Source organism: Cupressus sempervirens, chromosome 4 (assembly GCF_028749045.1).
Source record: "Cupressus sempervirens isolate cs-2001-9-10 chromosome 4, ASM2874904v1, whole genome shotgun sequence".
NCBI lineage: Eukaryota > Viridiplantae > Streptophyta > Pinopsida > Cupressales > Cupressaceae > Cupressus > Cupressus sempervirens.
The window spans coordinates 531,197,226-531,269,314 of NC_143121.1; positions in this window are offsets into that span (position 1 = coordinate 531,197,226).

Here is a 72,089-nt window from a genome sequence, read left to right on the forward strand (position 1 = left end):
TTTGATATTTCAATACGATACTCTTTAAATTATGTTCCAATTATAGGATGTTGATTATGAAAAAGGGTATCCCAATCTACTTTCTCATTTTGAAAATTTGGAGTGTGTGTTAGAAATATTAATCTTTCCTTGAATGTATTTAATATGGGATATTCCAAGGATCCCTACATGTAGTTTTTCCTCTTGTACACACGTGAAGAACATGTCATTTACTTTTCCTCTAGTCCACATGTGAGGACAACTCATTTTGTGATTCCTTTTATAAAGGAAATTAGTTTATCCTCCTTAAGTTAAGAGGATCTTGACACTTTGCACACACTTTTTATGAATGTGGCATTCATAGAAGTTGGAATTAAAAATGTGAGTCCTTTATAATCTCTATAAAAGAGATGCATCCTTCTCATTCTTCTTTACACATCATATTGATGTTATTGTAATGAGTTATTTTTGCTCCACCATTCTCTCTCTTTCTCTCATTTCTCTAGGCATTTGTCTTCATTCATAATATTCACAAGGGGTTTTCTTTGCTTTCCCCTTTCATAATATTTGTCTCCTTTGTTTATATACATTGGTGTATGTTCTTGGAAGTTATTTATTTCATGGTAACATTTCTTCTCACTTGTCTCACTTGGATTGATCTAAGTTTTCTTTGCTTTTATCCTCTTGTCAATTCATGAGTGTAACATATAAGAACCTCCCTTTCTTTCAAAGTCTCTTTCAGTTCAAAATTGTATGAGATTGTTCTTGCTCAGCTATAGAATTACTTTGTACCATTAAGGCTTAATTGAGCAAGGCCTTTTGACATGTAGTCCAAATATGCTACTAATCATAGGTATAACACCAATCATATTCTTGTACTAAATTATTTTTCACAATAACCTAGTCTCTAGAAGTACTAGGGACATTCAAATTATATAATTGGTTAGGTTTGTAATTATAATTCCTCCTTGGTTGGTCAAGCTACATTGGTGGCTCATTTGAAGCATATGGGGCTTGACAAGGCCAATAATTTTCTTGATTTTCCCTCTTTAGATTTGCTACTTCATTTCCTAAAGTTTGTAAAAAATTTAGCAACTATTCATTTTAATCCTTTATTTCTTTAAATTTTGTAGGTTTTGTTGAAAAGGGCATTATAGAAGCACTTTTCTTAACATGCACTAGTACATTATAAGTAGGAAATGTGGGGACAACAACAATGGTATCTAGGAGAAATTTTACCCACATAAATGAAGTTGTTATCAGCTCTAATTTCTATATCAAAGGCATTTCAAAGAGATTTTCCCCCCATGGACTTAATTTGAGCATAAATGTCACTATTTAATACCTTAAGATAATATAATAAGGCATAGTCATTTGACTGTCTTACCCTTTATGGGGCTTTGTGATAATTTTTCTAAAATCTATAGTTGAAATTTGATAGATGCCCATGAGGCACTCTTTTTATAGTTTTCAATTGTTCAATCTATGACATGTGATCCAAAATACCCTTGAATTATCTACATAACTTTTCTCCAAACTCATCCCAAGTTACAATAGAATTCATTAACAAACCTCTAAACCATGGTGTTTCCTTTCCTCTTAATAAACTAGTCGATAACCTCAAAGTATCATTTTTTTCTATGAAATGGTAAAGACCATGCAATGGAGCTACATCCTTGATTTGTTTGACCAAATTTATTTATTTTTCAGCTATAAAAATGAAAATCTCTTCAATATTATACAAGGAATATCATTATGTTGAGTCAAATTTAGTGGTTTGCCTTGATTAAAAGACAAATGATCAATTTCATAGTTGTTAATGTGTCATTGTATTAGCAACAACCAATACTAATTGATGAACTCTTGGTACAACTTGTGAAGTCATTATTTTATGATTAACTAAAACTAGCAAAACTTTATTAACTAAAGGAAATATAATGGGTATATTTGGCAATACAACTAAAATTGATGCTTCTAGTAATTATGTATTAGAGCTATAAAAAAGGGATAAGTGGTTAGAAAACTAATCCATGAGATCTTAAAGGGCTTCCAAAAATTGTATTATCAATTACTATTGTTCCTGAATGTATGGTTAATCTTGCAGGTCTTGCTCCCCTTCTTTGTGGTTTTAATTCTTGATGCTTTAATGACTCTCTAGTAGATCTAGTTTGAATTATTCTCATAGGCTAAAACTAAACAAATTAGAAGAGTCACCAAGTGCTTGAAAATTTTCCTCTTTGAAGGTTGTATATATGTTGTTAGCACCAAAATAGCTATAAAAGTGTATAGCTCAATTGGAATTAAGAAGTATTTTATATCCCATTAGGCATGCCAAAAACTCTTATCACTAGGGATTACACCCATGAGTTGAATGGGAATGCGGTAATCCTATGACACATAGAAATATCCTCTTCTTATGGGTGAATACTTGATGGTGACCATGTTAGAAATAAGGAATACTAAGATGAGGGGTGAATCAGTATTCTACAAACTTTAGCCCAAAACTAGATATTATTAATTGCCTTATAACTTGCATATGAAAGAAAACTAATTATACTAAATAGTAAACATAACCACATAATAAGAGAACTCATAACATCAAATTTTTTTAACCAGGGAAACTGTGGCCAAGGGAAAACCTTGGTGGGGATGGTACCCACAAAATGACTCACTAATCAAAAGTATATGGTTAAAGATATTGACCCTATTAGGAGTCTGTTACATGAATATAGTGTCTCAGTCCTTGTTAGAGGACTTAGGACTTGTTAGAAGCTTCAACCATGTTCGGAGTTATTATACACAAATACAAAATGTATGCAAGAAGAGCCCACTTCCCTAACATGCAGTATATAATGTAATTCCTTTGTACAAAAAGATAGATACACAAACCTCTTGCTTGTTTTTGATATATTCAATATTTGATATCTCTTTTGGTGCTCTTCACAAAACTTGCAATCCTCTAATCATACATCAGAATTACCATCACATTAATTTTGCATAGTCTCCCTTAGATGCACACTTAACTTTGCATTTACAAACTTTCTTTTATACCTTTGTAATTCTCAAAATACGGTCCAGTCGGCCTTCAAGCTTTCACACACTTGACAAAATATATTATTAATTATTTTCCTCTTAGGATTAACATCTAGGATGTCATCTCTAATTAGTCAAGTAATTATTTCATTAAAAAAAATTCCTTGACCTATAATTACTCATTTTCTATTATGTTATGTTCTTGTTTGAATAATGTCACAATTGGTAAAGTTGTTATATCTTCTTTTGTACTAATCATACTCACTCACATACTTGAACACATCATCCTAATATCTTGTTATGTTTTTACCTAACTGTGCACATGTCAATAATGCCTCTGTCAATTGTACATACCACAATTGTATCTTCTCTACCAGATAAACTAACTAATACTTTAAAAAATTCTAAGTATGAATGGCTTAACTTCATCTTTAAGGTTTTCCTTCTCCAAATTGAAGATATGTTACCGTAAATGACAACATTCAATATCTAACTTAGCCAAATTTCCAAAAAACCAATCTTTGGATGATGAGTTAGTTCTCCTTTGACTCACCTAAACTATAACTTGATTGAAAAAAAGAGAAAATGATAGATTGAAATGAAAATTAAGGTTAAAAGGTTATCACCAAATATTAAAATGATATGAAAATTATAACTTCATGGAATGATGAAAAAGACAAGAAATATTTTCAAAAATGATAACAAGCATGTACTTTTAAAATATTTCAATTAGGAGCCTTTCTAGTTCTAAAATTTTTAGAGGAAATATTAATAATTGTGATGAAAATCTCATAAAATAACAATACATCCAATGACTTGAACTATAACATGTGTTTCCTAATTCAAACATGCAAGAAATTGTTTGAAAAAAAAAAAATCATAATATTTCAATTTAAAACTCACAAGCATGCATAAACTCAAAAGAAATGGATAGGAAATCAAAAACCCTTATTCATCATGGAACCAACTCTGTAAAAATGAGCTCCAATACAATACTATCAAAATTGAAATGTACAAAGAGATTAAAAAAAGAATGAATTCCCCACAATGAGATGGAAATACATCATTAGACTCAAATAATTCTAAGGGTCAGATGAAATTGAAAATCCCTAAAAATCAAAGACTTAACTACAACAAACAAAATATCAACTATGCAAACAATGTCTTCAATCCATGTACAACTAAAAATCAACTTAAATCCTCCACAAACAACTTAAAATCATGCCCAAAATAAAGGGTTGAATTCCACCATAAGCCTAGGGGAAGGTCATGGAATTGGGAGTAACCTGCAATTTTCTAATCCAAACTAGCCCTCAAACTAATGTAAAATTTAAATTACCCAAAATAATGTCTATAACTCCTTGTAAGACCCTATTGGTGTAAATAAGTATTTACTATTTACACTTTACTTAAGTTTACTTAGGTTAATGCATTATTTAATTATTTTGTACTATTTTATTATTTATTTAGGTGAGACACTTAGGAGTTTGTGTACTCTCATAGAAGTGCATAACTCTAATTATGCACATGGTATCTACAACACTGGAGTTTGCATCATTCATTGAATTGTCATGTTGACAACATAGTTACTTGCACTCCTAATTTAGCACATGTTGTCTACACCACTAATTTGCATGCTACACCATTGTAGGCTTATCCTCACATCATCGCACTTAATTCTATGCTTAATGGAGGATAACCCATATCTAGTGGACATGTGCCTAGTTGTATGACTTATCATGTTGCTAACTTTTATGCATTCTAGAAGCTCTCCAAAGGCCTTTATATACAGGCACTCCTTGTATACTTGCATATGGAATATATGGCATATTGAATGAATATATCATCATTATGATCATACTCTCTCTATCGGTCTACTATTGTGTTTGTATTTGAGTTCTTAGTTCTTGGGTGAATTGTGGCCTAAGCCAAATTCTTACATGGTATCAGAGCTCGGGGAGATTTTCTATACATAGTCATTTAAGATCGTTCATTCTTCAGCACCTCGACTTGAATCTGAAGAATTCACAAAAATTAGAAGCATCTAGAGCCAGATCTAACCTCACCATTGCGTCCAAAATGTCAATTCAATGAAGATCAAATATAAATTTGCCTATGTTGGGCTGAAGTTGATCGTGAGGCAAAAAAAATTGCAAATCAAAACCCAGAGGCCCTGATTTGCAGTTCAGGTATGGTCATTTTGGGATCTATTTATTTATTTTTCTAGATCTTAATTAATTTTATTCTCTACAATTTTGGGTATTTTTCATATTTTATTTTTTGGGAAATTATTTTTCCTAGTCGGGCTATTTGTAGAGAAACTTTTTTGCAGAACCAACTCTACAATTTTGGAAAAATATTATTTATTTTTGCAGTGTATTTTTATTAGCGGGCATCTGCAATTATTTATTTTGTAGGCTTCATTATCAAATCCAAATTTCATCAAATCTACCGTGAACTATAAATTTAGGCATTCATTCTACACATCGGTGACCAAGCCCCAACTGACAGCCCTCTCTACAAAATTTGACGAGAGGCTTACAAGCTACCAACACCCCTTATCCTAGTAGCCCATTTTTATTTCAACACTGGGTGGTGTTTATTTTTAAACAACTTACAATGCTTTTATCCCATGCATGTGGGATCAAGCTTTGAAATAATTGATGCTGCAAAAATGCAAACTCTGATGTGACTGGAATAATTTGGCTCCCACATAGTGAACATTTGTCTTTCTAGCCCTCTCACTACACCTCTGCTCAGCAACATGCGGATGAGGAAACCTACGACACACGGCCCAATTAAATTTGTACATGCAAACTTTAGCCCATCATACCTACAATGACACGTGGTGATGTGAACCCTACCACATGGTGAAATTTTACCATAGTCCATGCCTACTGAGTCCACATCAGTGCCTCCATAGTCAGCAATGATGCAACATCAACGTGGCAGCACATGACAGACACCTAAAATGATCGTACTCCAATCAACAACACATGGCGCCAAGTCAGTTGTATACATAATTCTACCATGTCATTTTTTTCCATGCATATTCGTACAATCCATACAGTTTCATATGTTGAAGTCATCATCCATACGGTTGACATCATCAATGGGGTAGGAGGAGGCTAACATCATCCAATTCATGAGCTCAAAATTAATGATTGTCTGGTCATCATACTAGGCCAAATTTGAACTACTGTGATGGCCAAATGACTATCAAATTTAACCCCATCTTTCGCTGATGCAACCCCTCTCCAGATTGATTTTTCAATTCGACTTCGAGAGGCCATAACTCATAAATTTGTACTCCAAATTAGGTGCAATTTTTTTGAAATTGGGTATAATTTCCTAAAATTTTCAATGGTGTAGTTACTGTTTGGTTTTAGTGCATATATTTGTTAGAATTTGCATTTTTTTGGCAATTGTACCTGCATAATCTTGCATTTTACAAATTCAAACGCTCCGTACGAGCACATTTGGAGTCAAAAATAGGTTCTTTTTTTTTCAAAGTGCATTATTTTTTGTCTACTTTCTAGATCTATAGTTAGATTGTAGGGTTGTGTGGAAAAAAGTGTCACTTTCAGAAATAGGGCCTTTCTTTGCTTTGTATTGCCTCAGAATTATAGCACATTGTAAAGTTATAGATTTGTAATCTATTTAGAGGTTGTAACAAGAAAAATCAAAAGTCCATAAAGGCCAAAATTGGCAAGTGGCCATTTTAATTGCACTACTGATAAAGTGCCCAAAGCATCTATTTTGGGGGGGATCCTTGATTTAGTGAAAAGGCGGGGTGTTCTTGGTGTTGTGTTCTCTCTTTTGTGCACTTTTCTTTCATTTTCTGCATTATGGGAATTTTTAATTTTCTAAAATTAACTCCTCATAACTATGCTACATGGTCCATAAAAATGTGGTATCACTTAATGCATAATAGAGTTTCTCAATATGTAGATAGTACTCTTCCTAAACCAGTAGGTGATAAAGTTTCAGCAAGTGATATTTCAGCTTGGGTAGCAATGGATAGGAATGCCTTAGGTGATATATGTTTGGGGGTTGATGATAAGATCATGTATCAAATTAAGAAGTGTTCTACATCCAAGGAAGCTTGGGATACCCTCGAAAACCTCTATGGTAAAGTGTCTGAAGAGGATGTTTTCAAAATTGAAGATGAGCTTGTCTCCTTAGATCCTATGTCATTTAATTCCATACAAGATTTCATCATCAAGGTGAATGAACTAAGGACAAAGCTTGCTGATTTTGGGAGTTCTATCAAAGATAACAGACTGATATATCTCATACATACCAAGTTGTCATCGGAGTCTTCCACATTTGTATCTTCTTTTAACACCTCAAAGACTACCTTAAGGTCTACCTATCAGAAAGTCTCTTTTGATAAATATGTTGATCTGTTGGATTCAAAAGAAAAGAAATTGAATTCAATGAGAATTCTCAATTCACCTCAGTCTAAAGAATTGGTGGCCAACAATGAGGGTTCTCAACATTCAGCTGGATAGTCTTCAAATAAAGGAAAGGGTAAGAAGAAGTGGAAGAACAAATCAGAGGATGCAGAAAAGACAACACCACAATCCAATCAACAAGGCAAGTCCTTGAATTCCAACAAGAAGGGGGACAACAATAAGGAGACAAAAAAGTGCACTTATTGCAAGAAATTGGGTCATGAAGAACATGAGTGTTATCTTAAAAAGATTGATGAGTTAACCAACATCATGAAGAAACATAATATTCCATTTCCTAATGCTTATAAGGATAAAGGATCTTCTTCAAATTCAAAGAGCAAAGGGCAAGAACTCATGTTTAATTTAAAGTCTTCAAAGGAATGGATATTTGACTCAGGTACCTCATATCATATGGGTTCTTCAAAAGAGGATTCTACTTCAATTAAGCAATCAAAGGTACTACACATCTTCATGGGGAAAGATAGCATAATGGAAGTTGAAGGAAAAGGAAATGTGGAGATGGAAAATGGAGAGTTTCAATATGTTCTCTATGTTCCAAACCTAATTTCAAATCTCCTCTCAATCTACCAAATCACTCACCTTGGAGATGGACATAGAGTTGAGTTCCTTCCAAACTCAGTAAAAGTGCACAGTCTTAAAAATGACTCCTTGGTTGTAGTGGGGAAAGTAAATCATAACAAAAGGTTGTACTCTCTCTCTCATTTTGTGCCCAAGTTTCCTTCAAAGTCCTTATTATCACAATCCAATTCAAATATGCAATTATGGCATGACTGATATGGTCATCTTGACTTTTTCTACCTTTAGCAACTTTGCACAAATAGAATGGTCAAAGGTCTACCTCAAATCAACTTTTTCCATAGTGAATGTTCAATAGATTCAGTGGATATGCATCTAGAGGGGAAGTTACAAAGAGGGAGGTCTTCAAGAGCACCAAGTATTCTATACATGGTTCACATGGTATTAGTAGGACCTTTTGCAATCAACTAAGGTCCATACATACTTACCTTCATTGATGACTTTTCAAGATACACTTGGGTCTATTTTCTTCATAACAAGAATGAAGTGTTGGAAAAATTTCTAGACTTTAAGACTCATGTAGAATGGAAATCTAGAAAGGCCATCAAAGTACTCTAAATGGACAATGGAAGCATGTATGTGAACAGAAGACTTACAGACTTTTTTAGACTTGAGAGCATTGATCTTCAAAATCTACCAGCATTCAGTTTGCATAAGATAGATGTTGCAACATTGAGGATCTACACTCTCAAATCTATGGCCAGTTGCATGATACAAGCCAAGTCTCTAGATCCATCAGTAGAAGTTGAAGCAATCTCTAGTACCACTCACATTCTTAACAGGTCTCCCCATCCATCCTTAGATTGCAAGACTCCTTTAGAGGCATGGTGCAATAGAAAACATAGTGTGACACACTTTAGAGTCTTTGGATGTCCTATATGGGAAAACATATCTTCTAGGGGATGCAAGGTATAGTCACCTTGGCCTTGTACTTTCATTGGTTATTAAGATAGTGTGAAGGCATATAGACTATTGGATCTAGAGACACGTCAATTTTTTTGTGGAGAAGGATGTACACTTTGAGGAAAGATCACCTAGATTGTCCTCTAATCCTCTCCACACATCATATCATGTAGAAACTGATAGTGACACCAGCGATAGTGCTTCAAAAAAATTAGACACATGGAGTTCTATCAATAGTTGTAGTGAGAGGTCACTACATTAGTTCAATCCACATGCATACATAGCCACAGTGATAGGTCCAACACAGTAGGCTACATCCAGTCTTCTAGGTCTAGATTTAATCATAGATTTGGGGGATAGTATTGATGATCTGTCTCTTCTTCTTGATGCAAAAGTACCTTCTTTAGTTGTCATGAGGGTTCCATTTGAACCTCTTGTTCATTCTCTACGTGATCAATCCTCAAAGGTTGAAGTGATTGTGGATACTTATGATCAACAATTGTAGCAAGGTTCTTCATCAATTGCAAAGATAGATAGTTCTTTGAGATAGGTTCTTGAGCCAGTTGAGAAGGTTTCAGAGGCATCACTTATCCATGGGATTCTTTCCACACACATTGGAAGCATCTCATTTGTACCTTTGGTATTTTTTCTACCTAAGGGGAGGAACACCATTTTGCAGTCTTGGATCAGCTTCTTCATTGGAGCAGTCACTCGCAAGCATTCTTCTTTAGGGGGGAGCTTATCCTATCTCTTTTCCTCTTTTCATCATTCTCTTATGTATATAATGGATGTATGTCATAATGGGGGGGTCTTGATTACTCCATCCATCCATACATCATTTCATCTCTCTTTTTGGGGGAGCGTTTTTCCCATGTGGTTTTCCCTCTTTCTCTACTTTATGAGAGATTGCACTTCATTATGTACATGGGTACCTAACATGGCCTAGTAGTCGAGACCCATTATGCACATCATCCTAGATCTCATAAGCTTAAGGGAATTCCCCTAAGTTGCACTTAAGGAGGTGTGTGTGTGTGTGTGGGGGGGGGGCGTTTGAAGTAAATAAGTATTTACTATTTACACTTTACTTAAGTTTACTTAGGTTAATGCATTATTCAATTATTTATTTAGGTGATACACTTAGGAGTTTCTATACTCTCACAAAAGTGCAGAACTCTAATTATGCACATGGTTTCTACAATACTGGAGTTTGCATCATTCACTGAGTTGTCATGTTGACAACATAGTTATTCACACTCCTAATTTAGCACATGTTATCTACACCACTGATTTGTGTGCTACACCATTGTAAGCTTATCCTCACATCATCACACTTAATTTTGTGCTTAATGGAGGATAACCTATATCTGGGGACATGTGCCTGGTTGTATGACTTATCATGTTGCTAACTTCTATGCATTCTAGAAGCTCTCTAGAGGCCTTTATATAAAGGCACTCCTAGTGTACTTGCATATGGCATATATGGCATATTGAATGAATATATCATCATTCTAATCATACTCTCTCTATTGGTATACTGTTATGCTTGTGTTTGAGTTCTTAGTTCTTGGGTGAATTTTGGCCTAAGCCAAATTCTTACAAACCCAATAGAACTAAAACTGCCTCCAAGAATACAAAATAGAACTCATAGACTCACCAAAACTCTACATTTAATCTTTAACCATTTAAGTAATACTTATTAAAAATATCTCAATTATATTTAATATATAGAATATTAAATAAAAATAATTATTTAATATTTAAATGTATTAAATATAATTATGTTACAAGCAAGGGTTGTCATTGCACCAAAAGATTGACATGTCAATGCCAAATATAATCACTATACCTATAAAACATAATAAGAAATTAAGCCATGTCACAAATCCTTAAGGGGAATGTTGGCAATTAGTCCAACAAACCACCCCTCCACCACCCCCTCCCCCCCCGGCCCCATGGAATTACCTAAGAAGATTCAAACTTGTGACCAAGCTCTGATACCACTATTAAAAGCTGAGGTTGTTATTGCACTAAATTCAACATGTTGATGCTTGATACAACCACTACACTTATAGAAAACAATAGGTGATTAAGCCATATCATGAATCCTGGTGAGGAACATTGACAATTAGTCCCATAGGTTATGCTTATTTTAATTAACCCATCCTATATTTAGTAAATTATTAAATTTACTTCAATATAGAATATATCAAATAATATAATGTTAACCTTAATATTATATATGTTTAATTTGTAGTTTATATTTGATATAAGATAAGATTAAATCACTCATCAAATATAAATTATAAATAAAATATAAAATATACTTAAATTTAATAGTGTGATATTGTTAATAAAACCCACAAAAATATTAAAATGGCCACATAATTGGGCACCCAAAAGTTATATTTCATAACTTTTTTTGCATTCATTCTAATGACATAGGGTTTCATAACCCTAACCTCTTGCCTTTGCACCCATTCATCTTTCTGGAAACCCTAGCTCTACTATCAGAGATTATCATACCCATATGGGGTTTCAAAACTATACCAAGGGTCTCTAGGATTTAAAAGCTTCTAAGTGCTTGGTTCCATAGCATATTTCTAGAATACCCTTTGAATGTTTTTTGTAAGCATGACATTCAACCCTTAATGCATGATCTGTTAATCTTAGATTGGTTTTGACAACTGGGTGTCTATACACTTAAATCATTTACTTAGTTCATGCCTAATAAGTAACATATGTCAAGCACAACATATAAGTTAGCGCATGTTGAGTAAATAGTGAGTGTTGAGTCACGTGTATCTCGAGTCACTCAAGTGAGGAGTAGATAGTACGTGTTAAATGATTTAGGAGTCAAGCATATAGTTCATACCAAGTCATTTAGTTGCCAAGTGATAGCATTGAAGTCATAGTTAGTGTCGAGTACCAAGAACTTCAGATGCCGAGCAACACAATTTTGAAATAGTTGTTTGTATTGGCACAAACTACTATGTAAGCCATTTTTGAGCTAACTTAAGGATTTAATTATGATCTTTTGTTGATAATCACAAATCTTAAGTGGGAATCCCTATGTATTGCATGCACCCAATTAGGTAAAGGGAAGGTTTAAGTAGCAACATGGATGAATCACAAGTGTTGATTCATACCTAACCCTAAGTCACCTAGGTCTTCTTAAGGAGGAAAAACCCTAAACTTTTTATGAATGATCAAAGAGAGAGAAGGATAGTTTGCATGCACAAATAGGACATTCATGGTGACCAAGGTATTATGATTTGAATTGCATTGCTAAATCAATTAAAGGAGAATAGAGGAGGGAAATAGTGAACAACAGATAGACATCTGATCAAGAAGGATCAAGTACACAATAGTATAGAGGTGATTTGACATCAAGCAACAAAGTGCTAATCACATGATCATTTCTAAGACATTCTAATAGGTGAATCAATTAAATCTCTTAACACAGTAGTCCTAACAAGCTGCATTGAAATTCTCTAATAAGGTTCTTACTTAATTGTGAGTTGAAGTCCTTTAACCAGTCACACTTCTAACAGGGTGTTGAAATCCTTTAACAAGTAAGACCTAATAGTCTTTGTAAGTCTTTAACAAGATGGACTTGTCATAGGTTAGATCATGTTTCATGATCAAACATTGTAACCTTCATTTGATACACTTTATTACTGCAGTAGTGAAGATTTGTGGGTGTCATCCCCACCCCAGTTTTACCTTCTCATTAAAGGGTTTCTAGGTAATCATATCTTGTGTCATATATGTGTGAATGCTTACTTGTTTACATACTTTAGATGTATATGCTTTACATCTTATTTCAATTTACTTATTGAATTGTGAGATGGGTGTGTGGTGAATATTTTATGGGTAAAATTTTGAAGCACTGATTCAGCAACCCCCCCCAACCCCTCTTAGAGTTTACCTTTCCTATTGTAATTCCAACATGATCTTGGATCTTGCCTTTTTTTAGCATTTTATATTTCTATGGTACTTTAAAAACTAATTTAAAACTTATAATGATATTGAAGTTTTCTATGTGTTTTTCATATCAAGAGTTTCATATATAAATATTTGTAACTCTTCCATGATTTTCATGACCCAATTTGAAGGTTTTATTGTTTCTAATATTGGGTATCTTTTCTTTCAATCTAATGATGAGACCTCAGATTGCATACATATTGTTGCATATTTGGAGCTTCTACAGTGAGAATTTTCCTACCATTCTCTAAAAAATTTAACTATAAATGTTGATCTTATGACTATATCTTTTCTATCCACGAATTTTTCGTGAAAAAAAGAGGGTTTAATAATCTATGTCATTTTTATATGTTGGAGCATGGAATTTATTTACTATAGTCTATATTTATTGTCATATTTATATCCCTTTACATATTCTTGAACCCCATTCAATAAAGAAAACAAAATCTATGTAGGATGAAGCATCTTTATGAAAATGGGTACACAACTTTTCCTAGTTGGTTGTATAAGTTGACTGGTGAGTAAATTATTTCTTTGAGAAACAAAAAAAACCTATGGTTTTTTGTGTTTATATTTTATTTTTTACTATGTTACTCTCATGATATAGGGAAGATAAAAATGACAATATGTTGCACTCAAACTTCACCTTCACTACTATTCTATATATCTTTCATAGAGGCATCATCAATATGACTATTTAATTTACCACTCAATTTTTGGACCATTGGTGCTTATACCCAAACTTGTGCCACATGATCTTGATCCACCACTAATATCCAAAGATACAAAACCTTGGTGATCTTTAGTGTCATTTCCAAGTAGTATTCTAACTGAGATTCCCTTCATACTATAAAACATAGGGGAAATTATTGTTGGTCTCAGATTGGTTTTGACAATTGAGTGTCAACACACTTAACCAATTCTTAAGATGATGTCGAGTATAATACAAAAACTGAGCTATAGTGTGTGTTGAGCCAAAGAATTCAATAGCTGTCGAGTGAACTTCAGGTGCCAAGTGATCTTTAGGTGTTGAGTGAAGTTCAAGTGTCGAGTCACTATAGATGCTGAGCAGAGTATAGGTGTCGAGTGAAATAGAATTAATATAGGAGTCGAGTGAAATAGAATTTCTATATGTGTCAAGCATCAGTAACTAGTAAGAGCCAAGTAACATAGAATCAGAATATGAGCTTGTATCTTCACAAACTCAGATGTAAACCATTTTTGGAGCTAACTCAGGATGAATCTCCGAGGATCTTGAAGATAAGGGCGAATATTTTGCATTACCTATGTAATCAGGATGCAGCCAATAAGAAAAATAGAGAAGTCATGCAACCAATAGGAAAAGTGCAAGAATTGAGTGGGAAGTGAAGAGTAAATATTGATTGTAGATTAATACCCAACCCTAAGTCTTTGAAATCTTTAAAAGGAGAATAATACCCCATTGTATGTGTGCGTGTGAGAAGTGTATGGGTGAACTATAGCAAAGTTCAAAGGGGTGTTTAAAAGATTAGAAGGAAGAGTAGTATTGCAACATTCAGTTGATCAAGAATAGAGTATTAGAGTTTTGAAGAGTGACATATCAAATCAAGCAAGGATCAGAGCAGATAGATTTGAACAAGGATCTAGAATTAGCAATTGAAGATTGCAAGTCATCAGGTCAAGACACTCTACCATACTTTCTAACCATTGTATTGTAAGAATGGAAATCCTATGTTGATAGGTTGGCTTAGTAGCTATATTGGTTTAGTAGCCATATTGTAGATTCTTAACATGATTGTAAAACCTTTAATTGGGTAGCATTCCAAGTGAATGTTTGTAAATCCTTTAACCAGGTCACTTTTAATAGAGTGTAAACTCTTTAACAGGATAGGCCTTTCACAGGGCAGACCATTGGAAGTGGTCAAACTATGTAACCTTGAATAGTTACGTATTGTTGTAGTAATACTTTCAGGGTGTCATCCCCACCCCAGTTTTACCTTCTCATTTTTTAGGGTTTCTAGGTTACCAAATCTTGTGTTATGTGTTTCTCATGCATGTCTTTACTTTCATATTTATTAGATGGATTAGATGCATGTGATTTTTTCAATTAAAATGTTTTGAAAAGGTTAAAGTTAGTTACTTCTGATTCACCCCCCCCTCTTAGAAGTAAATCTTCCCACCTATAAATTCAATAGTTATTTCATTATTTTTACCACAAGAGTCAAGGTATTTACTACAAATTTGTAGGTCTTTTACTATAGTCTAAAAAATACTAAACTTTCATCAAATGGAGAATGAAGCAACCTACAAAAATTGGCACAAAGATCTCATCAACTATAGTATGTAAAATTAATTTCAAGATTTTGTAATATCAATTTATAATGATATTATCTATGTTTTTTAATGGCTTGAATAAGGTTTGAATTTTTAACTCCATGTTTGAATAGGATAATTGTAATTGTTTATAATTTGGTAATTCAGCTTACGAATCTAGGGTCATGATGGTCATGGACTCATAGATACGTTCAACTTTAGAATTTTACAAGTTACACTTTTACTTAAGTTCTAATAGTAATTTTGATGTTCAGTCTTGACATATTGAAAATTAACATGAAGTTGCTATTGCTCCCCCATTTCTATAGAAGATAATTAAGGATAATTTGCTAAGGGTTACAAAATTGAATTTGGGTATTGACTTTCGCAATAAGGAATCAAATAGAGACTAGAGTTCTCTACTTACTACTAGTAATGAACTAATTCATTGAATTTTATCATGTATAAATAAAATAATGATATTCTCTATAAATTCTATAACATGAATTATTATATTTTCAAAATAATAATAAAAATCTTCAGGAATTATACCATATCATATGAGATGAATAGTGAAATAAAAATATATTTTTTATTATAAAAGTTGAATGATTGATGACATTATCATTCATATTCATTATTTTTACATTAGAATATTTTATAAATTATACTGCATGATAGATGATGAGATAAAGAGTCTAAAGTCCAGATAGTAGACTATAGTAATAAGTTTAATAAACACCTAAGATTTGTTACTTCTATAATGGTTCAAGTTGTTACATCATATCATCACCAAGATCCTCCAATTCCTCACCATCAAGTTCATAGATTCCTTGTTTCTTCACTATGTTTTATTCACTTTGCATACCTCTACTTAATCGCATCTCAAGGTCAACGCTGCCAACACTTGATTATTGACATCATTGTTTATATCATTCGCACTTTGGTTTGGAATATTTCCGAACCCTCTTCTTTGAAATTTTTTCATTCACCCTCTATCATAAGGAAGATTATGGACATCATACCTAGATGTATAGATCCTCGAGCAATTTTCCAATTTCTTGTCTAGTTTTTCTCTTATCTTTGACATTAAGAACCTCAAAGCACTAAAATATATATCATCCTTTATTGACCTCAATATCATGGTTTGATATAAATTAGCAAGCTTGAAATATTCAGCTATTGGATCCATCAACATATTGCTCTAAGCCAAAGATTTCCATAAATTTGTTACTAATCCTTCTTCTTTGGGGCTCCACATAAGTTTATACTATACTTGAATTATCTTTTCAAAATGATGTAATTTCTCTCTCAAATGAAATTCATTTAAATTCTATTTATAGTTACTCCATTGAATTGTTTGGTTTTGCAATAATGATCTATCAAAGTTAGTAGCTTGGTTAATAAATCATTCAAATTTTTGAGAATCCAGTAATGAGAAAACACAATAGATATGGAATCAAGTAGTTTAACTAAATGGAATATTTCTCGAATTCACAAAGAAATATCATATAAAATTTCCTTCATAAAAGTAGTTACAATCTCAATAATCTTGGGAAATACTTCAAGTGTAACACTTGACAACCTCTTATTGGGGTTCTTTCCTAGTTCCTTGATAATAGTGCATTGGTATCACAATTTTGCATGCATTAGAATAAAACTCCCCATTTATAGTGATCTATAAAAATTTATCAGGATTTTCCAAATTTATGAGTCTCAACCAATTAGAAAATTTTACACTATCATATAATATTGCAAGAAATCAATACAAATTATCAAGAATCACACATGTCAATCTACATAGCGTAGCATATTTTCTAATATACATAACTTAATGTTGGGCCTTGTTTATTATATCCTTCATTCCTCCAAGATGGATAGAATACCTACTAAAGTTAAGAGTGTCCCTACATTACTTAACCTTCAAAGAATCTTAGAAAAATTTAGTATGCCTACTTTTTCATGACTTGATTTTATTAGACCAAGCAACGATGGATATTCTAAAAAACTCAATGCATTGATTCATCCAAAGAGATCCATTTGGTATCATTAACCATAAAAAGCTTCTTCCCATTGGTTAGTCCTTCAAAAAAGTGTTGAAATTCATTGAATCATTTTGAACTTTGACAAAAGTGTTGGTAGATATTTTTGATTAAAATTTCAATTTTTATAGGAAAGAATACTTTGTGCACAACATTTTTCCATTTTTGTGCAAAGGTTGTTCTTGTGGCCTTGCATAACTAAAGCTCCATCAACTCCAACACACACAAACTTTTTGGAAATCATCATGGCACCTATACCTATATATTCAATTAGAGAACTCTTTATTAATTCAAATAAATTTCCCACAATCATATTATCCTTTATATTAGCAATAATTAGTAGATGAGGTTGGTAGACAAAATTGTGTATAGTAAAAACATGCATGCATACCCAAGAAGTATTATCTATTGTTGTAGCTTATTTCTAAATACAATGCAATAAAGTTTGAGTCTTTAATTTTTTCCTTTACATTATTTTTTTCAACCTTAGCAAGACAACGTTCCCATTCCCATTTTCTATTTAATTATTAGTAACTATTAGGATAGTCATAAACTTTCAAAAAGTGTAATAAATCACTCATTAATGGGTAGTCTATCGTAGCATGCCCTTTTCTCAAAAGATAAAATAAGATACTTAAGAGTTTTCCCCATTTGTTCTACTTCATTTACTTTTCAAAGAAAAAGTTTCCTAAAATTCAAATAATTTTGTATTCCTAACATTTTGAGACTCCTCCTTTGTTATCCATCTTATCACCAATTATTCAATCCATCTATGATTTTTTTCGTAAACTTTACCCATATGCTTCTCAATGGTGTCAATTTTTAGTTGTAACCTCTTTTCCTTTTTATGTATCCTTGTGCATATCTTACATCTACATTCTACTGAAGGCTCACCTTATATTGGATTTCGTACAAGTTCAATGAATGGACACTTTGAGGCACATTCTATTTGAAAATCCCTTATTGACATATCTCACTTCCAATCTTTTATGTATTCTGATCATTTTTTGATTTGTATTTCCTTTATCCTTTAGTAGCCATGTACCATCATCATCTCTAGAATTCTCATGCAATTCAATTACATCATTTTGACTGTTGGCCTGGTTTTTCATATGTTAAAATTTTTGAAATATTTTAGTGAAAAATCCAATTTACCTTTAGAAATTAGAGTTATGCACTTTTCAATCATTGTTTGCCCTAGAAAAATCCCTAATTTTATGTCATTGCTCCAATATTTGTTTTTCCCTAAAAATCCCTAAGTTAGGTTTATGGTCTACATTTTAAAGAAATATGTGGGAAATTTCTTTAAAACCTATTAAAAACACTTTTTATATTTTCCTAGGTACCCTTTAAATTTTGTTGTGTTACTTTACCCTACCCTAAGTCTCAGTTCATAGTATAACCCAAGCTTTTATTTTAATTTTACATGGTTTATGTCTTACTTGAAAAAATAACCAAGCCACAATAGCCCTCAAGAGTATTTTTTTTGTCACTTTGAAAAGATGAGCATGTTTTAACTACAATGGCATAGAGACAAAGTGACATCTATCTGTGGGGCCCAATAATTGGAAAGGTTTTAGAATAGGATCATTGTCATAGATCAGATGATAGATCAATGAATGTCGTTATGTCGCTAACAAAAGTTTCTTATTCTTTATTCTTAGTGACATAGTGACATTACGATATGTGGAAGGTGGTGGGACCAACCCTTGTAGAAAGTTATCGCAAGTTTCAATCATGAATGGGTTTCTAGTTGTCAGAATTTCATTTTCCATGGAGATAAACCTTATGGAGAAAAGGTGTTTTGTCAAAACCGTCAAATCCTTTCAAGATCAATGAATGTCTCTTTGTCACTAGAGAAATTTTCTTAATAAATATTCATAGTGAGATAAAGAAAATACGACATGTGTCTAGTAGGCCCATCATAGTAATAATATGGTTGTTTTGTTTCTTCTTTTAGATTGAAGGTTAATCAACGGATGTCACTATGTCATTATCCAAAGTTGCAAGGTCTTTACTCATAGCAATAAAGTGACATTGTGACACATAGCATGGTGGCCCACTTTCAAAATAATTTTAAAGTATCATCCTTGATCATCAGATGCACGAAAGATCTATTATTATGTTGCAAATAGAAACTGCTTGACCTTTATCCATAGTGACATAACAATAGATCAACACATGTCCTGTGACATATATGAATAATATGAAAGTTTCCAATGAGGTGGAAAATGGGTATTATGTGTCAAGTTCCAATTGGGTTGACTACCAGGTCAAAAGGTTGAAGCTGAGTCAGATTGCATTTTATTCCCTGATCATTAGATTTTTATGAATTAGCTACCCATTTTCAATTCAAAAGGGAATGCCACTATGTTTCTTCTCTACACCCATTTATGGGAACTAAGATCTTCTCATGCGAACTGATACAAGGAATGTAATGAAGAAAATCGAGAATTTTATTCTACAAATAGATTTTCTAAACTCCTAGAGCTTGGTACCTATCAAAAAACCTATTATTTTGCCTTGTTGAGCCATGAATTTTTCTATATCAAAAATCCATTGTAGCATTTAGAGAAGAAGTGAAAAGGCCTAGTAAGTATCTTTCTTTGCATATAAATAAGAATTCTAGTATTTTCTCATTATCGTTCATTATGCCTCCAAAGAAGGTTTTTTCTATGAAAGTTGATTATGCTAGTAGAAATATTCACAATGATTTCTTAGAGCGATTAAATGAATCTACCAATGAGGCTACTTAAATAAAGAAGTTAGTCCATGTAAACCCTAGATTACAAGTTGCAAACGATTTATATGATGAAGTGAATTGGACTCAAGATGTAGTGACTATTGGAAATATATATGATAGGCTAAGTTATTGAGAGGGGAGGGGTGAACCAATAAGAAAACTTAATCTTTTATTACCAATTAATCCTTCATGTGTATTCTGATCTAATTACATGCATGAAAAATTGAAACCGTTAAACATTCATAACACTTAAATACACAATTAACTAGAATATCAGGAATATGATTTTGAATACTAAAGATCCCAACCCTAGGGAAAGTGCCAGATGGGAATACCCTCCGACTAATTGGTTTAAAATTAACTTTGATGGGGCCTCGAAAGTGAACTCGAGCATTACTGGTTGTGGAGTGATGATTAGAAATTCTAATGGGGACTTTTTTGGTGGTATGGCAATACCTTTGGGTCGTCAAACCAATCATGTTGCTGAAGCCTCTGCTGCACTTTATGGTCTTATTTATGCTAAAGATCTAAACTTGAAGAACATTTGGATTGAAGGTGATTCCCTCAATATTATAAACTGCTTAAAAAAAAAATATCCACCTTCATGGACCATTAGTAATATTATGTCTAAGGCTGGTTATATTATTAACTCCTTTCAAAATTGCATTATATCCCATAATTATAGGGAAGCTAATGGTTTAGTTGATTGGGCTTCGAATGTGGCATGTTGTAATGATCAAAAAATCATATGGAATTCATATGAAACTTTACCTGTTGATGGCCACAAGCATGTTAAGCAAGATAAATGGAAATTCCAACAAAAATCCTTTAATTATGATGTTGTCAGGGAATTATGATTTTAACTCCTTTGGAGTGAGGTGGGCAATTATTTTTAGAAATGTGGGAAAAATTCATAGTTTATGGGTTGCCTCTTTATACCCGAGCTCAGGTAGTGGTATTCGCAGAGTTTTTGGGGGCCTTTAGTGCATGCAAACCAGTGCTTTTGTTGCAGAGATCATGGGAGGTAAGAGGAAACGGGTCGAATTGCCTAGCTACATGGATTGAAAGAAGAAAACCGAAGTGTGGGATATCCTTAGGCATAAAAATTTTGCTGGTTACATGGAGAGACTCAAAGGTAACAACCCAGCTATTACACACCAGTTTGTGAAATCTTGGAAGGATGGTTTTGTTATGGTTGGGAACCAAAGGCTGGAGGCTACAAAAGAAATCATTGCGGAGGCTACAAGTTTGGAGTTGGATGGGATGAATTTCTATAGGGAAAGGAAGATCTTGGATAAGGTGATTGATGACTTTGCCAAGACTAAACAAGAAAGAAATCAACTAGTTAAAATAGGTACTTCTTATTTTAACCCAGCTTTTGTGTCTCGTCCGTGGCGGTTTGTGTTCTATGTTATTATGGAATATCTAACTTTGGATGGAAGATATACAAAACTTTATGGTTACCATTTTGTGTTTCAAATAATTTTTGTCATTATATTAGGGTAAATTTTCCTTCATACCTGTTGCAATCTCTCTCTAATTCTACCCTAGCTATTCAGTGTGACTCGACTGGTGAACATGTTTGTCATGAAGGATTAATGGTTTTGATTATGAATGTACTGAAATCTAAAAAAATCTCAAAACCTAGAAATTTTAAAGGGGAAGATCAAGATACTGAAGGAAGTATTCAGGAAAAGGGCTACGACTTTGAGACACAAGATGAGGCAGAAGGGGGTCTGGTTAGTCATAAAAGAGGTTCAGGTGGTAGCACTAAAAAGAAAAAATAGAGCATTGAGAAGGATGATTCTGATCGGCAGAGGGAAAGTGATTTTGTTGATGAAATTTCTAGAGAACATGCAAAAAATAGGGGATGTAGATAAGGAAAGGGCAAAGGTCATATTGATGAGAGGGCTTCTCCTTTGTCAGATGATGAGCCCCTTACTAAACATTTGGAAAGAAAAAGAAAGTCTTTCCGGCGACAAGAAAACAAAAATGTGAAAACAAGGATTGAGGCTTCCAACTTTACTGATGATGGTGAACAAGGGTCCAAATCTGACGGAGGTGATTGTGTTGGTGGTGGAATTGGGCCCTCTAAAGGTTTATTTGGTAACCTTGGTTCTATAAAGAAGGACATTGACATTCTTAAACATAAAATGGTGTTGTTGAACAAAGAAATGGAGCATCTTAGCAAGATGGCCAGAGGGGAAAGAACATTAGGTTAGCATATCGACAAGCTCTTGGAGGTCATAGGTAATGCGGAAGAAGTGAAAAATTGGATGCATAAGATCCCTATGTTGTAAGCCAAGCAGAAGGTGATGGACAAGGAAATTAGTAGTATCCAGGGGAAGGTGTCTAAATTTGAAACCAGGCTAGGTAACATGGATAAACAACTCAAACAATTGGGGGATAACATGACCAGCTAACTGAAAAAGAATGAGGTAGATAAAGGTCAGGTTTCTCCCCCGGGGGCAAACTCTCAAGGTCCTAGCAAGCGTACTCGGGCCAATTCAAAGAAGATGGAGGAAACCACTAAGAAGGACGAGGTGAATGCTATTGCTAAGACTATGCATTCTTTGGTGGACCAGGCTATGCATTTGATTAATACTCCTTAGCAGGTCAGTTGTTGTTCCTTTGCTGGTCTTTTGTTGTCTTTTCCAGCAATGTTGTCTCTGACCTCTTTTTGTTTTCTAAGGTATGTTTCATGTTGTTTGTTTGTTCTCTTTTCATGATACTTTCTTAATACTCTACTGATGTAAGGTTTCAGGTCCTTTAAAACCTATCTTTACTTAATCAAAAACTTAGATACACAATTTGGTGAACCAAAAACCTTCCAAATAGAAAGTAAAACTAGGGTAGAGATGATAACCACAATATTTGGTATTGCAGTATAAAGTTCACCTATTAAGGCTTGATTAGTTCTAATGATCTACCCTATTATGAGCAATAAGGACTGCTAGGTCCACCTTGCAAAAGGATTTATAAACATAAAATGAAGTATGCACTCAATAAAGAGATTTACAAAAGACTGTTAAGTCTACCTTGTGAAAATATTTAACTGATCCACCTGTTAGGATGAAATAGTAGCTAATCTCTGATCTACAACTTGGTTTGTTGAAGTGTAATGATCACCTTGTTGTGATAGATAAATCTTTGTTACTCCTTATACTATTGTATCCTTTTACTTCGCACTTCTTCTCTACATCTACTTGTTCTACCTTTTTTTCATACTACATTGGATGTGATACAATACATTACATTTATACCAATCCAATTTACAATCAAACAAAGTCAGATACAATACAAGTTTACACAAAGTTGGCCCAACTGTAGGAACTTAGGTTTTTAAGACTAGCTTAGTGAAGTTTTGATACTTGGCATCCACTATCACTGCTCAACATCATCATGCATTCAGTAGACGTAGAATCTCGGTCCATACTGATCACTTCCAAGTATTCTAACCTTGGTTTGCACTGGTGACTTGGTGAATACTATGAAACTCGACATATAAATTGAATTATTTGATTTGTACTACATAGTTGGGTCAATGCTATCACAATGAGCTCGATATAAACTGAATCGCTTGGTTAACATAGTGGCTCAATCAAAATTGGATTCACAATACTATAACTGCAAACTTTCTAAGCACTAAACAAATTAGTTTGCACTAAGGAACTTGGAAAACCTTCTGACTTGGCAAACCTTATGAAGCTTAGTTTGCACTGCTAATCACCAACTCGGTAGAAATTGCTCAGTGTAAACTGAAAATTGTTCCTTAAATTTGGTAGCAATTGTAGAACCCAATAGAGTTTGAAATGCTTAGTTATCTTTGTTAACTATATAATATTCTTGGTAGATACTAACTTCCTGAGTAAGTGTGTGTCACTAATAACAAACTTGACTATAATGTCAATAGTGACATCTAAAACTAGATTACAATTATTCAAAAAATGGTTCCCAGAGAGAAAGTTGTTTGCCCCCCATGGAAATATTTAGAATTTTGACCTAGGCAAATTGGTATTTCTTGGATTTTTTATGGATTCATACCTCCTCACTATTGTATCCTAAAATTATGATCCAATAGATAGGATGGTGAGAGGGATAAATGGAGAATGTTTGGTGAAGGTTTCTACTGAAGAAATCTGGGATGTTTTTGGGATGGATCTTGTTTCAAAATATCATGAGGTCATCAATTTTTAGGGTTTGGAAAAGAAATATCTATCTCAAAAATATCGGATCAAGCAAGGGGCATTAAGAGGAAATTTAGCCAAAATTGGAAATCTAACATTTGTCACATCCTCAATCAAGGAACCTTTTACGAAACAATTTTTCAATTTCAAAGCTATAGACCTAAGATTTTTACTGATGATGAGCAGGAGTTTATACCTATAGCATTCATTTACATGATGATACAAATTTCATCCTTTGGGGTTGATATTTTTTTTGACTTTGCTTCATTAATAGTTGAATAAATTCATATTGGTCTTATAGGGATTGCAAAAAGGAAAATTCATAAGACTTTTGGTTTTTACTCTTTGTTGATGCACATGTTTGTGTATAAAGGAGTTGCATATTTTGAGAAGGAAATGGTGTTAACAAGAGAGAATAATGGAGAGTCTCTACCAATACAATTATGGAGCATAGACATGACTTGGGATATAGAGAAGGCTAGTTTTGTAAGATTTCATAGGTACTTTGCATCTAGGTTCAGAAGCCTGTTATTGAAAGATAATCCTAGGATACCTAAAGCATTATTAGATTTCATTAGGCCTATAGATAATCCCAGCAATCTAAAGGTTTCCCATAATTGGGAAAATATTATACCATATCTAGTGTCAATAGTCTTTAGAGTGTATGGATTCCAAGGAACTTGACATGTGCTTCCCTACCAAGTACCTCTTAAGGTAGGGCTAGCTGAGATGTTATGGCAGATAGGTGGTTTGGAGGAGATAGAATTAACTCGTAGGTCAAGGGGCTTCATTTTTCCATTCCACACCATGGCTCATCAATTTATAATTACAAAGAGTGGCTAGTTATTCTTGTGCAAATTTTTAAACCCATACAAAATGGCAGTCTCCCATTCTAGATTTAATGATAGTGAGGGATTTTTTGAAATATTCAAATAGAGGGCCAAGGCTAGTGCTCGTAAGCATCAATTCTATTTCCCTAAGGATTTAATAAGGAATGAATTTTCCCTCCAAGAACAAGAAATCAAGAAATAAAAGTGGAGAGTCTATTCCAAGGTTTTGGAATTCAATATTTTTTTTTAGAAGGATTATAGTCCATTAAAAGATGCATGACATCATCAGAAAAAGTGAACAAATTAATGATGACCTTCTTAGAGATCATGGATGCAATGAATGAAACAAGGTTATTCTTATCAACATTTATCCTAATAAAGAAAGGGAGGTAATGAAGAGATAGTATTTTACTCTTGCAGTAGGATTGGGACAATTGGTTATCCAAAAGAAGTCTAGTTATAGCATAATAAAAAATAGAGAGCATGCAGCTGACAAAGGAAAGAAAATGGTTGGGTCAACTAGTGTTGTTTTGACAAGGGTACTCTAATTGGAAGAAAAGCCTAAAGAGCCAAGGCCTGAGAGGTAGAGAATAGAAGAGAGGCAAGTCTCATAAGAAAAATATTACACTCCTCAATCTCCTCTATATATAGGAGAAGAATAGCTCACTAGAGAGAAAATTGAACACATTGGGTCTCAAGGAGGAGTATTCATTACTATTGTAGAGTTGGAAGAAGGGAATCCCCAAGAGTCCCCTGTGCCTAGCCTTGAATTGACTATGGTAGATCGTAAAAGAAGAGAGTTAGATCCTATGGTAGAATAGGCTAGCCAAGAATTTTTATCAGATGATAACTTTGTGAAATCAAAGGCTTTCTACCAATTTTCTTGGAGGACAAGTATGTAGAGTTTTGAAGAAAGATGTAATAAAAGAAAGGTTGAGTAGCCAGAGAAGGAAGATGCAATTGTACTAGATAAAATAAAAGATGAAATGATGCAAGAATTCAAAAGTTTGACTCCTAAAGAAGGAAGAAGAATGATCAAATCATCTAGAGTTCTGCTTTTTCCAAATTGGGATATTGCAAATGGAATAGTTTTTAACACTGTCACCAAGAAATTCAATGCTGAAAAAAATGAAAAAGAACTCAGAGGTGCCAAGTTTAGTGAAGATCATGCTGCTCTAATGATTTGGTCTCTAAAAAGAGGATCTAAAGCCAGTTTTTCTCAACCTGATGATACTAAATTAATTGGAAACTTGATTGTTAAAAGAGTAGAAGATACTCCACATGATGAAGTAGTAGAATTTAATCTTGAAATAGCTACTCTTACTTTAGCTACTACCAAGAAGGAGAAAAGACATGTTGGGACTCAAAATTACCTTCCCAGTTTGAGTACCATTCCAAGATTTTAAGCCCTTGAAAGTGCATTTAGTGCATGTGTACTCACCTGTCCATTTGAAGCCTAAGAGATGTTTAATTTTTCTAACACCTTGCATTAAGCACATCCATGTTGGAAGATTTGGGATATTATTAGAAGATTGGTTGGAAGCATGAATGTTGATGATATTCCTATGGGAGTGTACTACTATGATGATATGTTATATTCATGACTAAGTTTGTCACTAATGTCAACATAGTAGTTTTCTGTGGTATCTAATAGAAGAACAATAGAAAGATCAAGTTGGTACGAATGGCTAGTTGAGCATTATAACCACCCGAGGTTATGGGATATACTTTTGAGTATTTGGTATATATAGTTAATGTTGGAAGAAGAATGGATAAGTCTAGAAGAAGTTATGTAAGTTTTGGTGATGTTTGTTCTTAGATAGGGTTTATAGAGGCATGTTCTGGTAAACTTGTTATATCTCTTTGCAGGGTCGATATCTTGAGGATCAAGGTTTAGGACATGAAGACATGTTATGGATGACATGGCTAAGCTCTCTCATCATAATATTGCATGCATGGAAAGTTATTCAAGTTGCAAGGCACAAGATTAATGTTATCACTATGTGTAATGTGTTCTTAATGTGGTCCTATAATAATTAATTGAGAAGGTCTAACAGTTGAGTCGGGGAATTTTTTTATGGACTCAGTATAAAGGAAGAACATTTTCCTTTAAGCATGAATTTGAATTATTGAGAAGCAGTAAAGAGTTTAGAATGCAAAGTTGAGTAGAGTAGAATGGAAGTAAAGGAAATTTCATTGCTGAGGTTTTTTTGAGTGATCTGAGGTTCAGTATTTGGGTTCGAGGTTCATGACCTAGTCTACAATGTCTAATAGTGATTGGTCTAGTTAACAAGATAGAGGAAAGAAGAAAAATAACAATAAATTGCATGTTTGAGTAGTGAGTTGTTCTTGTAGTTGAAATTGCATGTTTGGGCAATGGGCTCATCTTGCATACATAACACTACAACTCCTAATAGGGTTGGCACAACTCCTAATATGGTTGAAATCTCCTAATAGGGATTCAAACTCTCCTATCAATGACTCTATGTACTAAATGTTGAAATAGACTCCTAACAAGGTCCATCCTCTAATACAGAATATTTATATTAGTACATCATCTTGTGGGCATCATTCCCACTGGGGTTTTCCCTCTAATCAAGGGTTTCCCTAGTCAACATATTTGGTGATATTTTCTATGTGCATTTTATTATGGTTGTTGTTTACTTTGGTTGAATGGTTAAATTTAAAGAAAATAAATATTTTAATTGTTGGATAATTGATTCACACCCCCCCCCCCCCCCTCTCAATTATCTTGGTAGACTATTGTTTCTAACAATTGGTATCAAAGCATCTAGTATTTGAAGATAAAGTTTAACAACTTTGGGAGATCCTTGGTGAACATGTTCAAAGAAGATAGTCCTACATCTAACAGAAGAAGTTTTGACACCTGGGCGATGGAAATTCTTGGTGAGTTATCAGATTTTTGTAAAGAGAAAAATATTGAGTTTGTAGATCTAGAATCCTTTTGTTGTGTACAAGAGAATAGTAGCACAAGCGAAGATAGATCTAGAACTGAAGAAGACATAAAGATAAAGGAAGGTACTGATCTACTTACAAAGAGAGAATCAGAAGGTATGAAAATTTTTGTTTGTTGCACATGTAAAGAGTTTGGTCATTTTCGAGTAAATGTTCTAAGAGGTTGAGAAAAGCTAGGAAGAGTCTACTTTCTAATAAAGTTTAAGAATTTAGAGGAAGTGTGAAAATATCCTTGAAAGACTATGTTAATGAGTCTAGATTGGTTAATGAAGAACAAGTAATAGAAGAGACTATTATGGAAAGTGAAAATGTGAGAATTGATGATAAATTCATAATACAAGAGAGAATAATTGATTACAATTTAGATGATGATGTTGTTACTAAGCCAAGGAATGATGAGGTATTTCTTGAAACTAACAATGATTTTTAGAATGAAGGAGAGCCAAGGAAAGAACAAAGCTTGGAACCTTCAGTAGAGCCAAGAGTTGAGATGGAAACTTGTTGGTCTAAATAAGTATTTACTTATTACACTTACTTAAGTTTACTTAGGTTAATGCATTATTTAATTATTTTGCATTATTGTATTATTATTTTAGGTGAGACACTAAGGAGTTTGTGTACTCTCATTGGTTATGCAACTCTAATTATGCACGTGGTGTCTACAACACAGGAGTATGCATCATTCACTAAGTTTTAATGTTGACAACACAATTATATGCACTCCTCATTTAGCACATGTTGTCTACACCATTGATTTATGTGCTACACCATTGTAGGCTTATCTTCACATCATCGCACTTAATCTTGTGCTCAATGGAGGATAACCCATATCTGGTGGACATGTGCCTAGTTGTATGACATATCATGATTCTGACTTCTATGCATTCTAGAAGCTCTCTTGAGGCCTTTATATACAAGCACTCCTAGTGTACTCTCAAGTTGGCTAAGCTATCATATTGAATGAATATCATCATTCTAATCATACTCTATCTATTTTGGTCTACAATTTTCTTGTGTTGAGTTCTTTAGTTCTTGGGTGAATTCTGGCCTAAGCCAAATTCTTACATGATATCAAAGCTAAGGGAGATTCTCATCACATAGCCATTTGAGACTGTTCATGCTTCAACACCTCAACACGACTCTAGAGGATATGTAGAAATTGGGAGCATCTAGAGCTCGATCTGACCTCATCATTGCATCCAAAGTGTTGATTCAGTGAAGATCAACTATAAATTTTCCTATGTTGGGTGAAAGTTGATCGTGAGGCAAAAAAAAATTGCAAATCAAAACCCGAAGCCGTCGATTTGCAGATCAAGTATGGTCATTTCATTGATCTGATTGTTTGATTTTCAGATCTAAATTTATTCATCTCTACCATTTTTGGGTTTTTTTTGAATTATTATTTTCAGATTTATTAATTGTCTAAGCAAAGAAAAAAAAAAATCTGAACTGGGTAGTGACACCTCGGCTCAGCTCTGTATTTTTGGCACATATATTTTATTATTTTGCAAGGTATCTACATTTAAATCTACCCACGAGCCATACTGCAAATATCTCTACAAAATATGGCCCTTCCACTGGACCGAGCACCAACAATCAACTTCTAACAACTATCACACAAAGCCCACGGCTTGTGTTTACTCAATTTAGCGGCAATAGCTAATTTAACTACTAGTATCATCACTTCCCCAAGCGATGTCAAATTATTTCCCATAAATCCTAGCAGCAGTCAATGAAAGCTAGTGACGAGCCTAGTCCCTCTGGCATGAGATACGTGGCGCCATTTCTTTTCAAGTTTTTTGGCCCCTGCCAAATTGTTCACTGACAGTGAAAAAGGATCTGGCAGATGTGAAGTTATCTGCCCTCCGGCCACTGCACTTTCAAATCCTACAGTGCAAAAACCTTTCCCGACGAATGGAAATAAAAATTCTAGTAGTGATAGTTTGAAACAAAGCCTCCAGCCTTCCCATGATAGTGAGGAAGACACGTGGCAAGAACTGTTGACTCACCTCAGAGTTGTCCTCACACATCAGTGCACAATCACAGAATCATGGACTAATTACTTAGCGACACATGTCACTTCCACATTGCTCACCTACGTCACCAGACTATTGAGTCATTGCCTAGTTAGCAGCCATCTCACCCCCACACATCTACTAAATCCGTATAGTTCTATACATATCTATACAGTACGGAATGACATGTCATCAGGGTCCAAAATTTTGCTGATGTCATCCTCTCAATGGTTCAAATTTGATGCCCATCTAGATGTCATTCTAGGGAAAATTACAACTATTACAATGGTCGTATGATCACCAAATTTAACCCCTTCATTCACTGATGCAACCCCTCTCCAAATTGATTTTCACTTTTGCAATCTAACTTTGGGAGGCCATAACTCAGACATTCAGACTCCAATTCAGGTGCAACTTTTTTTGAAATTGGGTAGAATTTTTTAAATTTTTTAGTGGTGCAACTATTTTCTAGTTTTGGTGCATGGATTGTTTAGAAATTGCATTTTTTGGTGACTATACCTGAATAATCCTACATTTTGCAACTTCAAATGCTCCGTACAAGCACATCTAGAGTTGAAAACAGGTTCCTTTTTTTTTAAAGTGCATTATTTTTTGTCTACTTTCTAGATCTGGTATGAGATTATAGGGTTGTGTGGAAAAAAGTGTCACTTCCAACAATAGGTCCTTTCTTTGCTTTGTAATGCTTCAAAATTGTAGCACATTGTAAAGTTTCAGATTTGTACTCCTTATAGAGGTTGTAACAAACAAAATTAGAAGTCCACGAAGGCCAAAATTGGAAAGTGGCCCATTGTAATCTCATTACTGATAAAGTGCCCAAAGCATCTTTTTTTTTTTGTTGGGGGGGGGGGGGGGGGTGTTCTTGGTGTTGTGTTCTCTCTTTTTTGTAATTTTCTTTCATTTTTTGCATTATGAGAAACTTTAAGTTTCCTAAATTAACTCCTCATAACTATGCTTCGTTTTCAATCAAAATGTGGTATCACTTAATGCATAATGGAGTTTCACAATATGTAGATGGTACTCTTACTAAACCAACAGATGATAATGTTTTAGCAAGTGATATTTCAGCTTGGGTAGCAATGGATAGGAAAGCCCTAGGTGATATATGTTTGGGGGTAGATGATAAGATCATTTATCAAATCAAGAAATGTACTACATCCAAGGAAGCTTGGGATACTCTCGAAAACCTTTATGGGAAAGTGTCTGAAGAGGATGTGTTCAAAATTGAAGATGAGCTTGTATCCTTAGATCGTAAGTCATATGACTCTGTACAGGATTTCATCATCAAGGTGAATGAATTAAGGACAAATCTTATTGATTGTGGGAGTTCTATCAAAGATGACAGACTAATCTATCTCATACATAACAAGTTTCCATCAGAGTATTTCACATTTGTATCTTCTTTTAACACCTCAAATACAACCTTAGGGTCTGCCTACAAGAAAGTCACTTTTGATGAATATGGTAAACTATTGGATGATAAAGTTAAAAATTTGAAATCAATGTGGATTCTCAAAACACCTCAATCCAAAGCATTGGTGGCCAATGAGGGTTCTCAAAATTTAGTTGGACAATCTTCAAATAAAGGAAAGGGTAAGAAGAAGTGGAAGAAGGACAAATCTAAGGATGCAGAAAAGACAACACCACAATCCAATTAACAAGGCAAGTCCTCAAATTTCAACAAGAAAGGGGACAACAATAAGGAGAAAAAAAAGTGCACTTATTGCAATAAATCAGGTCATGAAGAGCATGAGTGTTATGTCAAGAAGATTGATGAATTGACCAACATCATGAAGAAACATAATGTTCCATTGCCTAATGCTTACAAGGATAAAGGGTCTTCATTAGATTCAAAGGGAAAAGGACAAGCATTCATGGTAAATGCAAACTCTTCAAAGGAATGGATATTTGACTCAGGTGCCTCATATCATATGGGTTCTTCAAAGGAGGATTTTTCTTCAATGAAGCAATCCAAGGTACCGCACATCTTCATGAGAAATGATAGTAAAATGGAATATGAAGGAAAAAGAAATGTGGAGATGTAAAATGGAGAGTTTTATGAGGTTCTCTATGTTCCAAACCTAAGTTCAAATCTCCTCTCAATCTACCAAATCACTCACCTTGAAGATGGACATAGAGTTGAGTTCCTTCTAGACTCAGTTCAGGTGCATAGTCTTCAAGATGATTCCTTGGTTGTAGTAGGGAAAGTAAATGATACAAAAGGTTGTACTCTTTCTCTCATTTTGTACCCAAGTCTCCTTCAAAGTCCTTGTTATCACAACCAAATTCAAACATGCAATTATGGCATGAGCGATATGGTCATCTTGACTACCACTACCTTTGGCAACTTTGCATATACCACATGGTGAAAAGTCTACCTCAAATCAACTTTTCTAAGGGTGAGTGTTCAATAGATTCAATAGATATGCATCTAGAGGGGAAGTTACAAAGAGGGGGAAGTCTTCAAGAGCAATAGGTGTTCTCCAAATGGTTCACATGGTATTAGCAGGTCCTTTTGCATCCAGCCAAGGTTGCTACATACTCACTTTTGTTGATGACTTTTCAAGGTACTCTTGGGTCTACTTTCTGCATAACAAGAATGAAGTGTTGGACACATTTCTAGCCTTCAAGACTCATGTAGAATGAAAATTCAAAAATGCCATCAAAGTACTATGAATGGAAAATGGAAGCATATATGTGAACAGAAGACTTATGGACTTTTGCAGACATGAGGGAATTGATCTTCAAACTCCAGTACCATTCAGTCCGCATAAGACAGATGTTGCAACATTGAGGATCTGAACTCTTAAGTCTATGAAAAGTTGCATGATTCATGCCAAGTCTCTTGATCCATCATTAGAAGTTGAAGCAATCTCTAGTGCCACTCACATTCTTAATATTCTCCTCATCCAGCTTTAGATGGAAAAACTTCTTTTGAGGCATGGTGTGGTAAAAAACCTATTGTGATACACTTCAGAGTCTTTGATTGTCCTACGTGGACAAAGAGATCTTCCAGGGGATGCAAGGCATAGCCATCTCAACCTTGTACCCTCATTGGTTATGAAGATATTGTGAATGCATATAGACTTCTAGATCCAGAGACACGTCAGATATTTGTGGAGAAGCATGTACATTTTGAGGAAAGTTCACCAAGCTTGTCCTCTACTCCTCTTCACACATCATACTATGCAGATACTGATAGTGACACCAATGATAGTGCTTCAACATATTCAGACATGTGGAGTTCTATCGATAGTTGTAGTGAGTTCTATCTCTCTTCCTCTTCTCATCATTCTCTTATGTATATACTGGATGTATTTCGTAATGGGGGAGTCTTGATTACTCCATCCATCCATGCATCCCTATTTATCTCTCTTTTTGGGGGAGGGTTTTTCCCATGAGGTTTTCCCTCTTTCCCTGCTTTGTGGGAGATTGCATATCATTATGTACATGGGTACCTAACAAGGCCTAATAGTCGGGACCCATTTTGCATTGCATCCTAGATTTTGTAAGCTTAAGGGCATTCTCCTAAGTTGCACTTAAGGGGGGGTGTTGGTGTAAATAAGTATTTACTTATTACACTTACTTAAGTTTACTTAGGTTAATGCTTTATTTAATTATTTTGTATTATTTTAGGTGAGACAATTAGGAGTTTGTGTACTCTCATTGAGTTATGCAACTCTAATTATGCACATGGTGTCTACAACATAGGAGTATGCATCATTCACTGAGTTATCATGTTGACAACATAGTTATCTGCACTCCTCATTTAACACATGTTGTCTACACCACTAATTTGCATGCTACACCATTATAGGCTTATCCTCAAATCATCGCACTTAATCTCATGCTCAATGGAGGATAACCCATATCTAGTGGACATATTGCTTGGTTGTATGACATATCATGATGCTGACTTCTATGCATTTAGAAGCTCTCATGAGGCCTTTATATATAGGCACTCCTAGTGTACTCTCAAGTTGGCTAAGCTGTCATATTGAATGAATATCATCATTCTGATCATACTCTATCTATTTTGGTCTACTGTTCCTAAGCCAAATTCTTACAAAACTCCTACTTCAATAAATAATATGATAAAGAATCACCCATCTAAATAGATCGTCAAAAGAAAAGACAAAGGTGTAATGAAAGAAGTAGAGTCAATGAAGAACTATGCTTGATATCTCAAAATGAGCCTAAGAATGCAAATGAAGCATATAAAGATGATTATTGGAAACTAGCTATGAAAGAGGAATTGGATCAGATAGTAAAGAATGAGACATGGGACTTGGTCCCCAAACCAACAAAGAAGAATGTGATAGGATCTAAAAGGGCATTCAGGAACAAGATGAATGAGCAGGGAGAAATTGTAAGAAACAAAGAAAGATTGGTATGTAAAGGTTACTCATAGCAAGAAGGAATAAATTATGAGGAGACTTGTGCTCCAGTGGCTAGAATACAAGTAGTAAGATTATTCTTAGCCTATGCAACATAGAAGAAATTTAAAGTATATTAGTTGGATGTCAAGTCAACATTTTTGAATGAAGAACTTGAAGAAGTGTACATTGAGTAGCCTGAAGGATGTCCTTTGATAGATGGCAAGGACATAGTATGCAGACTAAGGAAAGCATTTTATGGATTGAAGCAAGCACCCAGAACCTAGTATGCAAGGTTGGACAAACATTTGACAAAAACTTAGATAGAAAAGGTATGGCAGATAGTAATCTGTATTGAAAAGAAAGTGATGATGGTTTGATAATTTTAGTAATATTTGTTGATAACATCATATTTGGAGGAAATGATGAAGAAAGTGAGAAATTTTTAGAAGAGATGAAGAAAAAATTTGATACGAGTATGATAGGAGAGATGAAATATTTCCTAGGATTGCAGATTGTACAAAATAAAGAATGAATATTTATTTCTTAGACTAAGTACTTGAAGGATTTACTGAAAAGGTTTGGTTTGGAAACATGCAAACCTATTGGAACACCTATAGAAATTGGACACAAGTTATCTACAAAGGATGAGACACCTACTATTGAGTAGAAAAAGTATAGATCTATGATCAGAGGTTTACAATATCTGGCTCACACAAGGTTGGATGTATCAAATGTAGTTGGAATTGTTGCAAGATTCTAGGATGATCCCAGAGAAACACATTATGTAATAGTAAAAAGGATATTTAGATATCTAAAAGGAACATCTGAGTTTGGCTTATGGTATGACAGATCTAATGATTTCACTCTAAGTGCTTATACTATTGCAAATTGGGTGAGTAGTATGGATGATAGAAAGAGCACCAATAGAGGGGCTTTCTTTCTTGGAGGAATATTGGTTTCTTGGTTAAGCAAGAAGTAGGATTGTACATCACAAAGTATAGCAGAAGTAGAGTATGTTGCAGAAGCAAATAATTGTAATCAAGTCATTTGGATGAAGCAAATGCTGAAGGATATAAGGATAGAAATCAATGAACATGTGGTTATACATTGTGATAACACAAGCATGGTAAATATGTCTAAGAATATAGTGTTTCATTTAAGAACTAAGAACATTTCTATTAAGTATCATATGTTGAGAGAAAAAAAGTTGCAGAAAGGAAATCAGAGTGGAGTATGTGACCACTAAAGAGAAAATTGTAGATATATTCACTAAGCCTCTTCCCAAAGAGACTTTTGAGTATTTGCAAGGTATGCTTGGGATCATTCTCCTTCGTACATCAAAGTAGAATATGCAACAGTGCATCAATCCAAGGTAGCAGAGCACCATTATTTGTCTAGACTGAATGTTGAATGCTTCCTATACAGGGGATTATTTGTCATGGATAGAGTCATCTAGGACTCTTTTTTATGTTGTTTTCAATAGTGTCTTTTGACACTCGACCTAGTAAGAATTAGTTGTTGTAGAGTTTGATATAGTAGAATTGGTTACCTTTGACATTAATGTCAATGAGCAAGAGTTTGGCATGAAAAAGATTATGCATAATAGTTGAAGAAGTTTGGCATAAACATAGCATGGAATGAATAGTTTGGCATAAAGCAAGTTGAGGTATATCAATGGGGGAGAATGATTGATGAAGAGGATTTGAATATTAATAGTCTTTTGTTGGTGTTCTTGGCACTAGATGTTTTTCATCTATGTTTCTATCAATGTTAAAGGGGGAGATTGTTGAAAGATTTGGGAGATTGTTAGAAGATTGGTTAGAAGCATGAATTTTGTTGATATTCCTATGGGGGAGTACTACTATGATGATATGTTACATTCATGACTAAGGTTTTCATTAATGTCAACACAACAGTTTTTTATGGTATCTAATAGAAGAACAATAGAAAGATCAAGTTGGTACAGATGTCTAGTTGAGCATTTTAACCAACCAAGGTTATGGGAGATACTTCTAAGTATCTGATATATGTAGTTAACATCAAAAGAAGAAAGGATAAATCTAGAAGAAGTTATGTGAGTTTTGGTGATTTTTGTTCTAAGATAGAGTTTACAGAGGCATGTTCTGGTAAACTTGTTATATCTCTTAGTAGAGTTGATATCTTGAGGATAGAGGTTTAGGACATGAAGAGGACATGTTCAGGATGACATGGTTAAGCTTGGTCATCATAATATTGCATGCATGGAATATTATTCAAGTTGCAAGGTAGAAGATTAATGGTATTGCTATGTTTTATGGACTCTGCATAAAGGAAGGACATTTTCCTTTATCATAAGCATGAATTTGAATTATTGAGAAGTAACAAAGAGTGTGGAATGAGAAGTTGAGTAGAGAAAAGTGGAAGTGAAGGAAACTTCATTTCTAAGGTTTTCTAAGTGATCTGAAGTTTGGTATTTGGATCCGAGGTTTGTGACCTGGTCTACAAGGTCTGACAGTGATTGGTTTGATTAACAGGATAGTGGAAAGAAGAAAGATAATAGTAAATTACATGTTTGAGCAATGAACTCTTCTTGTAGTTTAAATTTCATGTTTGAGCAATGGGATCATCTTACATACATTATACTACAACTCCTAACATGGTTGGAATCTCCTAACAAGGATTCAAAGTCTCCTAACTGGGACTCTATGTACTAAATGTTGTAATAGACTCCTAACAAGGTCAATCCTCTAACAAGGAATATTTGCATTAGTACATTATCTTGTAGGCATCATTCCCACTGGGGTTTTCCCTTTGATCAAGGGTTTCCCTAGTCAACATATTTGGTGTAATTGTCTATGTGCATTTTGTTATTGTTGTTGTTTACTTTGGTTGAATGGTTAAGTTTGTTTAAAGAAGATGGTGTTTTAATTGTTGGATAGCTTATTCACCCCCACCCCCTCTTAGTTATCTTGGTGGACTATTTTTTCTAACAATTAACTCATCTCATGAAGGTAAATTTCCATTTCGAGTCATTCTGTGAATTTTCATTTTGAGCAATGTCCAAATCTACATTTTTGCCTAATTGTCAAATAGCGACAAGAGGCCTAGTTTGTAATTGAATATCTTGCACCCGGTTATGTTTCATGACTTTTCACTTTGGGAGTGTTTAGTATCCATATCATAGAACCTATATTTCATATTTTGAGTCATTTTGAAATTTTTTAACTAGTTTTGAATCCCTCAAAGTTGGTTTTTATTATTGTCAAGCTGATGTAAATTGTTCATAATTCTAGGAGGCCCTATTTTACTTGTTATAACTTTGATCCAATTGACCAAAATGAGATAATTCCTTTTGTATTGCATTCTAGATGTTAGAAACTTTTTATGTTTCTAATTTGAGATTATGAAGAATCTGTTTGATCAGTATTTGAACATGATTCTATATGTAATTTGTAAAATTTTATTGGTATTATGAAGTGTAGATTGATCAGTACCCCTATTTGGATGTCATAACTCAGAATCCATGATAGGTGATATCAAATGGATTATACCAATGTGTTCTACTCTCAAAATTCTTTAAGTGTACCAATTTGCAAGTCTTGACAAATTTGTCTGCACATTTTCCTAGGTCTATTCTATTTGAGAAATCACTTTTCTGCCAATGTTCCCAGTTTTGCAAATATGAGTACCGCACTTTGATCACTTTCTAAATATGCCCTGTTATTCATTATGAGCCCTAATCATAGATTTATACTCTCCTCATGATAGTGAACTAACACGCCAATTTCTATGCTCCCAAGTGTCAGTTTGACCTATTTTCAAAGCAAAATCCGAACATGTTTTATTGTTTTATGACATGTTTTCTTGCAGACAGTTTTGAGAAGGCAACTTTAGTAGTCAATTTCTTTTGACCTTAAAGTCATCATAAGACAAAATTTGATAGGGTAGAAGTATGTGGAATAGAGAATCAACGTGTCTGATTTCATAGCACGGTCAGGTGTTTTGGTTAGTTTTAAGCAAAGTCAAAGGACCCCTTTGTATAAAATTGACAGGTTACATAAAATGGTAAAATGAGGGAAGATGGGTATTTCAGTGGTCAACACTGATTCTAATTAGTACCAAATTTTTTGTAGGCTAGTTTGAGGGGTCAGGCATTTTAGTTTGAAAAAAAAACCACTTTGGGGCCCGACCTTTTTTCGACAAATTGATTAGGCACTAGTTCTAAAAGAGATGTTCTAATGATTTTAACCATTATTTTTCCATGATATGTACACTTGATTTTGAGAGCAAGTGGGATATAAGAAACAAGCATACAAAATGGTTTTTTTCTAAATCATTTTAGTGTTGAATTTGTGTGTTTTCATACAATGAAAATACTAAGGAAAATATCCCAATTGGGAAATAATGTGTTGCAAACAAAAATGGAGTAAGATTTGAAATTTGTTTTTAATGTGATATTATGGTATATGCATATCAATGGTTTGATTTTTAATGAGAACGTAGAATTGCATCAGTAGTGATATGTGAGCATTTGATTGGAGGATTGCCACCTTTTAAGCCATCTATAATTCTATTCCACGAGTTTATGGGATTTTTCAAGCATAGAAAGAGCATTGACCAAATAGATCATTCCCTTTGTATTTCCATTTAAACATGCATCCACATGTATGTTAATATAAAAAGGGGGGGTGGCTTCCTTTTTTGTAGTTTATAAGTAGATATACCATTGAAAGATTAACTAGTGATTTGGAAATCTCTTAGGAACATCCTCAAGTATATGATCACTCTAGACCTTTTTCTAAATACATTTTAGACATTGGGAAATATGTGATGACAGTTGGTGCTCACCCATCCAAGGTCATGGAGACAATGAGGAGTCAAGAGCATAGAATCAAGAGAGTATGGACTAGAATGGAGTACACGTTGAGACCCGTATGAGGACATTGCACCAAAAGGTTTTGCAATAGAATCCATGGAAAAGGCATAAGTAACATTGCTATAGTCCCCTAAAATAAAAACCAAGATCTTGAAAATCTCCAATGTCCCAAGTCACTGATCAAGATGGGCACGGTCATGGACTTGCATTTACATCAAGATCTGGATTGGCTTCTTTTTTGGCAAATGCTTCATTTTTCGATGGGATTTCCACCAAGGACATACACATTGATACACTCACCAATCTCGCAATTAGGTTTTTCTCCCAGAGTCATCTCTACCTCTGAGACAAGCATCCAATTCCCCTCCATCTAGTTTTTTCAAAAATTCAATGAAAGATATGGATGGAACAATGGAATTTGACTCTAGTTCAAACTGCAATTGGAGAAGCAATCTATGAATAAGGGAACTCCATGGGACTATTATGGATGGATCATTTTGCTAGTGCCTATCACTACTGACTTGACTAGCCCTAGAATTTTAAGGCCTCTTGTTGCCTGCCTACCAGACCTTCCAAAAGTTAGACTCACTAAACTATTTGTTGCTACAAGTTTGCATTGAATCATGTTTGGGTTAATGCATCTGGGAGGCACGATATTGAGCTCATGCTTTGAAGCATTGGTTAAGGAGCTACAGTCCATAGTAGAGGAAGGAGAGTGATTTTCCTTGTTTTTGTTTAATATGCAAGTCTAGTGAAGGTAGAAGAGGTTTTGCGTGAAGTATAAACTCAAATTTTTATTCCCACATTCATGCAGTCAGGGAGTTTCTTATTTTTTAAATACTTCAATGCCATATAACACATTATCTTTAAGACATGTGCTTTTGGCATGTCAAGTTCTCATGTGGGCCCTAGGCCAATTGATGGCTTAAGTCAAATTTTGAACAAACCTAATGACATGGCATGATGATGTAGCTTGTTGAATGAATTGAATGATGACAAGTGGTGCTAGATTGATGAATCATAAACTAACATGTGGTAAGGACTTCTAAACATGGTGTAAATTTTGAGGTGGCCACATCAATTAACAGTGACATGTGGCACAAGGTTGCTATGTCACCAATGACATGGCAGTCGCTGACAACGATAGTGACATAGCAACTAGCCACCAAGTGGTGGGACTAGTGATGTGGTAGTGATGATGAGGCAAATGATGTGGATGAAGATGCCATGTATCATGATGTCACTATGTTGCAATGATGTGGCAAGATGTTGAAGTGTCATGCAACATAGCGACGTAATCAGGAAGTGACATGTGGTGCCTAGGTGGAGGACCTATCCAGAGGATGCTAACAAGGCAGTATAGACCATTAGTAGCATGACACATGGTGCCTGGGTGTAAAAGATGGATGATGTATTAGGTGACTGTACAAAAGGCCAACCAATCATAGTGTAAAACATGTCCAGTTGGTCAAACCTACTTTTACCAAGATTGAAAATAGAGGGAAAAACAAAAATTTAGAAAAAATAAATTTTTAATTATTTTCCTCTAGAAAATGAACCTGCGAGTCTTTTAAATTTATAAAGGATATAATATAAAGTTTTGACTTTAGAACTTTTTTAAATTTTTGCATTAAATTTTTAATGACATGCAGACCTGAGACCCTTGCTAGGAGCCTATTTTTTATTTTGAGATTCTGAGCATTTTTGGTAAGAAAGTATAGCACTATTATATATTGTCAGAATTGAGAGAGAACAAACTTTCCATTTTTGGAGTTTTTTTTTACACAGGAAGTCACTAGTTCTAGTTATTCAAGGTTTTGTCTCAAGTATCCATTTCTCAGTTTCCTTCAGTTAGGGTAGTTCAGATTTGATGTATGATGAAATAGTGAACTGGATGAACATCAAAGGCATTATGAATGTAGTTAGGGGCAGATTTTGTCACTTCCAAGTTAGTTCAGTGGATGGATTATAAACATTTTAGATGTATTTTAAATATTTTGGCATCACAAGGGTTTTCATTATTGAAGAAGAGATATTTCAAGTTTGTTACAGAACAATGATGAGAATTATATCATAGTTTAGTTGTAGAAAGATGAGAGATGCTTTGCAATAACAAGGAATGAAGATTCAAGTGGACACATGTCATTTCCAAATCAAATCTAGGATTACTTTCCTTTCCTATATCTCTCTCTTTCTCATCCATTATAGGGGTTCCAATCTTGAGATTTTTCTCACTATTGTGAGACCAAGGTTCCAATTTTTGATATGTTTTCATGACTATGATACCATTCTTCAGTATATTTCTCATGTATTAATAGCAATAGTTAAGCTAATATAGATAGTTTTAATTTATTTAGTGGTTTTATGAGTTATTTGCATGCATCTAGAATGTATTGTTTCAAAGAAATGAATACAAATGAGAAAGAATCTCCTTAGTTTCATTTTGATTCCCATCTCCTATCTCTATAATCTACAATGTTTTGAGGTTTAGGAGAAAAGAACTTAGACCCATTTGCATCCCCATAAGGTTGTATATTTGGTATATTTTGTTGTTGGAACAAAGAGCCAAGTAAATGCTTGATGTATTTGATAGGGTTGCTAGTTATTTGAGAAGGATACTTCATGAGAATGAGATCTTCATGAACATAGATGTTTGATTCATAAAGTGATAAGATAGATCTGATATATTGAAGTATTCAATATGTCAATGGTATTATAGATGTATGTGTGTGATTCATGGAATTGCCCAATAGATAAGGCATCGGTCAACTACAGGATCAACTTGTTCTTACTACTGCATATTTTGTGGATTTGTTGAAATCAACATTATAATCATCCTTTTCCCTTTCTATTTAAGAGCTAAAAGGATGCCCTCACTTAGCTTATCAATTTCTTAGGTCATGTCATTAGCTATTTAATGTCTATGATCTTCGCATAAGTACAGACAATATAAGGGTTTAATCTACTTTGTGGCTAAAAGCACAGATCTATGTCACTATTTAGGATACCAAAACCTATTTTTGTCAAATATCATTTCTCTATCAAAACTCAACTTTTTTCAAAAACTAAAAATGCCCTTTTATAGATCTCAAATTCAATATATCATTATACAATTTTTTGAGTGTTTTGATTAGCTATAATATATTATAATCTAAAAATATTATAAGTCGATATTTCAAGATTTCAAAAGTTGCTCCCTCAAAAAAGGAAAAAAAATAGTAAATCATATCAAAAAAAAATTAAAAATTATATTTTTCTATAGAGGAGAGAGTCCTCTTCACAAATATGTAATTTTTTTCAACAAGGTGTAGGTCTGATAAGGAAATTTTGATGGGAAGGCAAAACTATTGGATTCTGATAAGGTTGAGTTTGAGTACTTATAACAAAGAAAATAAACATCAAAAATAATTATCATATAAGATATTTTCAAAATAGAGCAAAAAAAGATGATTTGCATGTACTTCTTTGATGGGAAATACACTGTATACTTTTTACAATTGAAAAAGAGACTTCAAAATTAAAGAAAATGAATAAATTCTTACTCAAAAAAAATTTAAAAATTATAGGCATAAAATTCATCCAATTCTACACATTTCATCAATTTACATCATCTTCAATTCTAAACACAAATTCCCTTTTTTTCGTCAATAATGTTGAACTGTCACATTCTGATATCCCATTTCTTTATAAAAGGTGACACATGTTTGTGCTTTTACCCTTGTTTAGATTCATTTTATGCTTTGAATACTGGTACCATATGAAGAATCTATAGGTCCACCTAGCTAGGTTTAGCAGAGCCTAAAGTAGAAGAAGGGTCTAGCCTTATAGTTGGCCTAGTGTCTAAAAGGATATGTTGTAGATGGGAAGTAGTTGCCCCTAGATGTATTCTATTCTTATTGGGGTAATTTCAAACCGTAACATTTCAAACACCAACAAGATATATGTGATAATTTCAAGAGAAATATGAGCAGGTCCTAGAAGCCTATAATAGGGAAGTCCAAAAGAGGATTGAACTTGAGAATAAAATGATAGGACATAGACGATAGACAAGTAAACCCAAAATTATTAATCCTCATCCCCTAGTGGCACCTTTCAACACAACACCAGTTGTAGAAATACTTGCTACCCCACAAGAACCCCAATTGTACACAACTGAAGAGCTTGAGAAAGAAACAAAAAAATTATAGGCAATGCATGTGAAATTGGATGTTCAGTGTGAAGATAAAATAAGAAATACAATTATATATCTAGTAGATAGGATAGGTTGGCCTGCATTTTATGAACAATTGTCAAAATTAATGAATATATGGAATGAGCTTAAAAGTAATGAGGCCAATTTGAAGCCAATTATGAAAAAATTGAACAATAGGGATAGTGATGTCACTATTTTATGTTGTTCAATCATTAGTCTTTCTTGTGAACAAGTAGAAAAAACATTTGACATGACTAATGGCCTCTCTAGTTTTGATAATAAGAGAATTGTGCTACAAAGGAGAGTTATAAATTATTTTTCAAAATATCTTGGTAAAAGTTTTGGGCTATTCCCTCCTGCACTTAAGGTTGTAGATAAATTGAAAGTCAAAGAAGAATGGGCTAAGGAATTGGATAATTTGATATGCATTAGACTCAATAATGTCATAAATGAAAAGGATCACATATGGTTTGCCAAGACAACTGAGGAAATTGTGAAGGTACAAATATTTTTTTATTCTTTTAAAAGGGATTTTGCTAAAATTAAGAAATTAGGAAGATGTCATGAAGAAACAACAAGAAATTTTGAACTTTAATTGGCCAGAAGATTCACTTTTCAACAAGTGGATGTCAGATCATGCTCAAGAAAATTAGTTGATACCTGAAGAAACTGATGAAGGTGGTGTGGATCCAAATGAATTATAGATAGTTGATGCACTGGCTCAAACAAAAGAAAGGGAAGAGGAGTAATTAACTATAGAAATAGATGTGGAGGTTCAAACTAATTATTTAATAAGAGAGCAACCAATTGTAACTATTGATTTGGCAGTTCAATCTGATGATTTGGAGGGAGATAAATGGGTCATAATCAAATTTTAGATATCAAAACTTGACTCATCACATGTAAATCAAGTGGTCCCATAGTCAGATGAACAATAGATGCATCTACACCAATCATCACATGAAGCCTCTCAACAACAACAAGATGCAATAGAAATGGCTCGACCACAAGAAGGTTCATGATAGAGACATTATGTTGCAAGAAAGCAAGGGAGCACAAATTTTTGTCTTGTTGTGACAATGACCTTTTTTCCTCCTTGTTTTTTTTTGTCTTAAGGATAGTTGTCTTTCTTCTCTAAGCCCAAAGTTTGTTGCACCTCCTATTATATAAATGAGATCACAAGTCTAGATAAAAGGTCTTAATTCTATATAATTTGAGTCTTAGGATATTTTTGTAGTTGGTCCAGTAGACTCTGTGTGAATTTTATGATGTATTCATCTTTGCATATCTAAGAATAATTAGAACATAGAAGGATTAGGTGTCTAATCTTGAGTTATTTTGAACTTGATGTTAGTAATGCATTATTTTAAAGGAAAATAAATACAAAGGAAGGTTTTACAAACATCTATGTCTCTAAATTTTGTCTCTTGTTTTATATATCTGAAAACTTGAGAGTGAATGTATAAATGAATGGGTTGTATGTTTGTTCTTTGACTGTTATTAATTCAAGGAATTAAATAAATGTTTTTATTGAATTGATAGGTTTTCTAGGTATATGAGAGGATATTCACAAGAAGAGAATTTGGAGTTAACTGTTGATAGTTTTAATTGTAAGGCAATTGAATAGGTCAAGTTTTATTGATGTGATTTTCTCTGTACCAATGGATAAGGCACTGATCACCAATTAGGATGCAAACTATTCATTTCATGGGGTTACATAGAGCACAAATATAAAACAAATCAATCTTTACTTCATTGTATGAAGAGTTAAACTATTGGTCACTACTTATTTGCAATAATCCCTTGTATGTCATTGTTAGTTACTACTATCAAGGATTATTTGTGAAGTATAGAAGAATTGTGACCATTTTCTATTGTAAGGGATAAAATTGAAATTAAAAAAAAATGTTATTAATAAGCATATGTTGAAGTCAAGAACCATAAACCAGTTATATGTCCATATATCCCTCAAGCGCAACCACCTTGGTTTTACAGAAACTAAAGAGTGGAGTATCCGTATGATTCTATTGAAGTTGGATCTAGATCTAAAGATTTCTTACTTTGAATGTACGAGGTAGCTAACCCTTAAACCAATTTTAATTTTCAAAATCCTAGTATCACGTATTGTGTTACTTGGTAGTTTTGAAACATCAACACTGGCTACTCTAAGTATTTACCTAAAAATCTTCTTCAAGTTCATTGTGATTTCAGATATTAGGTTTGCCAACTTCTTTACTATGTCATGTACTTGTAGGTTGGGAATCTTGTAAATGTACTTGTGATGATGTAGCTCCCTAATTTTGGCCACATATTTTTCCACCACCAAAGTAATATGATAAGGTTATATGCTTTTGTGGCCTATCTTGGCTTTCCCCACATGTATGACTCATACCCTTATTCATTTTTGACATCTCCAATGAAATAAAGGTTGCTAAAAGAAATGTTAGCTTGTTGAAGAAGTGGCAATAAACTATAACATATGATTCATTGGTTGATGAGTGACAATATAAAATGTGGATGTCATCATGTTTGAGGTATCCCAGGTGACCACTAACTTTTCTCCACTAAATAAGAATGAACTTAAAATTGTAGACATCTAGAGGTGAATCCTCATGTGAATTTGGAATAATATTATAACACAATACACCTAAAAATTAGTCACTTACGTTTGCATCAATTGTAGTCACCAACATACTAAATAGTCTAAGCCTTCACTATTGATTAGGACCAACGTAAAAAAAATATGTAAAATAACATTAATTTGTGAATGAATTTATACCAATACTTTCTAGAAAATTTGGTGTAAAATTCATATGGTATGTGAAGACCACATAATAATAACATGTCTTATGTAATTTTTCAGGTAATTCTAGATCATCCAATAATTTGCTATGAATATTCGACTTGGAAAAAATAGAATTAGTTTGTGATACATAACCACAAAATGTCAGCCAAATTTGGAGCCTCCTCTAAATAAATCTTTATAACACTACAGACAAATTTAGGTAGTCTAAAATTTCCCTTTGGAAATTGTAGGCAAAAGTTTTCAATTTTTTGTATCCAAAATATAATTTTGATTAGTAATATCATGAAATAAAAGGAAAAAATTGCAAAGCTGATGGGTGATGGGATTGGGCTTACGACCCAATTTTTATAAAGTTTGGGTGACACAGCCTACTTTCTATACCAAATTTATTCACCAAATTCTAAGTTGGCAATGTGCAAATTTTACCATTAAAATTATCCCTAAGTTGTGCCTACCAGGGTTCAAACCACCATTGGGCCATTATGATTATGGAATTTTGCCTTCACTAATCTAATGTGCTCATAGATTTGAACCTCAACTTTGTTAAACAAGGATGAGATCCCCTAATTATCACCTCACTAGTTTATTGTTCGAACCAAAATCATTTCATATGTAGTTGGAGGGTGTGTTGTGCCAATGTCACCGAATGTATAAAATTTTGTACTAGGTAACTTTTCTTTAAAATTATCAAGACAAATATTATTGAAAGTGGTGCTCATAGATAATGGGACAATTTTAGGTATCTATACTAACATTTTGGGGGCTCTTAAATGCAACAAAGGATACATTTTTATGATGCTTGTTGCATCTCATACTTGGAAACAACTAAAAACAACAAATTTATATATAACGAAGGAAAACAAGAGAGAGATGAGATATGGTAAGGAGATTGAAGAGTGGTGGAGGAAATGTGAGAATACAAAGAGATGGAATTAGTAGCATGGAAAACAAAGGGGAAGTAGAGTAGAATGAACATGATAAGAGTTGTTCCTTTTTCTTTGAGCTATTGAAATTTACATTTTATTAGTAAAAACAATGCACAACATTATAGGGGTAGTACAAAGATACTAGAGAATAGAGAGAATGAATAAATGAGTTTTCCATATAGGGAGACCATGAAGGCCATTAATTTAGTGCTCTTGTAGTTTTATTTTATGTATGCAATGTTTCCAATAAAATCAATATGGTATTGTTTGTGAGTACTTTCCTTTAATTATGTAATTTGTGCAAGATGTGTAGTTAGCTACAAAGAATTGTTTCTCTTAAATGGGCACCCAATCTATAACTAGATTTTAATACCCTAGAGTTGTTTTGATTATTAATCTTTTTTTAACAAAAAATTTCACTTCTTTACTTGAAAATAACAAGAATATTGTTAATCAGGGTGATTGAATATGGCAAGCATAGAAGAGAGAAATAATATGAAGTATACAAATTTTGCACTTAAAAACAAATGACATAGTTTCAAAGGAAGGCAGCCCAAACCGAGGGATTGGATGAATTTCCAAAGCCCAAGATCAAATTTGTAATGCAAGTAGTTGATACATTATTCATTGCCAATGCATCAAAGCAATAGTGGGGGAACAAATAAATCTGGGAGACGTTGCATCGGCAACCCTCCCTTTATCACTCTCCATCTACAAATTTGAGGTATGTAGTGAAGACAATTGATTTTTTTCGGCTTTAACTAAGTCCAATGGTCTAGTGAATGTATAGGAGACAAATTTCAATCACAAGCTCATCAATAAAACATCTGGTGCCACTAATCAAGATTTTATGAAGAAATACTCAGAGAGGTTAGGAGTTTAGCCAATGGTAAAACCAAATGGGTAGATATCAACATGGAGCAAATCTTTTTGACCCAAAATTCCTTAGAATTGAATAAGGCAAGTAAGATTATGTTTAATCATCAAATAGCTAATAGTACTGATTTCCATAAAATTGGCAACCCTTCTGCCCGAGAAAGCTTTTGACCTAATATCATTTTTTCTACTGATAGTCTTTGTTGGTGTTTTAAAAAATAAAAACTACTAAGTAGCAAAATGCTCAATACCAAAATGGCATCACTCATATAATCTAAGGACTAGCCAGTTCCTATTAACAATTATATGTGCAAATGATTTGGACCCAACTTCAACAAAACCAAGGGTGGTTTTCTGCTCTTGAGGCTCTGCAAAACCAGGGTGGGTATACCCAGGGATGATTCAAGATTGGGAAACATTGTATGAGGATTATTTTAGTTTCATTCTGATTCGCATCTCAAATCCTCAAATACATGCATAATTCATGATAATTTGATAAACACGTCCCATATAACAGATCTTGGCCAAAATTCTTCTATAAGTTTGCACGTGTTCTCAGCAATAGTGGCTAACTAAAGCTAAAACATTACATGCAAACAAGTACTAGAAAACTTTGAAAATCTTCAAGAAATAAAAGTAAAATTGATAATAATTCTACATTCAAAAACCATTTATGACACAATTCTCTTCCATTTGAATCAATTTGACCAGTGCCTAATCCATCAAGGTTCAGAGTCTACTATAAATCCTTAGATCTAATTTATTGCCTTACAACAAATATTATCAGCAATTCTTATCAAAATTCATCATTCAAAAATCCTTCCTACTACTGTAGCAACCTTATCAGATTCATCAAAGCTTTTACTTAATCCATTGAGCTAATATTAGTGATGAACAGATATACAACCTAAATGGATTACATTCAATTGCTAAAGCCTTTACTCATACAACATCAAGATGACCAAGTAATCAAAAGGAGACAAAATTTAGAAAGAACTGATATGGGGACAGCTCATAATTTGTATTCATTTTCTTTGAAAATTGTATACATTTACAGTAAACTCAGAATGACCTTAAGAAGAAACATAGAGATCATTCTATATTCAGGTATTCTCAAGAACTAGTAGAGAAAATACATCACAACTTGCTCAAAATTTGGACCAAGAACAAACTAAGTATATCACTTAGAAACAATAGAAATTGGACCCTTTCTCTAGCCCTAGAATCTCACTTATATAGTGTGAGATGCAACAAGCTTCAGGCTAAGAGAAAATGACAGGTGTCCTTTACAAGAAATATTTACATACACCTATCGCAAAATGACAAAATTGCAGGTAACAGAAGATATCCAAATCAAAACATTCTTTTTGGTGGTCAGCTTCTGTCACATCTTCTTATGTTGTTGAGTTGGCTATTATTTTGATCCCTCTTTGTATGCAACTGCCAAATTAGCCAACGATGAAGTTTGTTCTGATGATGGCACATTAACCTCCACCTGTGGATTTTCACCATCTTTATCCTATATGGTGGGAGTAACTTCTACCTTTTTCCCTTCTTCGATTGTATCAGCATCCTATGGTCCCAAGCCTACAACTGAAAGTGACTGATTATTCTTTTCTTCTTCTTCTAGTTGGGCCTAAGTAGTGATGATGTCAATGATTTGGACTTCCTCACCATGTACCTCATCACTGTTGATTTCATCTTCACCAAACTATTCATCAAGAGCCATTTTTGCCATCCACTTGTCAAATAATGTGTCATCTGGCCAATTGAATTGCAAAATATCCCTCTATCTTTTTAGTATATACTCAGCCTCATTATCAATATCAACGAATTCCTATTTTAAAGAATCAAAGAATATTTGGGCTTTCACCATTTCTTCTGTTGTGGTAGCCCACCATGCATGCCCTATTTCATTTATAATTATGTTCATCCTTAAACAAAAAATATCATCAAGTTCCTTCACCCATTCATCTTTTTTTTTCAAATTATTGCTTTTATCTAGGGCACGAGGAAACAAACTGAATTTTTGGCTCTTGTATTTGTTCAAGTAGCCTATTATTATTCTCTGTAAATGAATCCTTTTATTGTCAAAATTAGTAAGATTAGAAACAATGTCAAAGGTTTTTTAATTTGATCATGAGAATTATTTATAACAGATAAACACAAAAATTTCATTGCTTTCTCCCTTCTTACCCCTTTATTCACAATAGGCTTTAGAGCCTCATCATGGGCTTTCAACTCCTCCCAGATATTGATCACCCTAGCCAACTGATCATGGATTAGTGGCCATTCAACTTTGTCCCCCAAATATGTGAGAGCTTTTCTTAGTTTATCTTCATATTTTGACTCCAGCTCTACATGTGAGTGCCACAGTTTACCTTTTTCTTCTTCAAACTCCTCAACAATGTAGTACTGTGGCCTTTGGGTGTATCTAGTATTTCTATGAGGGGGGTGGATTTGAAGGGTTCAACTGGAGGATGAAGGTATGGTATTCTAGGCCTAGTGGGTTTTTCCAATAGCTTGTTCTCAAGCTCAATTCTCTCTTTACCTCTTTATTGTAGGCATCCACAACTGCCTCATATTTATTTTGTAACTTGAACATAGCTTGTTCTTCCTTCTTAGTAGTGGCCAAAAGAAACTTGAAAGAATCCACATTCCAATGTGCTGCCTGCATATGTGAGGTATCAGTAACCCTTCTTACAAGTATGTTCCCCATCAATCTAGACTCATCTGCTTGCGATGATGTGGCTCTAGATCCTCTTCTCAATGACCAACTAACCAATGTAGCTTGATCTTCAATGAATGCAGTGCCTTGGATGTCCTTTTTATTTGGTTCTTACAACTCTAATTTATTAGAAACAGAATTGAAAATCAATGCATCTGCAATATCCCAATTAGGCAACAATAGTATGTAAGAAGTCTTTTCCATTTGCCTTCCCTCTTCAGGGGTAATGTTCTGGAGCTCTTGCATCATTTTTTCCTTTATTTTTTTTTGGATGGAGGCTTCATCCATTTTTGGATGCTCTATTTTCAACTTTTTACATTTTTCCTCAAACATATTCATGTTTGCCCTCCAGGCAAACTACTAAAAAGCCCTAGATTTCACAAAATTGTCATCAGCCAAAAATTGATGGCTTGCCTATTCTAATACAGGGTCCAATTCCCTACCTCTATAGTTAGCTATTGTTAGGTCTAGACTTGGGAGGGGAAGTTCTGGAGGGTTTCCTTCATCCAATTCGGCTTGAGTAATAAAAATGCCTCCCTATGATCCCATATGTTCAATTTGCTCACCTGTGAGCTGTTCTTCTCCAATCCTCAAAGGGGATTGAGTAGGCAAATATTCCTCAACTTGGGGCCTCTCTTCTCTCATTACCTTTTGCCTCTTGGGACTAGGCTTATCAGGTCTCTCCTCTAGGGTTGTACTGGTGGATCCCATTATTTTTTTGCCCTTATCTACAGGAGCCCTTTTATTTTGAATTATAGTGTAACCAGGCTTCTTTTGTACAATTATTTGACCAGCTCCTACATTAGGAGTGAAAGCCAACCTCATGACTTCTTTGGCCTTATCAAGATAAGAATCAAGAAAAAATAGCTTCTTCTCATTCATAGCTTCCATTATTTCAGGGAAGTTACTCATGAGCTGATTTATTCTGTTAGCCTTTGTATTAGCATTATCTAAAGGGCTATATTTTTTATCAAAACAATGAATGAATTCTAGGACCCAGGAGTAAACTCTCCATTTTTCTTTTTTAGTTTCTTGTTCCTGTAATGAGAATTCATTTCTTATAATATCCTCTAGATAATATGAATCATGTTTAACTGGTCCCAATTTAATTCTATGCCTCAAGGTCTGATTGAAAAATCCCTCAGAATCACAAAAATGGGGATGGGAGACAGCCATCATATACTGATCCAAAATTTTATGCAAAAAGAGCCAACCCCCTTTGGTAATCACAAACTGATGGGCCACTATGCAGGTGGGGAAAATTGACCCTAGTTGCTTCTTCAATAGAAACATCTCTTCTACTACTCCTAATTATCACAAGACTTCAGCCATTCCTACCTTCAAAGGTACTGTGTAAGGCAAGACATGAGGGCTCCCTTTAAAACCATAGATTCTGAAAACTGTAGAAACAGGGTAAGGAATGATATCTCCTCAATTGTGTGAAACTTTCAAGTTATGGGGTTTGTCCATAGGTCTGAGGAGGTCCATCAATGCCTTAGGGATTCTAGGATTGTCTCTTAATATGAGACATCTCAATTTAGAAGCAAAATATCTATCAAATCTAACAAAACTGGCATTATTTGCATCCTAGGTCATATCTGCACTCCACAAATGGACTGGCAATGCTTCCCCATTTTCCTCTCTTTTCAATTCCATCTCATTACCAAAATATGTCACCCCCTTGAACAAGAACATATGCATTAATAGAGAATAGTGGCCAAAAGTTTTCTGTTAGATTGTGGTGACTGATCAGGAAAGTACTGTACATACTTCATAAATAGTGGGGTTCGGGAAAAAAAAAAATTTTGGAAGTAGCCGACATGGTAGCCGACATATTATGGCCGACATATGGCCGACATGTTATAACCCTAAAGCAGTTTAATACTTGTATAAAAAGGGCTTAGGGTTGGGTATTTTTATATATGTGGTGATACGAAATTGGTTCTTGCGGCGGTATTGAGCTGTAAGGGATTACGGATTGTAATCAGGTTGTAATCACTGGATTGTAATAAGATCGGACTTGCTGTTTGGTGGATGTAGCCCAGGGATTGGGTGAACCATGTTAAATCTTGGTGCCTTGTGTTCATTTCTGTGTGTTCTATTATTTTTTGTTATTGGTTATATTTGCATGTAGTTTTTTATTTCTGTCTGTGGTTTATCCTAACATTTTCTCCACTTTGCCTTTCACAATTCCAACTAAACTAATGTGAATTTCTTCAGCCAAAAAGGAAGCAAAATCAAAGATAACATCTACACCGAAAGAAGCAATTTGAACCATCATATACATAAGGCCAATGGGCAAGAAATCCTGCTTATCTTCACCAAAAACACGGCACAAGGTCCTATATATCTCTACAGCCCTGGAAGTGAAAAGACTCTTCTTGAAAGGTTCTCTAGAGGCTGCAATAATCACTGGCAGAGTTCCTATAGTACCAATGTGTACCCTTAGTGCACCTCCCCTAATTACATCTCTCTTTTCTTTGTATTCATTCTCTAATTTTGGCAAATTGATTGGCACATGGTAATCTGACAATGGTTCTAGGTGAAAAAAAACCTCTCTAATTTCTTCAGGGCTAATTGAGACCAGAGGCACACCATCATTTCTTCTCACAACTGTAATAGCTTGGTCATAATTCTTGGCAATGTCTTCTAGCAAATCATAAACCATGAAAACACTTGGAACTACTAGCTTTCCCAAATCAAAATTCCAAATATTAGCATGAGGGGCAAACAACTTCCTTTTTGAAAACCACTTTTTAAACAAAACAAGGCTAGTTTGAGTAGTTATGGCATCTCTAACCCAGTTCCCTTTGTCATATAAGCCATCAGCAATTTTAAGCCTAGGGTTTAATGAAGTTAACCTTTTAACTTGTGCAAGCTTTGTAGTGGATCCTAGGAGTAATTCTAAAAATCATCGTGGATATTCCTGTCCATATAATTAACTTGCCCAGAGAATGCTTTCTTAGGAGGCATCTTGATCGTAATAATTAGAACTAGAATGTCACAAAGTTTATATATGAGTACTTACTTGACTCACCAAAATTATTTTCTTTGAACTCCTACAGTTGCTTTCGAATAGATGAGGAATAGCTTCATGTCTTTACCAGGCTTAACGCAATGTGATCAACAGGTTCTTGTGCTCAGAAAACATGAAATCTTTGTTTGCGCAGGACTAGAATGAATGAAAATCTTCTGTATTATACTCTGTTTCTCCCACACGCAAAGCTTTCATTCATCATAAATGCGCAAAATAGAAAAATAGAGTAGCATCGCACTTCCTTTTAAATTTGCACCTTTGATCCTTGAAAAATTCTACGATCCAGGAATATAAACTAGGCTGACTTAATGTTCTTCTTAGCATGCTGGCAGTCAAACCAATAAACTGCCTCCATTTGTACCTTTCCTTCAAAGCTGGCATTTCAAATTGGGCCCATGGATGACCAGGGACATGTGTCATCAACTCGCTAACTCGCTATACATAACTTTCTAGCGCCTTTCCATAGCAAGCTAGCAATAACCATTGATCTTATTTTGATCATATAGCAGATATTTGAAACAACTTTTTAAAGAAACAATGGTGGGTGTCTCGCTCGCTAACTCGCTATACATAATCTTCGCACATCTCTTCATAGTGAGTTAATGAGCATCGTTGATCCATACTTGATCTCGTGGATAACAATTTACTACAACAATGGTGGGCCCTTGCTCGCTAACTCACTATACATAATCTCCAAGCATTTTTCCATATCGAGTTAACGATGGCCTTTGATGCTGGTTTGATCTAACGATCAAAATTCTTTGTATGCTTTATACATGTGGAGTGGGTTCAAGTACTACTATCGCTGAGCTAGCTTAACACACTAGCACACATATGTACCCCCCTTTTTTTATCTCTTAATGACATCACCTATTCTTGGCCTTGTCGTGTTCATGACTTTCAGGTGAGTCACTACATCGCTGCTGGCAAAAACACTAAATACTCGGCTAGCAATATGGCGATTTCTGAAAAATCTAGATTTTTCGGCTTATAGATGCTCAATAGGATGCCACTGTGTAATTTGATATGCACAATTCAACTTTATCATGTCACTCATTCAAGGCCCACCTTTGAGGATTTTTTTTTACATCACCACTTTTCGACCAATCGCTATATCGCTACAAGCAAAATTACCAACTATCCGGCTAGCGATACAGTGACCTTTCAGTAAACATCAAAAATTGACGCTAGGAAATAAAATACAACTTGCACAAAAATAAAAGCAAAGCCTACACAAGATTTTCTTCGAGATCCTCAAAATCATTCCTTGTTATAAAAGAATGTCATCTTTTGCAATGATCGGGCCCTCGCTATGTCGCTACCGGAGAAGTGGTGTTATTCCGACTAGCGATATAGCGACCTTTGACAGATTCTCAATTCTGGTGATAGAGAACAAAACACACATCGATTGAAAACTTGCCAATTAATGTTGGTGTCAAAGAAGGTGGTCGTGCACATTTATAATATTGCGTGGGAATTTTCGTGGTCACATCAACTTTAAAAAAACACTGCCCTTTTGCAAAATCTGGGCATTCGCTATGTCACCACTGGCAAGTCGCATGGATTTTCTGATAGTGACTTAGCGAATTGCCAGAGAAACTTGGATGCTAGTGACACCATTCACAGCTTTCTTCACATGTGTTTATTCTTAAAATTGACAAGCCTAGGACATAGCACGTGCCATAATTTATTCATGTTAACACAATTCTCAGCACCAGACTTTACTTTTTAGTATCATAGACACAGTTATCCAATGGTTGCTACCTCGCTAGGCATAACATTTGAGTATCTTTCCATAGCAAGTATACGACAACCATAGATTCAAATAAGATCCGATGGTGGGGTAAAACTTCTTCCACAAGGACTGAACAATGACCACAAAATGGGTGGGAAAAGAATATTCGCTTATCCTTTTTTCAAAACTTTTGCACCAGGGAATTTTTAAATGGAATGAGACATAGGGTTTTAGCAAAATTTGTCAAAGGCTAACAAATGGAAGATTTAGCTAGAAACCCTATTCACCATCAATGGATTCCAATCTGAATTTTTATACTTGGACAAAGGAATTTTATTATGCAAAAATTCAGACCAACAATCTTGACAATCAATTTTGTTTTTTAATCATACTAAATATGCTACCTATAAGAGATTGTCCATGTATTCCCTGTAGACAGGTTTTATAGATAAACCATATGTGAATTCCCTCAAAATCCATGAAGCACATCTCTATAAGCCTGATGCTTCAAATTTCAAACCCTCATATAATCCTCCTAAAACATATATCCCCCCTCACCACAGGAGTATTATGCCCAAAACTCCCTCTCATTCTCCTAATCAACCACAAGAGGCTTCTCAAACCAATGTTAAAATTGGAGAACATGTACTAATAATCAGCAATCAAGATAGTGAAGAGCAGTGGCAAGAATGCAAGAATGTTAGTGTATTTGCATTTTGGAATGGGAAAAAACAAGATATGATCAATCTCATTAATTGGCTCAAGGATTTTTTTCAAAACTAGGTAAGTATATCTCACCACTCGGATAGAGTAATTTACATTCATTGTAGTGATGAACATGTTAAAAAAGATTTCCTCTTTATCTCTATTTGTTATTTTAAGGGTTATGCTTTTGAATTCTTGGAATGGGTCCCAAATTTTAAGGAAGAATTTTTAAACTTTTCCATCCCAATTTGGGTTTCATTTCAATCTCTCCCCCTAGAACTTTTGCATTTAAAGATTCCCAAGAAGATAGGTTCATCAATTGGTAACCTGATAGGAATAGATGCTTCATATAAATACTATAATAAAATTTTAAAAATTATTAACTTCGAGATCAATACTTCTAAACTCAAACCTACTAAAGTAATAACCAATAGATCTATTTAACTTAAATCGTTATAGATTTCAAGGCAAAATTTTTGAAATAATCAAATTAAATAATGAAAGAAAGATCACAGTTTAAAATATTCAACCAACTTCGGATCTTAAAGACACCTTTTGTATGATGAGTATAAGAAACAAAAAAGAATTCAAGGAGAAGTGTAGTCATGTTTTAGAAAGAAAAGAAGTTTCAGATTTGGAAGATGGTGAAATAAGTAAAGGAAAAACAACAGTCATAACTCCAATTATAGAAATCAAATACGAAGCTCAAAAGAAAATTACAGAAATACGACAAGAAGTAAAAGGAAAATAAGTACAAAGAAAAGAAAAGAGAAAGTCTTCAATATCATATAACAGTAAAGAAATGATTGAATTGTTAGATATGAAACAAAATAAAGGCAGTAAGCCACAGTTGGAAAGTGAACCTACCTGTGGAGTTCAAAGTACTAAAGATGTCAACAGAAGAGAAGGAGAAAAAATAGAACTTAAGATAGCCCATATCAAGATGCAAAAGACAACAAATAGATGTAGAAGGATTAACAAGAAACAAAAAAAAAAAGCATAGAAAGAAAAGGTTATAGAAGAAACCAGTTAGAAAGAAAATGTGTTAGGAAAAGAACCTAGGTCTCAAGACAAAAATATCTTGGATAATTTTATTAGCACTCTTGAAGAAATTGAAAACAAAGGTCTCTTCTATGTTGCATCTCCTAAGAGAACTAAGGATAAATACACAAAATAATTATCAAAGACCTCATTGCAACAAAAAGAAGAGGCTATAAAGAAGACCATAGACTCCAATAAAGAGGTAGTCAAGAAGTGCACCAAATTTTGGCAGACACCAAATACAACACAAGAATCTTGAATTAATAACCTTAATGGGCACAATGTAAGAAAGAAGGAGAAAAATAAGATAAAAGGAATACAAATACAAGATTTTCATGACTTCTTGAATAAGGAGATGTCAAAGATTGATGATCTAGAAATGGTAATGTCAAATGATGCTAAGAAACAAAACCTGAAACTCCTAACAAATGAACTGATCCAAGTTTTTAACCAGTACAATATTGATAAAAGTAATGATTTATAGAAAGAGGAACTAATTCAATGAGTTTTGAAATTGGGAGGAGATAAATACACTTTTGAAGATTTAAGAAGATCTTTGTTAATCATTGAGGATGAAGATAAGAGAAGTAAATTTGAACAATCAATCAAAGATAGAATATTTACAGGACAAGGAGATGTTACATATTTGGGTAGAACATGGAATACACCAGATTTAGTAGCTAATATTCTTACAATTGATCAAATAAATCTTCCAGATCATATAATGAAAGAATTAGAAAATGAAGAAAAAGATTTGAAAGAAGGAAAGCAATCTGAAAGTGTAGTAAATGCACAAGAGAACATAGAACAATTAGGTATTCTGATGAATTAAGAAGGGATAAGTCCTCCAAAATTTGGTAGGTAGAAAGCTAAGAAAGGAAGGAATTCTTTGAAAGAACTAAGAGAAGTAAATGGGTAGGCAAATGAACAGAAAAAGATAAGTTAGTTACTTAAATTTGGGAAGAGGAAGAACCATCCCATAGTAGCATGAAGATCACTACCTGGAATTCTAGGGGCTTAAATGCACCTAGAAAGAAATGTCTACTAAAACATAATTTAAAACAATTTGATTCTAAAATTATAATGCCACAAGAAACAAAACTAAAGAAGGAAGAAGGAATTAAGCTAGAAAAGAAATTAGGTAGCTAGAATATTAACTTACATGAATCTAGAGGAGCATCAGGGGGATTAGGAATGATACGAAATCCTAGGAAATTAAATCTAAATATAATAAAATCAAACAATTCATGGATGAGCAGCAAAATTAAAAGCATAAAGACTAATTTATAGCTAATTCTAAATATCTATGGTCCGATCCATAATAGAGATTAAAAAAACTACTATGGGAAGAAATAAGTCTATTTATTAAAATCACAGCAATGAACTCATCCTTATAGGTGAAGATTTTAATGCTATCATGAATATAGATGAAAAATTTGGAGGCATCCAGCAAATTTCCCAAGCATCTTTGGAATTGAAAAATTGGAAAGACCTTAATAACCTAATTGATATCCCTATTAATAATGGTAAGTACACATGGAATAATAGAAGAAAAGACTTAGGCAAGAGCTTACAATACAACAATTTATTGTGAGCCTCTTATTGGAGAGGTCTTGGGTTCGACTCTACACAAGCTTAATAGATAACAATAATTAATCACATCATATAATAATAATAATGAATCTTGGGTTCAGTCCCTTACCGATCAAAAAAAAAATAGAAGGAAAGACTTCTCCTATATCACTATGAAATTGGATAGGTTCTTCCTCAAAAGAGAACCAAGTGGACTAGATTTTGATATTCAAGTCTCAATCCTACCTAAAGTAGGATCGAACCACTTTCCAGTCAGGATTGAATTTACTGAACCTACTAAACCTATCAATAATCTTTTTTAATGCAAAAAATTTTAGACAAAAAATTTATTGAGCTAATTAGAGAATGGTGGAATCAAGGAAATTTTAAGGGTTCCAAAATGTATATATTTGTATCTAGATGAAAATGATTAAAGAAAATATAATAAAGTGGAACAAAGAAAATTTCAACAATATATTTAAAGAAAAAATAGACATCGAAGAAAGTTTTAAAAAATTAAACACAGAAGTAATTAAAGAAGGTATGAATAATGAAAACTTCTTTTTAGAAAAAGAACTCCTTGGTAGATAGATAAACATTCTAGCAAAGGAAGAAGTCTTTTGGAGGCAAAATTCAAGAGAAAAATGGCTAGAAGAGGGAGATCATAACACAAGAAATTTTCATAATAGCACATTATACAATAGAGCTAAAAGGAAATTTATTGAAATTAAAGATGCTTCAGGCTCTATCACTGAGAATCCTTATAGTATATCAAATATTTTTGTAGATCATTTTAATAATTTATTAAATAATTTTACGAGTTTGAATATGATAGCTCAAGAAAAAATGCTTGAAACTATACCAAAAGTGATTTCTATAGAAGATAATAAAGCATTAAACTCACCCATATCTCTGGAAGAAGTCGAATCTATGCTAGTCAACATGAACCCAGATAGTTCTCCAAGCCTAGACAGATTCCAAGCTTTCTTCTTCCAAAGGTGTTGGGATATTATCAGAATTGATCTTTGGAAATCCATTGAAGCATCAAGAAATGGTGGATCATTATTATCAGCAATTAGTAATACCTTTCTTACTATGATACCCAAAAAAGATGATCCTAAAAACCCAGGGGATTTTAGACCTATAGCTCTTTGCAACACGATCTATAAAATCATATCTAAAATTTTAGCTAACTGAATGAAAGCATTTCTTCTTAAGCTTATATCAAAAAATAAACAAGTTTTGTACCAGGAAGATTGATACTAGATTGGATGCTCATTATACAAGAAACATTACACTATGCCAATAATAATAAAATAGCAAGCATGTTCATGAAACTGGACATTCAAAAAACATATGATATGGTTGACTGGAGGTTTTTATGCAAACCTTAGAAGCTTTTAGATTATGTCACCAATGGATTAATCTTATCTACTAATTCATTTAAACAATGAAGACTTCAATTCTCATTAATGGGACCCCTGAAGGCTTCGTTGACACATATGGAGGTATAAGACAAGGAGATCCCCTATCTCCTTTACTAAACATTATCTTGGCAGAAGCCTTTGGTAGAGCAATTAAAAAAGTGTACTCTAATGGAAAAATTAGGGGTATTATTGTAACTGATAATGTCACTAATATAACCCACCAACAATATGCAGATGATACCATTTTACCAAAAGAAAGTTCAATAAATGAGGTCTTAAACATCAAGATGATTATTCATCAATATATGGAAGCTTCAGGTCAAAAAGTGAATGCTGAAAAATCAGAAAAAAAATTCATTAACACCAAATCTAAAATAGAAAAATAAATCTCTAATATCATGGGATATCCATGTAAATACTTAAGAATAGAGTTAGCAAAAGGCAGTAAAACTAACAAATGATGGCATAGTATTCTTGATAGAAAGGATAAAAGGATAGGAGGTTGGAAAGATAAATGGATTGCTAAAGCGGGTAAAGTTACTAAGATCAAAGCAGTTTTATCAGCCTTCCCAACATATCCTCTTTCTTGCTTACCTCTATCAAAACATATCAACAAGAAGCTTGAGGAAAAACTCAAAAGTTTCCTCTGGAATGACACTGACGAACAGATTAAATTGGTGCTTATAAAGTGGGAAAATTTATGTGAACCAAAGGAATTAGGAGGCCTAGGTATGAAAAAATTAATTTGGCAAAATGAAGCATTAGGGGCTAAACTGACATGGCATCTTTTTTTAGAAAGGGATCAAAAATGGGGTAAAATTTTGTATAACAAATATCTAAATGTAGATGATTTCTTCTTGGTATTTAGAATGAGGACCCTTCATAAAGGATCTAAAAGTTGGAATTTTATAGTAAAAAGTAGACCCCTTATTAGTAAATATCTTACATTGGATGTTGGTAATGGTGATGAAGCTCTCTTATAGGAGGATTCATGGGATGGTTATCCCTCGGTGGATAGCATGGGGATCAAAACTAGCATTAAAGAGAAATTAGTTAAACTTTGGGGGAGTAAGATAAGTGATTATAAAACTAAAAAGGTTATTAATGGAAGTATAAGATGGGAATGGAAATCTTTGGAGAATATAGACATGGAACCAGCAATAAAAAAAGGTTTACAAAAATATCATTCATAAAAGGAATATAAAGAAGTTAGAGAGAAATGACAAACTCATTTGGAAAACATCAAAAGATGGCAAGTATAGTGTTAAAAATGGATATAGAGCTATCACTCATTCCCAAAGGTGGGAAGAAGCCAATATCCCACTTAAACTCTATTGGGACTCTTCTTGTCTACTAAAAGCAGGCTTATTTCTGTGGATGGCATCTCAAAATAGGATTTTAGTTGATGATAGACTTAGAAAGATGGGCATTGAGAGACCATCAAGATGTGTGATATGTAAGTATGATAGTGAAAATATTGATCATATTTTATATAGATGCCCATATACACAATATTGTTGGGAATGGCTCAAACATATGTTGGGTTGGATTGCTCCTATGCCAGAATCCCTTGATGATTTTCTTAAGGGCTAGCCAATAGAAAATAGTAGATGTATATATAGAAAATTATGGAATATTTTCCCATCTATCCTTGTGTGGGAAGTATGGAAAGAAAGGAATAGAATAATATTTCATGATCAAGATATGAGGCAGGTGAGATTACTAATAAAATTGAGGCCTGTATTGTTGAAACTTTAAACACTCACCTTAGGAAAACCAAGAAAGAAGAAGGATCATTTTTAGTTTGGGATGGTCTAATGAAAAAGAATTGGAAAAACCTAATTAATCCGCCACTTATGTATAAAAAGAAGGATAAAGAGGCGAGGGACAAATGTAGATGGATTCCACCACCTAGTGGTTGGACCAAATTAAATTTTGGTGGAGCCTCAAGAGGCAATCTTAGTACTATTGGAATAGGATGCATCATTAATAATGATTCTGGCAATTGGATTGCGAAAAGGGCTAAATCTATAGGATCAACCACTATCAACCTTGTTGAACTAGGAGCTCTTCAAGAAGGTCTCCAAATTTTCCTAAATCTAGGTTTCTCAAAAATTATTATTGAAGGTGATTCATAGATTGTCCTAAATACCATTAGAAAAAGAAAGACACCTAATTGGGTTTTTAATTCTAAACTGGAAGAAGTTCTAAATTTCCTGGACCTCTTCAAAGATATTCAGATTCTTCATATTTTCTAGGAAGGTTACAAAAAGGTAGATCAGCTAGCAAATAAGGGTGTTGATGGTGAAAATATCTTAATATATAATGATTAATAATTTAAATAGGAATTGAATAGCCATATTAAACATATATGGATTAAGGAAATCCTACTCTAATTAGTGAAATTAGCTCTGAGGGATAAGTCAGAGAATAAGGATTCTAACTAATATAACATCCTCATTACATTTAGATATTTATGTCAGTATGGGTACATGTTTGCCAGTATGGGTAAATGTTTGTTCAAGAATATATTTACAAAAAATCTATATATATCTATGTGAATTTCGACATTTACAATCCTTGGAGCATTTTCCCCTCGTAGTAAACAAATGGGTAGTTGGAGAAGAATTTATAGCTATTAATCAAGATTTTGAAAGACTCAAAAGGTAATTTTAAAATAATAATTAAAAAATATTTTTATTCTAAAATAAAAATAGTTGGACAATAATACTTACGTATATGAAAGGAAATCAATGTAGGAATTAAGAAATTAGTATTTCCTTTTAAATACTTTTGTTTATATCTATTAATGTATATTCCTAATCTTTCGCTCAAATGTGTTGGTGTTTTTTAAATTTGTTACTCCAATTATGCTTAACCATTTTATTACTCCCTTGATCTTCTCATCATTGTATGACACCAAGCTGCATCTTATATCAAATTTATTTGGTGTCATCTAGCTAACATTAGTTGATGATGTCAAACAATCTAGGTTCTTCTAGATCCTTCAAATGAGTTTGTTAGTTTTCTATCTAACATCGGCTAGATATTTCCAGTATATATTGCCCCATTTATGTTTAGCCTATTTTAGCTTCAATCTTAGGATGGAAACAAATGTGATCTTATTTCATTCCTTAGATGTTCATACCATGGCATTTAGAGGCAACATTAAACCAAAAAGAATGGAATCATCTTTTAAATCCTATAGATGATATGACTAGGATCATTGTCATTCATGTCTTATGGGAGGGTGTTTTCAATTATGACTTCTCTTGGAGAACTAATAGTGATATTATAGGCTGTCTAGCCAGAGCCAAAGTGGATAAGTGGGTGAGTATTAGACTTTGCTATAATATTTTCAATCCAACTCGGTATGTAGGGCTTGAAGAAGTTGTTAAGAGTATAGATGAAAAGCTTAGGATCCCTCTGCCAGAGCTTTACATAGCACATCCACCAAGGAGTTTCAAGCTAGCTATTATTCTTAGATGTCCATATCTGGTAATCTAAGAGAATGACTTTTTGAGAATGGTCAAAAATGGAAGCCAGTATCCACTTTCTCCTCAGGTGGAGAGGGATCATTGAAGAGCATAGCAAGGCCTAGATTAGGAATTACCTCAACATCTTCAATCACTATATTCATCTAGGATTGGAGCTTGATAACTTGGAAGATTTGAAATTTTATATACCAAATATGGAAAAATCTAGCAAGGAAAAAAGTGCCTTCAAATTTCTGCCAAACTTCCAAACCAAGAACCCTAAGGACATAACAGAAATCATCATGGTGTACTAGAAAAAGGTAGCTTAAGTTTGATGCAGCCCCCTGGTGTTTTTGGATGTTAATATTGATCATCTTGGATACTAGCTGGAGGTTATTGTGCTTGTTAAGCCTTTCTTGTCATGGCATATGTATGGCTGATGGTTTAGATTAGGTTTTTAAGTTTACGCCTTCTTAGTTGTTTGGGTACGAGCTATTTTGTGGCGAATGTTATGTAATTTGATAAGATTGTTATTCCCATATGTAGGACTTTAGTTTTGCTTTAGTATGTGCTTACATTGTGGTCATGGGCCTTTTGTGTTCTAACCCTACCCTCTAGTAGGTCGTGGGTCTTTAGGCTTCTTTTCTCTGATGTTTTTTTCCTTCCTGGGCTCCCTTGTTTGTAAGCACCATATAGTTATGTTCCAGGTTTGAGGAAAATGTATATATATTAATATATCAGTATCTTTGCTACCATTTTCTTTTGATCTCTAGCTTTCGGTAGCCTTTTGATAGATTACTGATAAAGTATTATGAATGTTGTTTAATCGCATTGCTAATGAAAATATTTTGAAATAGAGTAAGGATGGAAAGCAATGTGATAGTTTGCACCTTAAGAAGTTTTAAAATAGAATCATATTAAGTCTATAGTGTATGCAAAATAATCCCAAAATTATAAATATAGCATCAAACAGTCAAAAGCCTTAAAGAATTTTATAATGAAGACTTATTTTTAATAAATGCAAGATGCAATATCAGTCCATCAAACAAAAACTTCTAGTGAGAAGTAGTTAATCTAATTTTAGAGTTAGTAAACAAATGGTCAGGAACTAGAATTGTTAGTTTCAACGTCAGGAGATGTTAACAATATTGGCAAATGATATCATACAAAGCAAGAAAAAAAGGAACTTATTTCTCCTTTCCACATCTGATTGGTTCAAGACTTTCATCATAAGTTGATCTACATTACCACAGAATGAGAGAAGCATATAAATTAAGGAAGAAAACTCTTAATCCATCAAACAAGAGGATAAATGTAATTTATAATTAATTTTACTATTAATACTTAGAAATATAGATTTACTTTAATTAGTAGAAAGTATGGCAAGTTCAGACTTGGTAATTTATTTGATAGTATAAGCTGGCCTCTAACCTTATTTGGAAGTGAATAGTGCTTTTGATGCAATTTACAGTCAATTATCGAAATCTAAAAAGGAAATTTGTAGATGTGGGTTTTAGTTCCCTTGTCTCTCTTCTTCTCAAGGAATTATTTTTATTAAAATACCTTAATGTAAATTAAACATGATGATGTAAAACTGGGGTATGCCCCTTTATTTTGTATAATATTGGACTTCAGTCCCGGGCTAGACTGGAGGTTTTCTTTCTCTGTTCTTACTGACTAGTGCCCATTTGAACGGAGAACGTATGTAATTTTTTTATTTATTAATCTATAATACAAGGCTTCAGTCGTTTATTGATCAAAAAAAAATGTTATACAAAATGAGTTTTGAAGTAGGATCAAATTGTTAGTCCTCTATAGGTTGAATTATTGTGCAAGTTTATAATTCTTGAAAGATTATTGAAATATATTAATACATTATGAATGAATATATATGTCTTAGGAACTATATAAAGATCAATCTTGTTTCTCTCATTGCCTTATAATCAATCTTTACAATGAAAAAACTTTAAATCAATCCTTTGTTTGTTGTATGTATTTATCTTATCATATCTAAATCAAATTGATGACAACCTCAAGCATATAAAAATCAATTTTTCTAATCACTGAATCATAAATCTATTGCAAAGATATATTCAAAGCCATGAAGGAAAACTAACTTAAGTTTTTGTAAAGCCTAAACTATAGAGGAAAATATATTGGAAGAGTTGCCTGTTTGAATTGAATCAAGTTACAAAATGAGTGAATTGCAATTGGATTTAAATGTTTATATTGCATAAAGTATGACCAATTTAAAATCATATTATTTATTAACTTGTAAGTTATTAAGATGATACTTTATGTGGGAGCTTTGCTTCCTGAAAATGCATTTTTTCATAGATAAATTATTAGTCCTTCTTTGATTTTAATTTTTTGATAATATATTTAAACCCTAATTTGTTGGGCTTAACAATAATAAAACATTCATATTTTAAATTAATTTTATATTGTCCAATTTCTAATTCTCACATTATCATGAATAATTCCAATCATGATTGGCCAATTTCCAATTCTTACAGCTATCACTATCATTCTAATGCTCACTATAATCTTTGTTTTTCCTCATAAATTAATGAATTTTTTAGGGACTTGTTTATAAAATAGAATCTTATGACATTTTATCACTAGAGGTAATTTCTATCAAAATAAATTGAGCAAGGAGAATGGTTGCGTTCACTCCATAGAAATTTTGAGGAGAATGACTTCTTTCACTCCATAGAATTTTTTAGGAGTTTATCCTTGAAATAATTTTATTGAAGTAATGAACCTTGTTGTTTTTCCTTTGGAATTTTTTTAAGGATATACGAAATATTAGTGTATATTTCAAGTGTTTAGTATTTTTTTGGGGACTTAGTAATGATTTTTGGTTGTTCATGAACATCTTGCAAATCTCTGATATTTGGAAGTGATTTTTTTTACAAAAAAAAAAAAAATGTTGAAAACATATTGATATAAGTATGATAAATATGTTTCAATCATTGTTTTGTCACTGATGTCAAACCTACTATTTGTTGGTAAGACAATTTCTCATATGATTTAAGTACTATAACTTATTTGATTGATGAAGAGGATTTGATCAAAATGATGTAATTTCTCATATGGTTTAAGTACTATAACTTATTTGATTGATGAAGAGGATTTGATCAAAATGATGTAACAATAGCACCTAGAGGAAAGGTTGAGTTATGATATGAAAAAGGAGTACAAGAATCAACTAAGATAGTGATATCATAGTGCATTGATAATCTACTGATGGTTGCAAAGGTTGGTTACACTAAGTAAGTTTAGAAGAATAAGTTAAATGGAGTTAGTTTGCCAAGCTTGACTGAGTGGACAGTAAGTCCCAAGCAAAGTTAGTGCAAGTCAAGTAGGAAATCAGTTGGAGCTGAGAAAAGTCAATTTTAGTGTAAGCTAAGTGATATAGTTGATGTTGAGTAAAGTTTAGTTGATGTCAAGCACAATAAACTTTAGTTCATGCCGAGTGATTTTACATTGGATGTTGAGCAACACAATATGTGTTGAGCATCAGAAGCTAGTTAATGTTGAGTGTCAACATTATTAGAAAGATCGTGAATTTGATGGATCTAAGTTGTTAAAGTTGATTTCTTGGATTATGTGAACTGTGTGGAAGATAAGATTGATGAGTTGATGGCATAGAATTCATGGTAAACCATTTTTAGGTGAATTCAAAGAGGATTGAAGGAGAAGTTTCTAGAAGGGAATGAAATGAAATAAGGGGTAGATTCATTGAATCCTACCTAATCTATCCTAACCCTAAATTGGATGATGGAGGATAAACAACAAAATATCTTAATTCTCTATTTATAAAGATGGTTGGTTAGAAGTAGAGCTTGTCATGTGTGAGAACCTAAGGAAGACAAGGAGTCTAGGGAATTGCTTCATTAAGTGACCTAAGAAAAGAGTCTGCATTGGAAAGAAAAGAAAGAAGGCTTTAGGGTATGGATGGTTGAAGGGTGAACAAGCTATCAAAGCTAAAGTGTGTAAAAGCTAAGCAAAATGGGGGACTAAACTAGAGATCTGTAATCTACAAATGGAGTTGTAAGTTGTTATCAGATCAAGCCTTACTGTTACTCTCTAATAATTGTATTAGTCTACGTTAAATCCTTTGGATTAAGGTTGACCTAACAGTCATTTGTAAATCCTTTAATTGGGTGACATTCCAAGTGAATGGTCTAAAGTCCTCTAACAAGGCTCACTCCTAACAAGGTGATTGAAATCCTTTAATTAGGTCACATTTAAAAATGTGTATTGTAACTTTTAACAGGGTTGGCCTTTCACAGGGCATCACTTCAAAAGAGTGAGAATGAGTAGCATGTTATTAGTGGTTTTTTCCAAATTGGGTTTCCACATTAAATCATTTTGTCAAATGTGTTATTGAATCTATTATGTTTCATGTTTACATTTCTGCAAATTGATTTGATAGTAATCTACAATTTTAAGTGATTGCATAATCTAACAGATGCATGCATGATGAAATTGTTTTATGGATATGGGTTCACTAAGCTATGAAAAGTTTTATTTGTACATCTAGACTTTGGATAACTAATTCCCCCCCCCCCCAGTTATTCTAAAGAATTCCAACAAAAAATTCATTCAAAGTGCAAAAAAAATCTCATATGGTATGATTGATTCCCCTTTAATCTATTATATTTGTTGATCTTAAATGCTCAAGTCTGACATTTGTGTTTCTTCTTTTTTTGGTATATGGGCATGTTTCCTTACATTTACAAACTTGTAAAAAGCTTCAAGACATCGTGCTTTAGTAGATGCATACGTCAAAACTTCGTAGCTTTTATGTGTATCTTTGAAATTTTATTCAAGATCTAGAAATGATCAGCACATCTCCTATCAGCAAACCATTTTCATGTGTCACTAAACTATTTTATTTTCATTTGTTCACATTACAACTTTCAATCTTAAAGCCATTTTGATCTTTAGCCAGTAATATATACTTTCTCATTGATATTTATCTCATTGATGCTCAAAAAAAGTCATTGATATTGTTCCTTTGTTTCTAAAGCTCATTAATCTTTTATATTTTAGTTATTCTTTTCAAGTTAAACTCTTCAATACAAAAGGAGTTGATCTAACAAAAATGACTTGATTGTCATTTCACTTGCCCAAGCCATACATTCTTTAAACAATAGATTTTATTCTAGTTTTTAGCTAAAATAAAATAATATGAGACTCAAATAATAAGATTGAAGTGACGAGCAGATCCCATGCCAATTTCTACTTAGTTTTAAAAAGGAAAAAAAATAGATGAGAAGATTTTAGATTTTTTATGAAGATTTACATAGAAACATTTGTTCTAATTTAGAAAGTTTGACTATGAGAAATAAGCTTAAAATAAAATATTTAAACAAAGAAATAATTTAATAAATAATATTAAGATTATAAAAGAGAAATTTCCTCATATGAAAATCTTCTTAGAAAGAAGTTATTTTTTGTAAATTTATTGTAGAAATAATGCTAGGGATGCATTTTTTTAATGCTTTGTCTTGGAAATAAATGGAAATACATTTTGTATCCCTTATAGCACCACAAGCCACTATTACTTATGATGCTTATTTTTTAAGTTATTTTAAATCATTTATTGATTATTTGATCTAGTTATGCTTATTGATAATCTATAGTTCGTGAGCACATTATTAGAGTTAAATGTCATGGCCTTACATGTGTACCTTGCATTTTGATATTATGTTGATCTATTTATATGGAGGATATCCAGTGTTCTTGATTGGATTCTCTATATGCATCTGATTGTACCATGGTCACACTTTGATGACTATTGATCTCTATTATGTAATAATGTAACATTGTTCATGCTTTGACTAATAAGGCTACCTTTATCATTATTTGTTGACTTTATTTTGAGGTACTTTAATGACAAATAAAATGTTGGTAAACTTGAGTCTTTTCCAAATAGAGAAATTGTATCTTGGCAATATTGAATTGATTTTGACTTCACATGACCTTTCTAAAAATTCCACAATAACATTGATTCTTTATGAGCCTTAAATGCATAAATTGGCTTATAGATTTTAATAATGAATTATATTGGCTTATAGTAATAGCCATACCTTTGATTGTCCTTTTATTACTTCATTGTCCTTATATACTAGGTAGATGCTTCTTTCTCATTGTTGCAACTTCACTTCTATTGAAGACCACTCTTTTGTTGAAATCTGATTGAAAAGATCATTGATTAGAAAGATTGTTATGTGTTTCAATCATTGTTTTGTCATTGATGTCAAACCTACTATTTGTTGATAAGACAATTGCTTATATGTTTCAAGTACTATCACTTGGTTGATTGATGAGGAGGATTTGATCAACAAGATGTAACAAAAGCACTTAGAGGAAAGGTTGAGTTATGATTATGTAATGAAGTACAAGGATCAGTTAAGACAATGATGACATGATGTATTGATGATCTACTTAAGGTTACAAAATGGTTGGCTACACTTAGAAAGTTAAGAAGAACAAGTTAAACAAAGTTTGTCTACCAAGCTTGACTGAGTGGATAGTAGGTGCCGAGCAAAGTTAGTACAAGCCGAGCAGAAAGTTAGTTGGAGCCAAGTGAAAGAAAAGTTTAGTGGATGTCGAGCAAGATATTAGATGCTAAGTAAATTTCATTTGATGTCAAGCACCAATAAACTCTAGTTGATGCCGAGTGATTTTACAATTGATGATGAGTGACATAGTGTGCACCGAGCATCAGAAGATTGATAATGTTGAGCTACTGCATTATGACAAAAATCAAAGATTCACCAAATAAAAGCTGACAAGTTTGTTTTCTTGGAACTTTTGAACTAGGAGGAAGATAAGATTGATGATATGGTGGCACGAAATTTTGTGTAAAGCACTTTGGAGGCAAATTCAAATGGATTCTAAGAGAATTTTCTAGAGAAGACAAGATATGGGGTAGATACATAGTATCCTACCTAATCCATCCAAAACCCTAATTTAGATGATGGATAATGAGCAAGAAAATATTATATTTTCCTATATATAGGAATGTCTAGTCATGAAGCAAAAGAATAGGAGAGTTTTTTTTTTTCAAAAAGCTAAGGAGGAGAAGGAATTAAGGGTTTTGCTTCATCAAGTGACCCAAGAGAAGTGTCTACAATGGCGTGCTAAGTAAGAAGGCTTAAGGAGATGAATGCTTGAAGGGTGAAAATTTTTTTAGAGCTACAAAGAATAAAAGAAAAGTAGAATGGAGGAATGGATGGAGATCTATAATCTGTGAGTGAAGTTGTAAGTGGTATTAGATGAAAGCTCTATTGTTACTCTCTAACAATTGTATCAGTCTAGGGTAAATCCTTTAGACTAAGGTTGACTTGATAGTCATTGGAAAATCTTTTAACATGGTGGCATTCCAAGTGAATGGCCTAAAGTCTTCTAACAAGGCTCACTTTTAATAGGGCGATTGAAATTCCTTAATCGGGTCACATTTAACAGTGTGTATTGTAAACTTTAACGGGGTTGGCCTTTCACAGGGCATCACTTCAGAAGAGTGAAAAAGGAGTAGCATGTTACTGGTGGTTTTTCCCAATTTAGGTTTCCATGTTAAATCATTGTGTCAAATTTGCTGATGAATGTGTTGTGTTTCATGCTTTACATTTCTACAAGTTAATTTGACAGTAACATATAAGTTTTAATAGATACACAATGAATGCATGCATGGGTATGAATGTCTTATGGGTTCACTGAATTGTGAGAAAAGTTTTATTTTGTACATTTGGACCTTGAATAACTGATTCACCCCCCCCCCCCCCCCCCACTCCGTTATTCTAAAAGAATTCCAACAATTGGTATCAGAGTCATCTACTTAAGAGGACTAGTTTTAACGTACTAGAAGCACAAAGATCAAGATGTCTAAAAGAGACGTACTCAAGCTCAATAGAGATAATTTTCTTGCATGGAAAATTTTGATGAAGCTACACCTTGGAGGACTTGGAGATCATGCACAATCTTCCATTATAGTGGAGCATGTTGATCCAGCAGGAGCCCTAACTGCTTAAGATATGAAGGAAAAGAAAGAACACAATTAGGCAATGTTGGAGATTGCCTCTGCCCTTAGCTATGCTAAATTTGATGATATCAAAGGTCTTGATAGTGCAAAGAAAATGTGGGATGCCTTAGCCACCATCTATGGAGGAGAAAAAAATGTTCAAAGAGCCAAGTCAATGAGTCTCAGAGGTAAGTTTGATGACATGAGAATGGAAGGTGAGAATATAGCTCAATATGTTGCTAG